At 35.8% G+C, this 72,089-nt stretch overlaps 4 protein-coding genes and 1 long non-coding RNA gene across 5 annotated transcripts; 1 reads left to right on the forward strand and 4 right to left on the reverse strand.

Moving 5' to 3' along the window:
* Positions 1-4,801: 4,801 nt before the first annotated feature.
* LOC147832809 (uncharacterized) lies at positions 4,802-15,076 on the forward strand. Its single transcript, XR_015514946.1, has 5 exons — positions 4,802-5,185; positions 6,554-6,628; positions 6,748-6,943; positions 9,846-10,018; positions 11,991-15,076. It is a non-coding gene; the product is annotated as an uncharacterized LOC147832809 (long non-coding RNA).
* Positions 5,916-11,630, reverse strand: syt19 (synaptotagmin XIX). Its single transcript, XM_087293150.1, has 7 exons — positions 11,347-11,630; positions 10,925-11,105; positions 10,302-10,351; positions 9,671-10,078; positions 9,474-9,593; positions 9,288-9,399; positions 5,916-6,941 (listed from the first exon to the last, which is right to left on the reverse strand). The coding sequence occupies exons 2-7, from the start codon at positions 11,079-11,081 to the stop codon at positions 6,634-6,636; spliced, it is 1,155 nt and encodes a 384-aa protein (XP_087149276.1). The 5' UTR covers positions 11,082-11,105; positions 11,347-11,630; the 3' UTR covers positions 5,916-6,633.
* si:dkey-12e7.4 lies at positions 12,875-19,096 on the reverse strand. Its single transcript, NM_001144042.1, is given in 6 exon segments — positions 12,875-13,392; positions 13,514-13,624; positions 16,217-16,375; positions 16,462-16,649; positions 18,334-18,385; positions 18,887-19,096. Coding segments are annotated over 6 exon segments (771 nt in total). The 5' UTR covers positions 19,034-19,096; the 3' UTR covers positions 12,875-13,278.
* Positions 19,097-20,327: 1,231 nt separating this feature from the next.
* Positions 20,328-30,204, reverse strand: got2a (glutamic-oxaloacetic transaminase 2a, mitochondrial). Its single transcript, NM_213379.1, is given in 10 exon segments — positions 20,328-21,531; positions 21,611-21,761; positions 21,848-22,013; positions 23,995-24,145; positions 24,341-24,445; positions 24,532-24,693; positions 26,460-26,519; positions 26,622-26,750; positions 27,216-27,372; positions 30,060-30,204. Coding segments are annotated over 10 exon segments (1,287 nt in total). The 5' UTR covers positions 30,143-30,204; the 3' UTR covers positions 20,328-21,408.
* A 6,394-nt stretch (positions 30,205-36,598) lies between these two features.
* Positions 36,599-56,896, reverse strand: calb2a (calbindin 2a). Its single transcript, NM_200718.1, is given in 11 exon segments — positions 36,599-37,209; positions 37,306-37,377; positions 39,761-39,814; positions 41,519-41,558; positions 41,665-41,720; positions 42,041-42,118; positions 44,022-44,078; positions 47,553-47,633; positions 47,859-47,948; positions 52,774-52,850; positions 56,749-56,896. Coding segments are annotated over 11 exon segments (816 nt in total). The 5' UTR covers positions 56,843-56,896; the 3' UTR covers positions 36,599-37,092.
* Between the last annotated feature and the right edge of the window lie 15,193 nt (positions 56,897-72,089).

A 72,089-nucleotide genomic window follows, 5' to 3' on the forward strand; every position in this document is an offset into this window, starting at 1 on the left:
ACTCCACACAGAAATGCCAACTGACCCAGCCGAGGCTCGAACCAGCAACCTTTTTGTTGTGAGGTGACATTGCTACCTACTTATTTTAATTTGCCCATTTATGAACTCTTTAACTAAATTAAAGCTGGGGAAAAATGGTTGAATGGAGCCTACACTAACTTACTTATTTAGTTACAATATGGAGCAAAGCATTCAAATACAGCAGTATAAAAGATAAGCATAAATAAATGAAAGTATTGATGTGAAAATGATCCGAACCACGATGAGCCTGTGTTATCAGTTTCAGCAGTTGCTATTTGGGAATAACAAAATATGGAATGACTTGATTGACCAATCAGGATCAAGCATTCCAGAGAGATGTGTAATAATGCTTGGATAACATGCCGACATCTCCTTTAAAAATAATGGCGGGGGCAAAAGTCAAAGAAACTACCTACTACTATTTTTGGAATGACTTATCGCAAGAAAAAATATTTTTAAGTTTCATAACATCGGTTAATTGAAATGCTATTAGTCCTTTTCAATAGCTTTTTATTAATGCAAATCTGAAATGAAAGGAAGTTACCGTCAGGGACTCTTTAGTGTTAGACATTTAAATACTTGACTTCAAAAAGAAACATAAAAACCAATGGGCTTTACATGTGTATTGTGTGGTAATCATTTTAGAAAAGTATATTTCAGGGATCCTGTATTAAGAACAGAGTCAAAGCTGAAAGGTTTGCTAATAAGCCCTTCAGCCAAGACATGAAATCAAACAGCCTCTCCTATCCTATTACATAAACAGACCCAATACAATATCAAATAAAATGACGTCAGTGTTCATAATGGATGCATCCATGCATAATGTACAAATATATTTGTACTAAGTGACACACCCAACGTACAACACATACTGTAGTAACACATAAATAGAAACAAGTTCCGTGCTGGAAACAACTAGTATCTTCTGAACAGTCCTGCAGTCTCCATTATACCATAGGCTGATTCATTAGGGTTGTGTAATCAGTGTGTGAGCCAACTCTGCATATCGTGTGTTACTGCAGTGACCGCAATGGTCTGGAACAGCCATGAGACCCTCATATATATGCACAACCTGTACATATACCACAAACCTTTTTTTATAGTAGGATCTTCATGGAACCATTAATGATGATGAATTATTGATCATATGTAACCCATACAGAGCTGTAAATATAAATATATATAATTTTCAGCTGTAACACAATTAGGTCTTTATATTAGTAAATTGTGTTTAATTTAATTTCCAATGTGCTTAAAAAATCAATATGGGTAATTATAATTTTATAGACTGCTGATATGAAATGTAAGAAACAGGATTTTTATTCAAGTGGTTGAGTCAGATATTCATTCATTCATTTTCTTTTCGGATTAGTCCCTTTATTAATCAAAGGTTCCCACTGCAGAATGAACCGCCAACTTATCCAGCATATAATTTAAGCAGCGGATGCCCTTCCAGCTGCAACCCATCACTGGAAAACACTCACACACTCTCATTCACACACATAAACTATGGACTTGAGGGGGAAAACGGAGCACCTGGAGGAAACCCATGTGAACACGAGGAGAACATGCAAACTCCACACAGAAATGCCCACTGGCCCAACATACTGTAACAGGTTCTAAGATTTCTCAAATATGAACAGGCTTTCTACAATCAGAACTGGGCTGAATCTTGACATAATGTGCTCATAAAACAAATTAAAATAAATTGATTTAAAGCATTTAGTTTAAAAGGACTGTCCCAGTGATGGTTGCAGCTAGAAGGGCATCCGCTGTGTAAAACATATGCTGAATAAGTTGGTGGTTCATTCCGCTGTGGCAACCCCTGATAAATAAAGGGACTACACTAAAAAGAAAATAAAAGAATGAGTTTAAAGAGACAGTCCACGCCAAAATATTAATTCTGTCATTATTTATCTACGCTCAAGAAACTTTCTTCTGTTTTAAAAAATGAGTGTTCATAATCAGACTTTTTTTTAGTTCCTATTGACTTCCCATTTAGTTCCATTGCGCAAAACTGTTTGCTCAAAAAACCCTCTGACAAACATTCTTTAATGTCTTTTTGCATTACACGAAACAAACATATAAAATCAGAATGACATATGAGATCATTTACAGTTATGGTGAACTTATTGTTTTAAGTGTTAATTTTAGAAATACTTTCCGTCAGGCTATTAAAACTATTTACTGTAAATTTGAAGGAAACACTACATTTTCAACTTACAATTTCAGTTAGACTGTCAATAACTGAAATAAACTGTCAAACAATGTCTGAAAAGTCACTATGGCTACAATGATCTAATTTTAATGTCTAAATATAGTGGGAAGAATATTTAATTGTGATGGAGCTGTGATAATCAAAGAAGTTAAAATAAATGTAAATATGTGTTTGTTAGCTTTCATTTATTTATCCATTTTCCTTCGGCTTAGTCCCTTTACTTATCTGGGGTCGCCACAGCGACTTATCAAGCATATGTTTTACGCAGCGGATGCCCTTCCAGCTGCAACCCAGTACTGGGAAACATACACACTTATTCACACACATACAATACAGTCAATTTATTCAGTTCACCTACAATTCACCTGTCTTTGGACTGTGGATAAAACCCAGAGGAAACCCATGCCAACATGAGGAGAACATGCAAACTCCACACAGAAATATCAACTGACCCAGCCGGTTAATACTTAAAAGTTAATACTTTTCTAGGTGGTTTCTGTGGCTGGAGTTAAATAGTTATATTAGCCAATTGTATGCCTTTTTCACGGAGAGCTTCAATAAATAAATGTTTATTGTTTAGCAGAGCTGAACGATTTAATTTGATTTAGTATCTAATGTACATGACCATTTGAAGTGTTTTTAAAATAAGTGTTGTGCATTAATTTGATTATTACAGTCAAACAATTTTAAAAAATACTGTTAATAATAACATTTAAAATAATTAGAATTTTAAAATGAAGATTTATTCCTGTAATGGAAGTCACTCCAGTTTTCTAATTTAGTTTTCACGATTAAAATGTGAGAAATTATCTTTTTTCAATATATGAGAACACTTTAATAATGTCTGCATATTAATTTTGGAGGGGGCTATTCATTTAATTTCAACCATTAAAATATATTAGTTTTATCAAATACTCCTTTAATAATGAATGCTAAAATAACTTCATAATAATAAATAGCAATACCATAGATGCAGTGCAATATTTAATAAAAACAGTAACAGGGTGGACAGTAACAGGAGTGAAATTTTTTGCAAAACCCAGGCATTACTTATATGGTGAACATCAGGCAAGCACATGATGACCTAAGAAAGATTTGAAACATGTTTAATAACTGTATTTCTCAAAATTACAAAAAAAGTATATTGTTTCCCCTGTAAAATGGGTAACAGGGTGGACGTGTTATGCTTTACCACAACAGAAACCTAATCTGAAATGTTGTGTGTTGAAAATAAGTGAAGTTTATTTATGAACTAATTTCGAGAGGATCAACTGCTTATGGTTGCTTGTAGCTGGCCCTGCATTATTTAATTTATGACTCATCAATCAGACGATTCCTAAGACACTATAAATACCCAAAGTTCTCCCCATGCTCCCCGGGTTCCCCGGTTTCCTCCCATCGTCCAAAAACATGCAACTTAAGTTAATTGACTAATCCAAATCGCCACCATAGACGTGCTCCTAGTAAGTAGTTATCTCTTAACAGCAACCACTATCTGTTCATTAGCTACTACAGCAGGAGAGTTCTCAAGATCTACCTGAGCTAAAACTCACCTCTCGCCCTGCAAATGGGAGGGAGCCCCAAGCTCGAGGATCTGAGCTCAGCATGCCAAACAAGCTTTATAATCAATCATCAGCTAAGTGTGAACTCTTGAAAAGATAGAATAACTCTGCTTCTTGTAGACAATTTCTCTTTATAAATTGTGAGAATTCCTGAAAATCATGTGACTAGAGGAGCAATCTGTGGTCATTTTATGGCAATTACAATTAAAGTAACAGGGGGGACATTCATTTCACAAAGACACACATTAATAAAAATTTTTTTTAACATATTTTAATTATTCAAAAAATATTATTTGGTGAGATGTTTTATATATATGACAATACAAAATACATGAAAAGTCTAGCATTTATTAGACTTTTCGAAGTTAGCCCATATTTGTAACTGATCATAAGCGTACATGACCTGGGACATGGCAATTCAGCTCATTGCAATGAAATCAAAGTAAATATTTTAAATTTAATTTAATTTTTAGGTCTTATTATTGTGTTCTATTGTGGAAATGGGATAATCTATCAGACAAGCTTTAAGGAATTTTTGAATTGCATTTTTAAATGTTCTGTATCATAATGCCTTGGGGACGCAAATAGTACCGAATAGTAGGAATGACCCCACTATTAAAATTTGAGAAATTAACACTTTACAATATCTGAGAAAACTTTAAATAGCTATGCATATTAATTTAGGTGGGAACAATTCCTTTAATTTCAATCAATAACAATTAATTATTTTAAAATTAAGAGGCTGCTATACATACAAACTCAAAGACATCAAAGTTTAGGTGAGGTGAATTGTCCATTAGGCTATATCTCTAAGCCCTGCTGTCCGTCTTTGTGATTTTAACATAAAGATGAGAAAGGCGGAATGTATTCCACCCTTCAAGGCCCCAGATTTCTCATGCTCACCCTTTCCCCCCAAATCCCATCGTGACTTTCATTAACAGGCTGTGGGAGGAACAGTTTTGCAAACAGTCTTGAAGAGAGAGCTATGAGAGAGGGAGATGTAATGTCTGGGAATGGCCTTGAGGAGCAGAGGTGCTGTGACATCTGTTCAGGCCAGCTCATTATGAGTCAAAAATCGTGATGTTTGCTTTAATTCTGTAGCAGTCTTCATGACTGGTCCTGTAACTTCATACAAACAAACTGGAGGCAGGCCACAACTAACGTGACACGCTTATGTTTTTGAATGGCAGCGTGGGTCTGTTCTAATCCAGACATTGCTATTCTAGCATCATGCTAATCATGCTGCCTCAATGCTGAGTCTGGCTGTGCAGTTTTAGCCGTGAAACAGTTCAGTGGGCTGGAACAGATGATGTGTGATGTGCAACTTCTGCAGCACAAATCATGTGAGAAGTTTTTCATTACAGACATGAGATGCAGATTACAGGTGAGAGGAAAGAAATTTTCTGTTCAGTCTAAAATAGTGAGAGTTTGCTGTCAAAAATCTATCTCACAATAACCCAAGTCTCTTGGTTTGGAGTGTGAATTTTGTGTCAGGATGCTAATGATTTTAAACGAACTTAACCTAAAACAACGACGACTTCTGTGCAGCTGTAGGCCTATGGCTTAATCAAAGGACCGACGTAAAAAACATAAGCTTTGTTAGTATTACGGGTTTAGAGAGCCATCTTGTGGGTACTGTTGGTAACGTTAACTTTGCAAACAACAACACCCTCACGAAAATTATAGGCCTAGCTATATAATACAAGTAAATAACCATGTTAAAATGTTTTAAATGGTTATAAAATGCTGATTAACCATACTGAAAAAAAAACTGCTTAAACCAGCCTAAGCTGGTTGGCTGGTTTTTGCTAGTTGACCAGCCTGGTTTTAGAGGGGTTTTGGCCACTTCCAGGCTGGTTTCCAGCCTAGTCTTAGCTGGTCAGGCTGGAAAATGACCAGCTAAAACCAGCTGAAACCAGCTTGACCAGCCCGGTTTAAGCTGGACATAGATGGTTTAGGATGGGCTCCCAGCCTGGCTAGGCTGGTCAAGCTGGTTTTAGCTGGTCATCTTCCAGCCTGACCAGCTAAGACCAGGCTGGAAATGGCTGAAAACCAGCCTGGAAATGGCAAACCAGCCTAGGCTGGTTTAAGTTTTTTTTTTTTTTTTTCAGTTGGCATGTGTGTGTGTGTGTGTGTGTGTATGAATGATTAAAAATAGATTGACTCAAAGATAATAATACAGACACTGAAAATATATAAAATAACTAGAGAGACAGTGTTGATGTAGTTTTGCATATGACTCATGAAAATTGAAAGACTTGGATTTTATTGGTACTTAAAATTGTGAACTTTATAATGGTATAATAATATAATTTAATAAAATATTTTGTTATTACTGTGCATCTTGTTCCAAACAAGCAGTTTTTTTATTTAGTTAAATTAGCCAGCACATAGTGAAAGTATACATTTTTACATGCATGAACTGTCAGTTTTAAAACCTTTGCAAGACGCTATCACTATTGCAAATTAATTTTTTATAACTTGTCATTTCCACCACAGAATATACTGTAATATCAAGCACAATTCATTATTATGATGTGGTTTAATTGCAATCATCATCGTTGTCATTATCGTGTTACAAATATACATGTTTCATCTCTGTAATATTTGTTGTTAAAAATAAATATTAGAGAGTGTATGTGAGATCTTTTGAGTCCAGGAAACCAAGAGCTGTTAAAACTTGCATACAAAAAAAAAAACAAAAACAAAAAAAAGCTCAGCACCATTTATTCTTGATATGTTGTTTCCTCAGTCCAACCAACCTGAAAACGCAAACAAAAGTCGGAAGTACGACCTTCCACCTCGGGAAATGGAAAGCGTCAATAAGGTACATCAGATGTAGATTAAATGCCAATTTGCCACTGGTTGCCTTAATGATTGCATCATCTGCTTCCAGTGCTCATTTTCACCTGTTTTGTTCTTTTTTACTTGGATGTGGCCAATCAGGTTCTTGGAGGACTTCTTTGAAGGCTGAATCTCGTAAACAGACACCTCTATGGAGCACTCTTTAATTTGTTGATCTGGCAACACAAAGGTCATCACCTCATTAAACACAGTGACCTCCCTGCGTTTCTTCTGAGTTGTCCTCTGATGGCGAAGTCTGCTCTGGTTGCAGGTCACAATAGTTCTGGCGTAGAGAGCTGTGAGTACATTGAACAAACACCTTACTGTAATTTCAAACAACTTTTAAATATATATTTTGGAACATTTAGTAAAGTCAGTTAATGTTAAATAGAATGTGAAAGTAAATAGGCTTTATGAAGATACAAAGTTACACCAGTAGGTGGAGACTGTGAGTTATTTTCTTGTGAGTCTCGCTATCCACTGTGTAATGTTACGAGTGTTAGCCATGGTTTAATTAGTAAAAGTGTAGTAACCATGTTTTCAGTGTGAATACTATTTGGATAACCAAAGTTTAACAACAAAAAGCAGTAAACTATAGTTGGTATTGCAAAATCATGTTATTTTGTGGTTAGCACAGCCTGATCTCATGAGTAAACATAACTATTTTACATTTCGTCAGTTCAGTGGCTAATTCGTTCAAGTTAAGTCATATGAAAATGTACGATTTTGATGAGGATGCGTGGCACCTAACCCCACCCCTAAACCCAACTGTCATTGGGAGAGAAGCAAATTATGGCTTTACTTTTTTCCACATTTATTCAGCCTAATTCCAAAATGGATTAAATTCATTTGTTTCCTTATAATTCTACACACAATACTCCACAATGACAATGTGACAAAAGATTTTTTTAAATCGTTACAAATTTATTAAAAATAAAAACCCTGAAAAATCACACGTAAATAAGTATTCACAGCCTTTGCTCAATACTTTGTTGATGCACCTTTGGCAGCAATTACAGCCTCAAATAATTTTAAATATGATGCCACAAACTTAGCACACCTGTCTGGGATTTTTTACCCATTCCTCTTTGCAGTACCTCTTAAGCTCTATCATGTTGGATGGGAAGCAACAGTGTACAGCCATTTTCAGATCTCTCCAAAGATGTTCAATAGGATTTAGGTCTGGGCTCTGGCTGGGCAACTCAAGGACATTCATCGAGTTGTTATGAAGCCACTCCATTGATATTTTGGCGGTGTGCTTTGGATCATGTTCCTGCTGGTAGATAATCCGTCGCCCCAGTCTGAGGTCAAGAGCACTCTGAAACAGGTTTTCATTCAGGATGTCTCTGTACATTGCTGCATACATGTTTCCCTCTATCCTGACTAGTTTTCCAGTTTCTGCTGCTGAAAAACATCCCCACATCATGATGCTGCCACTACCATGCTTAACTGTAGGGATGCTATTAGCCTGGTGATGAGTGGTGCCTGCTTTTCTCCAAATGTAACGCCTGGCATTCACTCCAAAGTGTTCAATTTTAGCCTCATCAGACCAGGGAATTTTGTTTCTTATGGTCTGTGATTCCTTCAGATGCCTTTTGGCAAATTCCAGCTGGGGAGTGGCTTCCATCTGTCCACTCTACCAGACAGGCCTGATTGGTGGACTGCTGCACAGATGGTTGTTCTTCTATAAGGCTCTACTTTCTCCACAGAAGAACACTGTAGCTCAGACAGAGTGACCATCGGGTTATTGATCACCTCCTTGACTAAGGCCTTTCTCCCCTAATCACTCAGCTTAGATGGCCGGCCAGCTCTAGGAAGAGTTCTGGTGATTCCAAATGTGGTAGAGGTAAGCATGATTGAACACCCCATGAGGGTGGAGAGCATGGTCAGAGCCCGGCGGCTAATCAGCAGGCCAATCAGAAATAATAAATAACACGAGTTTATTAGTGATTGGGCCGGAGAGACACTCTTCTTAAGAAGAACAGAAGGAGCAGCCAGGAGAGAGGAGAGCACACACACACAGCTTCGTGCGTGTTGTGCATTTATAAAAATAAAAATAACTTACTTACCTTATATCGCCGACCCTGTCTTCTTCTTCCCACAAAACAATAAACTTTACTACACCAAAAATTTTCCACTTATTGATGATGGAGACCACTGTGCTTAATTTGCAGAAATTTTTCTGTAACCTTTCTAAGCCTTGTGCCTCAAGACAATACTGTCTTGGAGATCAACAGACAATTCCTTTGTCTTCATGCTTGGTTTGTGCTTTGACATGCACTGTCAACCCTGGGACCTTATCTAGACAGGTGTATGCCTTTTCAAACCATGTCCAATCAACTAAATTTACCACAGGTGAACTCCAGTTAAGCTGCTGAAACAGCTCAAGAATGATCAGTGGAAACAGCATGTACCTGAGCTCAATTTAGAGCCTCATGCAAAGGATGTGAATACTGACAGACATGTAATTTTTCAGGGGTTTTGTTTTTAATAAATTTGCAACAATTAAAAAAAAATCACATTGACATTATGGGGTATTGTGTGTAGATTTTTGAGGAAATAAATAAAATGAGTTCATTTTGGATCAAGGCTGTACCATAAAAAATGTGGAAAAAGCGCACTGTATTTGTAATATCCCTCACCTCTTTCAGTCTTATTATGATAGCAGACTGTGTGGATCTTCAACACTCCCACTTCCAGCCTCTGAGATGTAGGCATGTATTTAAGAGAGAGAAGGGCCTCGCCAACTATATCCTGCACAGAATATGTACCGTATACTGCTTATCATCTCATCATTTTTAAATGTCCTACACTGGGATAAAACTCACTTTTCTGGGTACTTGCAGATCCTGTCTTAACTCCAGAGGATAAGAGATCTTCAATGTGTTCAGAGAAGCACGGGCCTCTCCCAGAACTCCATGTCTTGAGTATTTATCAAAATCCCTAACCTGAAAAAGATTAATAATATTTATAAAAAGCAGAATTCTTTATATACATATGCTTGCTAAAAAGCCATGTCACATACCTCAAATCTAACAGTGACCCTTGATACTTCATCCTCAGCTAAAATGCAAGAGAACTGATCTCCAAACACAGGACAGCAGGTGTTTTTAACAATACGCGTCTGCCATTCGTGCAGCAAACACCGCATTGAGTTCTTCTCTTTATCTTCTCTCTCTGCCCACATTAAACGCACCCAGACAAAAGGGTCCACACTGTGACTGAAGTCTCGTACGGCCAGATCCTGGGCATCCAGTACTGTCACCACCATTTTGGACTGCAGCTGATCGTAGAACAGTGAAAATCGCAGAGATCCCTGGATGTGCTCCTCCTCCAGATCCTCCAAGCTTGCCAGGTCTAAATTGCTGCCCAGGTTAGTGCAGGATGAGCCGGGCGACAGTCTGTGGCTCAGTTCCTCATATTGAACCTTATTCTAATGGGCAGAGTGTGCATCAGGTGTCATTTTTCTTTTATTGGATGCTTTGAAATACAGACATACTGTTTGGCAACCTTAGCTAACCATCTGTGAAACGTGTTTTTCATCTATGTTGTTTGATCTTGGTTAGAGCAAGCAGTAAATACGGAAGTAAACACAGCACATATAAGGTGCATTCCAGGTAATGACGATTATGATGGCTTATGCAAATTATTCTTACCATAGCTTGTTTACCATTCTGAAAACCTCCTCTTTTAGCTGGCTGGCCATCTGTTAATAAAACATTCACAGGAATCAAATAGATCTTGATAGGTATTTTGCATAAACCCTATTAGCTTTGCTGCTAAACAATCTCATTGTTTAATTCATATAACATTGAAAAGGAAGTTATTTAATTAAATAAACATGTAAATTAATTGTCAGCATCTTTACTGCAAACTTTAGTGTCACATGATTATTCAAAAAACTTTTTAATATGCCGATTTGGTTCTAAAAGAAACATGTTTATTATCATTATCATTTTTTAAAATTCTTTAAAGAGAAAGTTAAGAGGAATATTAAAAATATTATTTACAAATAATATTATTATTATGATTATACATTATAAATAATTTAAATGTACATTTGATTACTTATTATCCTTTTTTATTTCAAATTTGAATTGCTTTCCAAAACAATAAAACCATTTTACTGACATTTAATTGTTAGGGATATCATAAATAATATCAAACCTCCTATACAATACTGCATATTTAAGGCACATATTTTAGAAGGTTTATTTCAAACAGCAGCTGTTCATAGTAATATATACTAATCAGTCAGTTAATTTGCAAGAAAACTTACCAGCTCTTTGCAAAACGCGAAACTGTGTACAGTAGCGGTAAATTTGCCATATCAAAAAGCCAAGGGCTGCAAGGAAAACCACAGCTGATATGGCCAAGATACTATACTCAACTTGCTCAGAGAATAGCAGTCGAAAACTCAAAGCCATAAACACCATATTGTCGTTCTGCCATGTACAACCCTGGAAATGAATGACATAAAGGTATTCCTGATATCCGTTATTCATATGTACAGAAAATCTGAATAAATGTATACTATGTAAAATGTACGTTGCATAATTTTTAAAAACACACTACATTTAGTATCTTGAGAACTAGTTACGACACTTTCCAATAAAGACATATCTTTGTTGCTTAAGGCTTTAATAAACATCAATTTTAAAAAGGAAATCACAATTAAAAAAACTAAGTTGAAAGCCCTACCTTTTCAAGCTTTAGTTTTCCACCTTTAGTTCCATTTTGTAAATAAACTATGACGGGAGCATATCCATATTCCTACATAGTTGACAGTGATCACCTGACAAATGATCAGCAAACACAAATGGCAAACCTGTTGGATCACTTGTTCATTCAGCTCTTATTAAACATGCTTGATCTTCACTGCCTTCAGGAACCTTTAACTAATACAAGATGTGTTTCAATGGCATATGTAGAACTGTTGTCTTTTTACTACTCCACTATGCAAATCGAATGTCCAGTGTATCACTGACTTGTAGCCAAATAGCCAGAGCTTGAAAGATTAGATATTTGCTCATGAAAAATAGTTTGAGTGTCAGTATGGGAGATGGGAGAACCTTCATTTTCCTCTTTAAAAAATTATATGCATAGGAATGTCATGAACTGTTTTATTGAAAAACTGTAGATAATTAGTTTATTTCTTATGATGGAATAATTTATAATAGTGCAACTGACACAACTTCACTATGCAATGAGAAATATAATAATAAAAATGAGACATACACTACCTAACAAAAGTCTTGCCATTGATCCCAGTTGTAAGAGCAACAAATAATAACTTCTAGTTGGATCATTTGGAAAAGTGGCAGAAGGTTGATTTTGTTTTTCAGATGAATCATCTGTTGAACTGCATCCCAATCATTACAAATACTGCAGAAGACCTGTTGGAACCAGCATGAGCCCAAGATTCTCATAGAAATCAGTCAAGTTTGGTGAAGAAAAAAATCATGGTTTGGGGTTACATTGAGTATGGGGGCATGTGAGAGATCTGCAGAGTGGATGGCAACATCAACAGCCTGAGGTATCAAGACATTTGTGCTGCTCAAAACTACAGGAAAAGGCAAATTCTTCAGCAGGATAGCGCTTCTTCTCATACTTCAGCTTCAACATCGAAGTTCCTGAAAGCAAAGAAGGTCAAGGTGCTCCAGGATTGGCCAGCCCAGTCACCAGAATGAACATTATTGAGCATGTAGGCGGAAGATGATGGAGGAGGTATTGAAGATGAATCCAAAGAATCTTGATGAACACTGGGAGTCCTGCAAGAATGCTTTCTTTGCCATTCCAGATGACTTTATTAATAAGTTATGTGAGTCATTGCAGAGATGCATGGATGCAGTCATCCAAGCTCATGGGAGTCATACACAATAATAATTATTTTCCCACTGCACCATGACTTTATATTCTATACAGAACATTATTTCTGTTAAGTAACAAGACCTTTGTCCAAGCAAAGTCAGACCTTGCTGTCCTAATTTGATAATTAAATCAGGTCATGATCATATTTTATTTTGGTAAAATAGGCATGATTTGAGACCTTTGTCTTTCATATAAGCCACTTCTAACACCAAATGATCAACTACAAGTCAAGTTATTTGTTGTTCCTAAAACTTGAAAAGGTGATGACTTTTATCAGTTACATAATGAATATAACATTCAAAATGGTTTAGGATATAATACATTTTAACAATAAATGATCAGAAAGAAAACACATTTAACCTCAATACAACCTTTAATTCGAAAAGCTTGCACTTTAAGCGTTACAAAACTATGAAAAAAATAAGTACTTTATTTTTGAGACAGCTTGTGACTATTAATACAAATAAAATCTAACAGAATAGTTTCTTTGGTTTTGCATTTAAAGACAAATAAGTGGAAAAACTACTTTCATATTATACCAGTAAATAGATAATTTCAAAGCTTTTTTAACGCCAAAATTGAAGTTATTCAATCATGATCCACTCGGATCACATTCACACCCTGAATATCAGTGAGTAACATTTTACAGCAAATAAAATAAATATAACCTGAACAAAAATGTATATTAATAAATAAGTAAACATGTATAAAGCAAAACAATTGGAAATCGTCTATCGCTGCAATTTACAAAAATCGACAGCTTCACCAGGGAAGTGTTTCCCCAGTATAATGTAGAAATGACCCATGATCCTTTTCGGTTAATCCACCAATCACAGACAACACAGAGGAAATGCTTTCTTCAGGGCTCAATGGTGCCTGTATAGACAAAAACACACCAAAAGCGTTTATCACTACTGTAGTTTTGAAAAGTTGTTAAGTTTGATTAGCACAACAACAGACAGCACTGGCAAGTAAGAGATAACAGAAAGAGACTCACTTCAGGTCCACCCATATCAGTGCGCACCCAGCCTGGATGCAGAGCCATACACAGGATGCCATCTGCCTCGAGATCCACTGCCAAGCATCTGGTGACCATGTTCAGTGCGCTCTGATACAAGTCGAATCAAACTCCATATATTAGCCGATATGCTCTCAGATGTACAGTGCAGAATTCAAGATGCATATTTTAAGAGTTGTTCTCTGACTTCAGAAGCATAAATAGTATAAAAAAATGTTACATTTTAAAGAACACTGACCAAAATTAAGGAACACCATCAGATTCCTCTTAGGTACTGGTGTCCATCTGTAATCTGATAGTTATTTCCTTAATTATCTGACAAATCCAATTTAACTGGCTACCAAACTTTCCAGTCTTCACTGACATTACAAGATGTTGAGCCCTTCTAAAGTGACTGAAAACCTCCAAAAACAGGTTGTTCAGATGAAGTTTCAGTCACAGCAAGAATAGTTGGTAATTTAAAATCTATGATTTCTAGAAATTGGCATATTAATATCACTGACTATAGGATAGTTCACTCAAAACTGAACATTTTGTCACTATTTACGCACCCTTCACTGGTTCCAAACCAGTTTGACTTTCTTCTGTTTAACACAAAAAAAAATTATTTTGGAAAAATCTGAAACTGGTAACCATTGATTTTTTTAGTATTTGTTTTTCCAACTATAGATGTTAATGGTTACTGGTATTCAACTTTTTTCAAAGTATCATGTTTAGTGTTCTAACAGAATAAAAAAACTCAAAAGGTTTCAAACCATACCAGGTTAAATGAAATAGTGAGAAAATTTTCATTTTTGGATGAACTATCCCTTTAGGTCCCCCAAAAAGGCTGGTCATCCACAAAAAGCAAATGCACAAGTGGACAGGACACTACTAATATCATGATATAGCCACAACTAATATTTCGTTCTTCAAATTTTTCTTTCTTCAAACAAACGTGTTTACAAACTATTCTCTTAATTTGATCTCCACTGTACAGTTGTATGTTTCAAGATGTAAACAAAATGTTTCAACAAAGAAATGCATTTAAAAGACATTTTCGTCCTAATTTTAATTTGCATAAATTTAAATTTAAAGTATATGCAGATGAGATGAACTATTGTGCTTGCAAAACAGTGCAAATTCACAGATGAATGGTCATGATCACCAGCGATGTAGCCCTTGTGGATCGCTGGAGAACACTACCTGTCATTCACCCGAACTACATATTCCATTATGCCCCGTAGTTACACACCGGTTTCAGGGGCCGGTTGCACCAGCATTGCGTAAGTTAAAACGTAGCCTAGTTGTGACTTAAAGGTATACCAAGTTGCACACATTACAAAATATTTTTGTGTTGCACCACTGAACTTAGTTTGAATGTAATGCTAAGTTGTAACTAAATATTTACCGCAGCCTCCCCATATAACGGTAGAAAAGAGATGATAGCGAGATTAGTTTACTTTGAGGACCTTGCGATCTACTCACAGCCATAATTTCTCATTTTCTTTCAAGCAGTGTTTTGTTAATTGTATTCATCAATTAAAATGAGAATTTCTTCATAACTGAGTTTTTCTTCATGCTCTTTTCTCTTTCATTAGTAGGGTATAAAGAAATTCAAGTTTAATGTTTTGATAACTTTGTGTGCATTCAATTTTCCGTGCGTTCAAGGCTTGCGATGCAAGTGTGTGCGTCGTCTGTTATTAGTAACTGACTCATTTAAAGTGCTATAAAAATGTAATTTGTAATGAAATTTTCATAAGTCAGTTATACATATATGCATTAGTTGCAGAATTTAATGCAGTTTAACGATTTAAATGTTTTTTATTGGATATTACGTCATTCAATGTGACTAAACGTGACTTAACGAAGAGCTTACGACCTACTAAATATGGTTTGCCCTAAGAACATGTGGTGCAACCAAAGTGAGAACAAATATAGTTACAAACTAGCTAGTTGTTACTAAGCCCCTAGTGTGGACTTTATGTTCCAGTTTAAGAAAGAACTTCCGATCAACTGATGCGACCCTACTCTGGTCACCTCTTGATTACACACACAGACATCCAGTCTGAGTCTAGCTATCTGTGAGCATTAAGCTGTGGTCACACTAGAGTTTGAGCATGCGCAATTCTGTCATATATCGCTGTGAAAGGGGGAGGGATTAAACAAGATGATTAGACAACGTGATTAAACAAGATGAGCTTGGGTTTTCGGTCTGCCACATTCGCGTGCGAATGAATGTAAGTCTGCGAAGAGAAAAGTTCAGTGTGACCACAGCTTCACATAGCATTTTTCTTTGTTGTCTTGCTGTGTTTTGACCATTGTTTGTTGAATGTTTATATTTCTCTTAGCCTGTTTTTACAATAACTCTTTTGGATCACCTTTATGCTTCTGTTTGCTCCTGTTCTTACCTTACCTGCCTGACTTTGCTAAATAGAAGCTGCATTTGGACCCTACCCTTGTTGTCACATACCCTTATTACAACAGTGGACACCACGAAACCTGAAAAATCACCCAGATGTTTATTCATACCTATTTCCTTTGCCTTTAAAACACTGATTATGACCTGAAATTTATACTGATATAAACTGTTCTCATCTAATCTATCCAGGCCTTTCACTGTGGCCTTGTTAGGAGATGATCAATAAAATTCACATGATACTGGTCAACATTGTTGAACTCCACAAACACAATCTCACAAACCTTAGAAGTTCTGTAAGGGTACCATTTGAAAGTGTCGGCACGATCACCCCAGTAGAGCTCAACTGAACCCAGCAGGGACGTTACATTGATGACTGCCGCTCTGTGGATCCCCATCCCTGTCCCCTTTGCAGCTGCTCGCTTCAGCAGAGGAAGCATGGCCTGCATGACAAGTTCAGTTAGTGTGGTTTCAGACGTTCGTGATGACAGCAGAAGATATGTGCTTATATTGTGCAGAGAAACGAAACCTTGGTGATCATCAAAGGGGCAACAGAGTTGGTGTGGAAGTTTTCCAGCATCTGGTCTGCGGTCACGGTCTCTAGGTTTGCCACAACATTGATTCCAGCATTGTTGATGAGGCAGTTGAGACCCTCCTCTTGAACTAGCTCTTCCACCTCAGCTGCAGCTCTTTCTATACTCTCCTGACTGATAACATCTAAAAGCAGAGAGTAGAGCTGCAATAGTTACATCGCAGAATATGCAATGTTGGGATTATATTTGACCAAGAGCACATTAGAACACGTGAGATATGTGAAGTCACTGTAGAGTTTGAATATAATGGACTGAAAGTTTATCTTTTGCATGTGCTTTTAAGGCATATGACTGCATTCTTTCAGGCACAAGAAATTGTGCCATTTGCAACTAGAAAGGATGTATTGTATTGGAAGACTATAGTGTTAATTTACATTTGATTTTTAAATTTCATCACTTGAATACTATTAGACCTTCCAGAAAACCTTAGAAGACTATATTTCACTTTATCTTTAAGTTCTAAAATTTTATGAATGACTCACTCTTAAATTAATGAATACTTTCTAAAAAGAGCTGTTCAAACTATCTGGTCAAACTATCCATATATTCACAGTGTCTGATAATATTTTTTTCTTCCAGAGAAAGTCTTATTTGTTTTATTTTGGCTGGAATAAAAGCAGTTTAAATTTTTAAACACCATTTTAAGGAAGAAACTATTAGCCCCTTTAAGCTATTTTTTCTGATCATCTACAGAACAAACCATTGTCATTCAACGACTTGCAACATTACCTTAACCTGCCGAGTTAACCTAGTCAAGTCTTTAAATGTCACTTTAAGCTGTATAGAAATGTCTTCATTAATATGTAGTAAAATATTATTTACTATCATCATGGCAAAGATAAAATAAGTCAGTTATTAGAGATGAGTTATTAAAACTATTATGTTTAGAAATGTGTTGAAAAAATCTCTCTCTTAGGTCATGGGGTCTGTAATGTGATTAGGATGCTGGACATAGGAGTGCAGATCTAAACGCAGGTTTATTAGCAGGATGGTCAGTCAAGCAATGGTCCCAATCAGGAGCAAACATCTATACAGCCAATCCAGAGTCGTGGTCAATAAGCAGGTGAATGATCATTACAGCAGGAAGCAAGCAACTTAAACAAACAAAGCAAAGGTAGAATCAGTCCATGAGCAGCTTCAGCTGTGAGTCTAATCAATGGAGTCTTGGAGCAGGTGTGTGTGCGCGTGTGACTGGATCTTGTAGTCCGAATACTGGCAGATTTGAAGTTGTATGTGATCTGTGATTTTACCAGCGATCTGAAATGATTAGATCGCTGATGATTGTGACAGAATCCATCACCATCAGGTTTGATATACTTATACTATACTTAAAACCATACAACTGAAACTGTTGTTATTAATACTTATAATTATATAATACAGTTATAATATAATAACATTATCTACTAAAATAACAAAAAATCAAGATAATACATAAATGTATACTGATAAAAAAAATTATGATAAAAAAATAGAAAGCAAAATAAAAATATGCAGGTGGTAGAATATCATCATCCACCAAGCCGTTCATAAATTCCAACCCTTTCCAACAAATCAAGCTGAAGACTTAACTGCTGCTTTTATGAGTTTATAAAACGGTCAATTTCATGGTATTGCATGGTGATATTAAAAGATTCATTCACTGAAACATTTTGTGTAAGTCAATGACTGAAAAATTGAGTAAGTGTGAGTGTATGTGTTGTGTTAGGGCGCCACCTAACGCCCAATACAAAATCTAGGTCATGAAGCAAACCCAGCCTGGAACTACAGTTGTAGAGTAGACTATAAAAAGTATGTATTGTACTTACCCAGTTTAATAATGTGTATGTTTTGGTACTCTTCCGCCAACCTTTGTAGTTCCTATAAAGCAAGGAGTTATTTTAAACATTTTTAAAGTAGTCATTTCTATTTTATAATTAGTACACATGCTTTTTATAGGCCTTTTATTAAATTATTAAAAATAGTTATATTGTTTCCTAAATAATTAGATGATATTTAAAAAAGGCCAAACCCTTTTTTTGGACAGATCAGTCGCCACCCACAGACCTTGATTATTATCAGGAGCCACGGGTACTAATTTTGTATTGCCTGTACAGTATTGCCACCAGGATTTCTGTTATTATCCAGTTATTTTAAGTAATGCAGCAAGATATTTACACATGTAACAGGAATGTAAAATAAAGTACTTTTAGCACTCATATGACGACTGTATGACGAAATTAGATATATTGATCGTACATATATCTGCTACGCTTGTGCACACTCTCCTTTAGCTTAGATGACTGTAAAGGATCTGGGGCTTTTGTACTATTTGTACAGCAGACCTAATGTAAATACTACACTGTCTGCTCTGAGCTTTACCTTGGCTCCATTTGGATTCCGCGCAGTGGCGATAATCTTCCCGGGAGAGAAGCCTCCCGTTACCAGACTTTCAACTATCTGCAGCCCGAGGCCTCGACTGGCACCGGTGATCATTAAGTTTGAGCAGTTTTGAAACGCATTAATCATTTTGACACTTTATTCGAGAACACGAGTTAAGTTTTAATGCCGTAAACGAGATTATATAAATGTGACCGCTTGATGGCGCTGTCGTCTACAGTCACGTGACGAGAATCTGGCGTCTCTTTTGCGTCACGATGCGTCAGTCTGTTGATTTATTTAGGATTTGATGACTGCTAGATAAAAATGTAACAATAGGTTTGTGCGTCAAATTTTTCAGTTGAAAAGGAAAGTTTATTCCAGAGGAAAGTTTTACTGGAGGCCCCTGCTTGAGGATATAGACTGGAACAGAACCTGGCTTTTACCTGGGAAACATTGCATTTCCAACAAGGCCAAAGTAATACATTTTAAAATTGCACATAAAATGTATCGGGTAAATTCTAGTATTTCAAAATTTTTGGACATCGACAGCTCCTGTTCATTCAACAAACAGGCAGAGGAGACATTAGTATGTTTTTTGATTGTCCAATTTTCAAGCAATTTTGGTCACCCTAGGTTCTCATATATTTGAGTCTGCCAATGCTGTGAATTGCTTTAGTCAAAAGACATGCTTTTTTATTATAATAACCCAAAAGATAAACCCCTATAACACATTATACTTTTTAATTTATATATATATATATATATATATATATATATATATATATATATATATATATATATATATATATATAGCAACATTTTCATTCACAAACAGAAATTTGCAAATAATTACCCATCCATTGCTTATTTTAGAAAAGAATTTAGCTCTCTCCTAAAATCACTTCATCTTATGAAGAATAAAAACCCTTAGATTCCTGAAATAATATACAGATGGATTTATTAAAGATCCTCGATTTTAATTGCTTTCCTGATGGTTACTTAAGTGCCATTGCAATTTCATTCATTTAATTTAGTAATTATATTATTATTATGTTTTTATTATTAATACTATAATTATTATTATTTTCCCTTTCTGTCTAATGATATGTTATTTGTAAACGTATGTGATTATAGTTTTTCTTATGACTTTATATTACTGACCTTTATAAAATATGTGTATGATCCCTTGGACATTGTTCTGATGTTCATGTATTGTCAGGTCAAGCAAAAAAAAGTGTTTTATGAGATACGACAATATGACTGATTGAATGTAAAAAAATACAAAATAAAAAAAATAAAATATGTAGGTTTTTGTTGAGCTCACTTTTATTCATTTAAATAGGATTCATAGAGCACCACTCATGACACTTCATCATTTTGGAGAAATCTTGAGGGAAATACAATTAACCACAGGAACACAATACACAATTATACAAATATATTCGTCAGCACTTTTGTTTTATTTATCCTCACAAAGTGCATGTTTATGTAATCAAGATTCACACAGGTGAGAGCTTTTCTTAAAGCATCATTAACCACTGATATATCAGTTACAATTTCAAATAGGTTTTAATTCTAAAATGAATCTTCATTTGATTTTGTTCACATGCAGTATGTTTAACACATGATGAATGAGATTAATAGTTCACTCAAAAAAAATGTAATTGTCATCATTTTTAACACCCAACAAGACATTCAGAAGAATGTTGAAACCAGAAGCTACTGAATGTTTTAGATGTCAATGGCTACCAATTTCTCATAATCTGAAAAGGATCTTCATTTGTGTTCAGTAGAAAAAAACAAACCATTTAGAAGGTCTTGAGGGTGACAAATTTTGAGTGAACTATCCCTTTAAATGGCCAGAACAAAACACAAAATGAATGTAAATGCCTATATCAATTTATGAAACTATCCGTGTGTGAAAAATTCTAGCCAGAAAAGTAAAATAAACCTGACAAGCTGCATGAGAACAAATATATTGCACACACTATGGACAATCTTCCACCACTAGTAGCAAACTCACAATAACTATGTTTAGAATAAGTGCTAAAGTTCTAGGTGAAATGAACATGAGACTGGCAACAGTCGTTCAAAGATGATGCAATCATCAAAACATGAAATCAGTGCACTTTCAGTTACATGAGTATATGGGTAATTATTCAAAATGGTTATTGTTATTATTTCATACTGAGTTATTTTTCAAATTTAGAGTCGTTTATCTGAAAAACACAAATATTTTTAAAGCATGTTAGACTTGTGTTACTTGATGTAGCAGCACATTTTAGACCATAAAAACCTTCTTATCAGTTCCGACAAAGGAAACAATGATAAGCAACATCCTTTAAAGCTTGTTTTTATCATTTTGAAAGGAAGCATCCTGTCTTAATTTATTGCTGGGCTCATATTCACAGTCATGTATTACCATTAATAATGCCAAATCAAGTGAACTGGAAGTCTACATTCATCCTATGTCTTATCTGGTCCTGACAGACATTAAATCATCACTACGTTTGATGCTAGCTTCACTTGGTGACGGCGTGGATGGCATGTGCAAGATACTCCACGTTGGCAGACGTCACTCCGGCCACAGAAATCCGGCCATCTTTTGTCATGTATATAGAGAATTCATTAATCAGACGCTCCACCTGACAACAAGAAGAGAAGTCGGTGAGAAAAGCTGAAGCCTTATCAGAAACTCCCAGAATGCACTGTCATTTGACTTGCCTGTTCCGGTTTGAGCCCAGTGAAGCAGAACATCCCGATCTGGTCAGTGACATGTTGCCAGTTGTGAGTGGAGCCCTCCTTTTTAAGGTTGGAAACGAGCATCTCTCTCATCCTAATGATGCGGTCAGCCATGCCTTTTACCTCCTGAAGCCTACCGGGAAAATAAAACCAGTTATATCTGTACAGCTTGATACTCATTGGCTGTGTTTGGTGACTGGGTTTAATCTGTGGCCTCACCATTCTTTGTAGAGTTCAGGTGTGTTGAGGATAGTGGCGGCGATGCGAGCGCCATTCATGGGTGGGTTGGAGTAGATGGGCCGAATGAGGATTTTCAGCTGAGATTCCACACGCTTGGCCTCTTCGGCATCCTTACAAACCACTGTGAAGCCTCCCACACGCTCACCTCAAGACACAAAGGTACAGAGCAATTCAATATACTATATTCTCAACTAGTATTTTGTCTAATTTGGTAGGATTTTTTCTTGTTTAATGGGTAGTAACTGAATGCATGCAACGAATATTGCAATTATGAGTTAATTTCAATGAACTTATTGTACTTAAAAGTGCACCTAACATTAACAAAAAAGTATGTATGTGATTGTAAGGTGGTATATCGGCACTCCGTATCAAACTAAATCGAATGTCGGGACACAAAAACTTGACTGAGACACCATTAAATGACAGCATTGAATGATTATAAATTGATGCAATAGCAGTATATCATTCATAATTTATTGATTATATGAGTACTAATAATATGGAATGGTACAGAGACCCGGAAGGGATGTGATGATGGGGAAAAAATGGGTGGGTGAAAAAAGTGGATGGGAGAAAAAAAAGCTGAGCGATAGGAAAAAATATATATACGTTTTAAAAGTTTTTGCATTCCGTTGCAAAACACTTCCTGTTCCCTTCATACATGTCAACTCTCCAGTTTTTCCCAGGGTTCTCCCTTATTTTACCATTCTATCCCGCGATCATCCTATAATTCTCTATTTTCCCATATTTATCCCATATTTTTTAACTTGAAAGCACGTTGAAATTAATATAAAAATGTCTGCATTTACTTTCTTTCCATTATAATGCACCAGTGAATGCATGTATAAGCGCTGACTGACGGACGCACTCCGCATGATAAATTGATCCCAGATCAGCTTCTGTACACGATATTTAAAGTGACACCTCTGTTATCAAACAAGTGAAGAGCAGCAAATTATCTTGTTTTGTTTTGTTTGATAACAGAGGCGTCACTGTAAGAATGCACAGATCTACAATGAAAGCATTCTATACTTTAGTAACTGTTTATGCTCATTTAAGACAAAATTAGTTGTGTTTAAAATAAAACACGCAGGACAGACATGTTTACATATTATTAAGTGGATTTGTCTGCTTCAACACAATACCGAATCCCAAAGCGTCCTGCATTTTAGCTTCTCTTTAAATGGCGTATACAGAAGCTGATCTGGGATCAGTTTATAATACGGATCGCAATGTGCTTTTAAGATTAAAAACATGGGAGAAATATGGGAAAATACTTAATGACTGGATGATAGCAGAATAGAATAATAAAATGCGGGAGAATCCCAGCAAGATGGGAAGTTTGACATGTATGAAGTGAAAAGGAAGTGTTTGTCAAACAACCGTTTCGCGAGGGAATGCAAAAGATCTTTGCGTTCCCTCACAAAACATATTTGCAAGATAATGCAAAAACTTAAAAAAAATGTTTATCTTCCTATCGCTCAGTTTTTTCCCCGACCATCAGGTCCCTTCAGGGTCTCTGTAGAATGTTTATGTAAAATGTCATGTAAATTTTTTTGTGGATAGTGCACCTGAATTTTAGATGACAAACGTGGAAAAAATAGATTGATCTTGAGTAATCTAAAAGTAATCTGGATTTAAGTTTATGGTCAGTCAAGAGTTTTCAGAATTTTAAATAATCAAGAACACATTATGTTTGAAAATAAAGTGACGCTATTTCCAACAAAAGCAATCAAACAATCAATTTACTGGATCCTAAAAAATACATAATCGTATGTCCATAAAAATATTTAACCGTAAAATATGAATGTATATTAAGCAGCAAATCAGCATATTAGATATTATCACATGAAACCAAAAACTAGTGCAATGACACTAAAATGAGGCAAAAACTAAGTGTTATTTTCATTTGTAACAGTATTCCACAATATTACCGCTTTTATTATAGGAAGATATCCTGATTTAGAGAGAGACACTTTTCAAACTTTTGATCTAAAATGTATATCCTAGCCACAATCTATTATAAAAATAGTGTAGTACAGCTCTTTAATTTTTTATAGTTGCGGGTCATTGTTATGTAAAAAGTATAATGTGATTAGTGAAGATTTTTTTTATTTAATGCTCACCATACAGGCCCATGTTCTTAGCAAAAGACTGGGACAGTAGAATGTTGTGGCCCTGCTCAATGAAATAACGCACAGCCCAAGCGTCACGATCAATGTCGCCACTGGCAAATCCCTGGTAAGCCATGTCAAAGAACACCAGGAGATTTCTTTTCTGTCAAAACCAGAAAGAAGAATCGTATTATCACAAAAACAGCCATTGGTTTGAGACTGAAGACATGCCATTCTTTTATCAGTCCAAATGGTCAAAGATAAGGCATGGACAAGATAATGCATCTCTCTCCGCCACTTCACTAAGTAGCTTTTCTGAGGTCAGCTCGGACTTTAATTTAATGCCAGAACCAGTTACCTTGATCAGAGCGGCCATCTCTTTCCACTGCTCAGGCCTGGGGTCCACTCCGGTGGGATTATGAGCGCAGGCATGAAGAAGAATTACACTCTTCTCAGGGATTTTCTGAAAGAGTTTATTATTGAATAAATTAGATTTAATTTGTGATGTATGGTGTTTACATTAAGAACATTTAAGAACATTTTTCTTACTGAAATGTCATCCAAGGCTCCTTTAAGATTAAAGCCACAGGTTTTGGGTTCATAGTAGGTGTAAGCCTTTAGCTGCATGCCTGCATCTCTGAAGACTGGTGTGTGGTTGCCCCAAGAGGGTTTAGGCAGGTACACATCCCGGGACGCATTGTGGAATCGTGACTAGACAAAATAAAAAAGACATAATTATGACTAGTATTTGTGTCCGGCATATAATCAATAGTGAGACATAGCAATAGAGGCGACAGTACGTCTTTTTAATAGCATTGGCCAAACTCAGTTTTGCAAAATCTAATTTAAAACGTATTGAGAAGCACAACCAACCATTTTTAACTGTGATAATAAGAAAGACAAAGATGATATGGTGGGGAGTGATAGCTGTTGAATATTAAGCTTAGCTTTCACACGAATAAATGACTTTGTAAAATATATTTTAAAGTAAGACACTGATAAGTAGTGATAGTAGTTTGACACTGACTGAATTACATCCTTCAGTCTTTCATGGGAGCATAGCTTTGATAAGAGATCATTTTGTCTTCATTTACATCCTTATAAAATTGAAACATTTTGAAAACTGAAAAAAGTTTCTATAGATCCAACAACAAGCTAATACTTTTAAATTTAAGAGCTCACACTTAGCTGATGATTGATTATAAAGTGTATTTGGCATGCATTAAAGAGCCCTGAGCTCATAAGATGGGGAATTTGAGCTCAGGTAGGTCTCGAGAATCTCCTCTCTTATGTAGGGCTGATGATAGATTATATATTGCTATAAAACCTGAAAGGAAACCCAATGCGAGCACCGGGAGAACATGTAAACTTCACACAGAAGCGACGACTGGCCTGTTAAGGACTTGAACAAGTGAAGTTCTTGCTGCGAGGCAACAGTGCTAACCACTGAGCCACCCTGCTGCCCTATAAAAGAAAGGTGTAGGAGTAAGGGTGGAGGTGTGATTCTTCAAGGTAATGATAACTGAAGTAGGAAACTCTGGTAATTTATAGTGAGTTGGGAATTGTCTGATTGGTGAATCAAGCGTTAGTTAATGCGGGGACCAGCTGTGATCAATCATAAGCACGTGCTCCTCTTAAAATTAGTGTATAAACAAAATCCACTTCTCTCTTATTAATTTGATGGTAATTTCATTATTCATTGCATGTCACTACACAGTCTTGTACTTAATTTATTTTTTTTCATACACTTCTAATCAAAAAGATTACAATTTTATGATTCAGCTCATTGCTCCTTGGTTTTGTTAAAAATATTTACAAATGGACTGAATTAAAAAACAAAAGTAAGCCATTACTAAAAGAAAAATTTGTAGTAATGGCTTAAGTAAACACAAAAACTATTGCCTACCAATCCCAAAGCTAAGATAGAAACTTTACATTGACTGAATAACACCCTTCAGTGCTTCATGGGAGTGAGTAGCTGCAGCATAGCTTTGACAAGAGATTATTTTCTCTTCATTTTTATCATTATGAAATTGAAACAGTTTGATACCTAAAAAACATTTCTATAGATACAACAATCATCATCTTCAAGCAAATAGTTTTATATTTTTCTGTTATTAATTTGATTGTGATTTAATAATTCAATGGATGTCAGGACAGTCTTGTATTTGTACATTTCCCCCCCAATTTTCATATACTTCTTATCAAAAAGATGTTGTGATTCAGCTCAATACTGCTTCGTTTTGGTTCATACTTTTCATAGCTTTTGTTAAAGTTTTACAAATGGACTGTATTAAGTAAGCCCTTACTAAAAAATGTCTTAGTAATGACTTATGTAGACACAAAAACCATTGCCTACAAATCCCAAATCTAATATAGAATCTATCTTAAAAGGTTTTATGCTTACAGAGAAAAGGAATTGGATATTAACTTCCACTGCTGTTGTGTTATAACTGAAAACAACGTTGATTACATACCACAAAGTTAGCTCCAATACGTAGAGATCCAGTTCCTGAGATAGTCTGGACAGTGATGCTCTGTGCGCAAACAGAACTGGCAATTCATAATCACATCTAGTAATAAGAATTTCAAAAATCAAAAGACTTCCTTTCAAAAATGTTTTGCTTTAAAGTACTTACTCTGCCGCTCTTCAGGACCTCGTTATCAGGTCCAAGAGCCAGCTGAACACAGGCCTTTGAAAAGTCTGCCAAACCTCCAATAGGAAGGTACTCTTTATCCAACTTCTTAGCAGCAATCTGGGCTTCAGCCTAACAAAACCAAAATCTGTCATTTGTTTTGTGCAGGGATTTAAATTAAAACTTTATTTGGCTGACTGTAAGCGGGGACAATTGATGTTTATATGCTAAAAAAGTGTTTTAGCCAATTAAAAAGTCGCCAGGAAATCTTACAAAATTATATAATTTTTACATACTTTTAATGGAGTTGTGTTTGAAAGAAGAGCTCACCCAAAAAAAATGTAATACTGTGATCCTCACCCCAAAAATGTTTTTTGTTCAACACTAACAGGTGTATTGAAGAATGTAAAAAAAACACTAACTATTGACATCTATACTGATTTCCTACTATGCATGGTTACCAGTTTTCAACATTCTTCAAAATTTTGCGCTCAACATAATTAAAAAAAAATGATTTAGAACAAGTCAAGTGCGAGTAGATGATGACAGAGCTTAATTTTTGTGCGAGTTATCCCTTTAAGCTATTTAATATCACACCTTTCGAACACTGCTGAGGACGAATGGCTTCCCCTGATCATCTCTATAAGCTCCAACTCCAAGGTTCATCTTCTTGGGGTTGGTGTCACGCTTAAAAGCCTCCGTGACCCCCAGGATGGGATCAGGGGGTCCCATCTGTACCTCAGTCCACCATGAGCTGAGAAAAAAAAAAAAAGTAAAAACCTTGTTCAGATGCTCAATCCAAACTAATTTTTTTGCATATCTGATTGTAACCACTCACATTTATGTGTATAATCCATATAGTCCATAGATATAATTTTTGTAATTTGTAACAGTAATCTGACATTATTTTGATCTGGTTATTTTTAATTAGCAGAAATTATCACTCCACCACCTGTGCAATGTCACTAACTAATCGTCCTAACCATAACTTACCATTCTCTTAGCAATATGGTTCAAAAACTGTTAGTGCAGCATAATAATTTTTTTATTATTAATAATAATTCAAGAAACTTGACTTACTACTTAGTTCCTCCAACAATGCATTGACATAATTAGCTTCTTAACTACCATGGTACACAGTTCGGGAAACCTCAGATCTAGAAAAATATTTTCAGTTGACCTACACAATCTCAAGGCACTTTCTAACTTCTTGACTTAGTGGCTAATTCATATGAATTAGTATGATCTCATTTGTTTTAGTAAAATTTGCTCCCAATGACATTTTAAGCTACTTTTAGCTACTTTTTTTTGCCAATTCGTGAATCACTAAACAAATCTGTTACATCAATACAGAAATGCACATTTTGGAATTCGATTTGACTGACAGTGAGTATGTTTACATGGACACCAATAATCCGATCTGATAAATTTAATCTGATTAAGGTAATAATGGAACTAAACAGAAATCAAATTAAGACATGACGCAATGATGTTAGTCGAACTATGTGTTATAACATATAAAATGGGATCATGAAAGAAACAGAAAAAACTCAGGTAAAGACCTTAAATATATTATTGTCTTAATCAAATTAAGGCAAATCATTTGATTACTGATGTCCATGTAAACATAGTCAATGTGATTGTGAACGTAGCTAAAGTAAATTTGGTAGTTTAAAATGGTTGAATATCATTGCTGGCTTGCTGGTTTTTACTTTGGATTTTGAACATTTAATTTTACTTTCAAAGGGCCATCACAGAGCAGCATACTGTATTGATCAATATGTCGTGAATGTAAATGCAAAAGTTCAAAATTTTAAATCCACAACTCTATTAACTTTTTACAGTAACTGAAGTCAAACACTCCCATAACTATGAATTCCAAACCATTTTGGAAGGCTGAAGTTCAATTACTTTGAATAGTTACATACAGACTCATTTAATCTTTCCCTAAAACTAAATTGTGCATTTATTAAGAAAAATATCTATCCATTCTTTGGAAGTTTTTTCTCCAAGTTTATCAGAAAGTGATTATTATTACATAGCTTTTGTTTTTGTTTTTTTAAACTGGATGGAAGGTAATTAAAAGCTTGAACGACTGCTAAATTCCTTTACCACCAGTAATGAGGCTTACAGTCATGTCTGCACTTAAATCTGGAGCATAATGCCTTTGAGGCACGTAGCATAGCTGTATTTGTCCTGATAGATTCTTGGCACAAGGTTTCAGAAAGGCCATGTCTTTCTAAATAAAGAACCTGTTAGCTTACACAGGCAAACAGTAGGTCATCTCTGTAATTACCGGTATAAAATGGGAGTATAATTCCAATCCAAACCCCACCCACATAAAAGTAGTACTGTAATCCAATGGAAAGAGGTGTACAACACCCCACCCTCAGCATCAGAGCCAATCATGTGTCATGTTCACATACTGCCCATCTCAACCCAGCTCTAAATGTCAGAAACTAAAACTACAATAAAAAACAAGCTACTTGCACATTTGGTGTTCTCTCAGCTTTTAAGAGATACTACTGCGTTTATCCTCAATATCAAAATACAAAAAAATTAGCAAATGACAACAATTTAAAGTTTTAGATGTTTTATGTAGTCATGCATCCATGTCTGTGGTTGAGTATGGGCTGTTGTGATTGGTGAAATAGGAGGAAGTGGGTGTAATGTGACATTACCAGGGCATACTCTTTTTATAATATTTCTACTCAAGTCAAAGAAAAATTAGGTCTTATATAATTAAGTAAACCCAAGGTTGACAAGCAAACAAACAAATAAAACATATATTCAATGAATAAACATAAATTTTAAATAAATACAAAGAAAAAAAACATCAGTAAAAGGAACTACATTAATGCAAAACTAAATAAATGCATGTTAAATAAAAGCAAAATGCATAATAATGATATTGAATGAACATGAAATAATACGAACATTTATGCATAAATATGAAATAATATTCCTGTAGTAAACAAAGGGGTACTTCAAGTATACAAAATTGCAAAGTAAAAGTAAGTAAATAAAAGTGTTCTGCTAGGTGCCTGATAACCTGCAGCCAGCAAGGCCTGGTTGAACCTGATGTAGCGCTGATTATTATTATGAACACCATTATGAACACCTTTACAAAAAATATCTCGTCTGTCTGCTGATCTCAGGAACTGTTCGACGATATAAGGTTTGTAACTTCTGACATTTGACAGCAGCTCACGCTATTATGAATGATGTCAGTCTGAAAGACATAAATACTCGTTTAACACCAAAAGCATGCATACTGTAGTTCTACGTTGAATTAAAAGCACAAGGTTAAAATCCCTGTGTGGGAGTAGATTCTCATACTGTAACTTTAAGCAGTGCTGTGCTGCTCAGTGCGCTAACTCGCTAGCATAGGCTAACTTGTCAACTGAGTGTTTGCACAAGAAAAACATAGGCTCAAATTACCTTGCCCGGAGCTGTAAGACTGCTAAAACAGGGGTCTGAGACCCGACACTAGACAAAATCTTGCTGGATTTGAACAGGGCCATTGCTGGAAGCGCAGGTGACTTGCTGGAAGACAAACGCACAGTGTGTGTGAAGTTGAACTTGTGTGCTGCTTTTGTTGCTTATAGCGCCTCCAAGGACATTGCGCTGCTGAGCTGCTGGACAATAGAGGTAGTACAGTTTTAAAAGTACTGAGGGCCAATGCCCAACAGAGTTTATCTCCAACCCCCGGAAAGTATGTGGAAGAAAGTAAGAGCTAAACTCTGCAGAACAAGTTTGGTTACATCATGATGGTGATGTTGTTTAACATTGTAAGAGGCATTATCAATAGTTTATAACTATAAAATAACAATAAAGTAAAGTTTATAAAATAAATAACAATTGTTTTATGAAAATAAAATATTAACTGCAGAGCTCCACCTTTTTCTTTTTATTTACAGTCAAAACTATTTATTTTAGTATTAATATTCCTGTCATTATGTCAGGAAACGTATTTATTTTTTATAAAATAAAAAAACCTTATCAGTCCAGTAAACTGTGTGCTTACATTTATTAAACGATAAAGCAAATTAGAGCGAGAGTAAGTTCAACTTTATTATTATTATTATTATTATTATTATTATTAATAATAATAATATTATTATTATCAATAGGCTATAATAAATTCATAATAACTCATTTAATTTGGGCGGTTCATTCCGCTGTGGCGACACCAGATTAATAAAGGGACTAAGCCGAAAAGAAAATGAATGAATGAATAATTTAATTTAAATATTATTATTGTTTATCATATTTTCAATAATAATAATAATAATTATTATTATTATTAAATTATTATAATTTAATGCAACATTACAGAAACTTGGAAAATGCTGTACGTTGCACTTTAATGTTAAAAATCAAGGTTCTGAAAACCAGGGTTTATTGATGCCATAGATTAACCATTTTTAGTTTTCACACACACACACACACACACACACACACACGCACGCACGCACACAGCGCGCATGCACAAAACTGAGCTGAACAAACAACAGAACATTTGCAATAAAAAGTTTCAATGTATAAAAAAATATTTTAACAAAGCTTAAAGTATTTAAAAGACACTCAGAAATATTTTGCTATTTATAAGGCACGTTTTGCCCAATAATTGCCTTATACTTTTACCCTGAACAGGGTGCAAATTACGGGGGGGGGGGGGGGGGGGGGGGGGGGGGTTGGGGCGGGGGGCGTGGGTGGGGTTGGAGGAGAGGGAGTGTGTGCGGAGGTTTGCCCTTTAATTGTTAAGAAATAGTTTGTTCTGATCTGTATTTTGAATAATATTAATAATTAAAATAATAGATTAGGGGCGAAGCAGTGGCGCAGTAGGTAGTGCTGTTGTCTCACGGTTCGAGCCTCGGCTCAGTTGGCGTTTCTGTGTAGAGTTCTCCCTGTGTTCGCGTGGGTTTCCTCCGGGACCGGGTGCTCCGGTTTTCCCCACAGTCCAAAGACATGCGGTACAGGTGAATTGGGTAGGCTAAATTGTCTGTAGTGTGTGTGTGTGTATGTTTCCCTGAGAGGGGTTGCAGCTGGAAGGGTATCCGCTGCGTAAAAACTTGCTAGATAAGTTGGCGGTTCATTCCGCTGTGGCGACCCTGGATTAATAAAGGGACTAAGCCGACAAGAAAGTGAATGAATGAAAATAATAGATTAATTAAAATAAAAGATAACGTAACTACATTTGACCACAGACCACCCCTGTAATTTGCAATGGTCCATAATTTGTGAATGTATGTAATGTGTAAAACCCGACAAAATCTAGAGTAACAACAGACAGCGAATTACAGTTTGTATTTTCAAGGATGCAGTTTGTATTTTCTACACACTTGCTTGCACATGGACAGATATAAACAATACGTGCATCTTTGGTCATCTATTAATATGATTATTTAATATCACAAATCCCTCAAAACGCTAAAAACATGAAAACAAGTTTGATTAATAAATTATATGTAATTGAAATAAATCTATAAATTTGGTTCACTGAGGCATATTAGCGAACATAATCGAAAAACTTGACCCCCCAATTGTCAATGTATAAATATAATGCCCTGATCATCATCCTATTATCACATGACAGTTTTCACAAGCTGTGCTTTTCTCAGGTTTGCTCTGAAAACAGAAAAAATGCAAGCAATGGAAGATTCAGGACGTCCACTGGATTGAATCATTGCAAACCGACAGTGCAATTATAACAAGTGTCCACTTGGAGTCAATGTTGCTCCACACATCGCATCACTGCTGGCACGCATGAACAATCTCCGTTTAAACAAGAGCAAATACTGTAACACTCACCTCTTACAAGCTTGTCTTGGGATATAAAAGCTGATGTCTCTATACAGCACTTCTAATATTGCAAATCCTCTGCCAGCCGTCTAACATTCTACCATTTCATTTCATATGCCGTCACTTATGTTTGACATCTCAAATTAAATTTCCAGTAACTGGCAGTGGCAGACACTTTTGCCATATTTTAGGTACACCCTGCATAATAAATCTGACCAGATGTGACTAATCAGCAGCAATCTTAAAGCCCATTTTCACTGGTCTTTTCTTCATCTTATGTCCACCATCCCCCTTTCTTATGCGTTCAATTTTCTGAGCTTCTCAATGAGCCTCAAGGACATTAAAGGCCTTTATAATTGTTCTATACGCGGATTGGTATATAGCTTTGGTGGTTTAGTAGAAACAACTTCTGCCTTGCAGGAGATCCAAGAAAGATAAAGCATGGCTGTTAAATCTTAGAAGTTTAGCATGTGCGTAGTTGCTGTGTGCTTCAGCTTGTTGTTGGAGGCAGAGCTTATGTGGATTGTGTTTGGTGGTTAATGTGGTTTGTACATTTTAATGAATATGACATTGAAAAGATGAAAGAAATATGTCAAATCAAAGGGATATTTCATCAAAAATGAACATTGACAAATTATTTTCTTACTATCAAGTGGTTTCAAACCTTTATTTTAAAGCTAACACTAGTTTAAACACCAATTCTCACTATTAACTCATTTATTATGCCACAGTCACTGAAGCTAAGCAGTGCTGAGCCTGTTTAGTACCTGGATGGGGGACCACATAAGAAAGCTATGTTGCTGTTGGAAGTGGAGCTTAATCTGCGGTCTGTGTGAGTCCGAATGCCCCAGTATATTGAAGCGGACACTACCAGTGAGTGCTATTTTTTGGATGAGACTTTAAATCAAGGTCCTGACTCTCTGTGGTCATTAAAAATCCCATGGCACTTCTCGTAAAATCAAATCAAATCAAATCACTTTTATTGTCACATTATCAGCAGCATGTGTGCTTCGATGAGGGAAAAGCTTAGGTGCTCGCTCCAGACAGTGCAAATACAACGACAGTGCAAAATGCAACAGCATACTTCAAAAAAAAAAAAAAACAGGACAGTGTAAAATTGGCAGTGTTGACAGCGATAAAGTTACCCTGCTGTCCTGGCCAAATTCTCTCGATCGGCCCTTCCCCAACATGGCCTCCCAATCATCCCCATCCACTGATTTGGCTCTATCAATGTCTCTCCACTCCACCTATAGCTGGTGTGTGGTGAAGCAGTGGCACCGTTGTCCTGTGGCTGTTGTCGCATCATCCAAGTGGATGCTGCACACTAGTGATGATGTGGAGAGACCCCCCTCAATGACTGTGAAGCGCTTTGGGTGTATACTTGATGGGCCATACATGATAAATGGACTATATAAATAGATACACAAATTAAAAAATACAATTACATTATTAATACCTACCTGTTATTAAGATATAGGCTGTTTGTTTGTACTTATAGATTCAGCATGATTTTATTGTACATCCCTAATCCTATCTAAACGCAACTACCTTAATAGCTACTAAGCAGCAAATTAGGAGTCTGTTGAGCTAAAAGTCCTATATAATGGTCTGTTAATAGCGAGAATTGTACCCAAAGTGTAACCATTTTTTCTTCTGTTGTACAATAAAGAAAGTATTTTGAAGAATGCTGCATTCACTGTAAAAAAGAGATTGTTTGGCTTTACTTAAAAAGTGAACCCATTGTCTTAAAATTATTAAGTAAATAAATGTGCATAATTATAAAAATGAAGTTAGGTCAACTTAACCATTCCAACTTAACTGATTTACTCACTTTTTAAAGTAAAGTTAAATTGTTACTTTTATGGCAATTTTTTTTAACTAACCACTTTTTTACAGTGTAATTCGTTGGAACCACTTAAATCAATAAATAATGAGTATTTATTTTTTATTTTTTGCGAACTATCCTTTTACACTGCAGAAAACTGTGGAAGTAGAAAAAAGTTAATGAATGATTATAAATATTTTTTTTCCACTAGCTTTTTGAACAGTTGTGGAACTAAATCAGTTGTTTTTATGTGTAGATCAGCTTCATTAAGTCTTAAAAAGTTCTTTCTAAATGTCTAAAGAAATCGAAAGACATTTAAGGCTTCAAGATGATACAAAGGACAATTATAGCATTGATTACCTTTAGAAAACACGGTTAATCTTTTTGACAAACACAGACTCTTAGAGAATATAGAGAAGAGGTGGATTTGAGCCGTCCACTTTCAATTCCTCTTTAAATTTACAGTAGCTATATTTAAACACCATCAATAAAAGAGTAGAATTCTCTTCATTTATTAATTCATTGGTCCAGCAACTACAATATAGACATTGTAATGGATTATGAATGCTTCCCGATGTTGTATTTGATCAAAATAAGAAAGCAAGAAAAATGCTTGAAGCTGAGAAAACGTTTTATAAAAATGGTCTTTCCTTTATTTGTTATTAAATAGATTGTCACTGGTATCGCTTAAGAAAGAAAACGCCAGTATTGTTAAAGTATTAAACATGTTAATGTTGCTTTGCCAATTAAAAAAACAAAAACATTTTCTAATAATTTTATTTTGATAGAAAATGAATGAAAATGGAAATATTTGTATTAAATTGTAAAATATTTACGACATTTAATTAATTAATTAATTAATTTATTTATCAGGCTATTTTTCCTGGGTTCCACCGAACAAAACACAAAATTACATTAATACATAACAACAAAGACCAAAAAAACATTAAAATACAAAATTCATACATCCAGATCCACATTCCACTTAATATTGTGCCATTAAATATTTCTTCAATGATTTTTTAATCCTCATTGATCAGTATTCTTAATCTTAAAACAGCTATCTTAAATATATTTATGAAATGTATATATTTTTTTTATATTTCAAAAGTATCGCAAATGTTATAGAATATATGTAGTATGTTAAATAAACATAGAATTTGTCATCTTAGAAGAATCGAGGATGGGTTTGGTCAAAATGTTAATATTTGTTTTATCCTATAAAGATCTGATAACATTTCTTTCTCAAATTGTAAAATGATTTTGATTTCAGTTTTTCAAAATGACCAAATATTGATTTCTTAACACTTCTTAAGTGAAAACCTTGTATTTTGTTGTCTTGAAAGGTAAATAAATATGTCTATATATGTAAATAAATATGACACTTTCTTGTTGTTAAAAAAAAATCTAATATTTGTTTTAAACTGGTAAAAGAAGTTTAACAGAAGATTGACAGAAACAGTTGAAGTCAGAATTATTAGCCCTATTTGAATCTTTTTTTTTTTCTTTTTAAAAATATTCCAAGTGATGCTTAACAGAGCAAGGAAATTTTTCACAGTATGTCTGATAATATTTTTTCTTCTGGAGAAAGTCTTTTTTGTTATATTTTGACAAAAAAAAAAACTTTTAAAGGTAAATATTATTAGCCCCTTTAAGCTACATCCCCGCACCCCCGATAGTGTACAGAACAAACTATCGTTATATAATAACTTGCCTAATTATCCTAACCTTCCTAGTTAATCTAATTAACCTATTTAAGCTTTTAATTTAAGCTGTTTAGAAGTGTCTTGAAAAATAGCTAGCAAAATATCATATTTTGTCATTATGGCAAAGCTAAAATAACTCAGTTATTCGAAATGAGTTATTAAAACTATTATGTTTAGAAATGTGTTGAAAAAAAATCTTCTTTCCGTTAAACATGAATTGGGGAAATAAACAGCGGGGCTTATATTTCCGACTTTAACTGTATATGTATTTTATGCAGTCATCATTCAACACAGTAGCAATGCAAGCCATGTAGAAAACCCCCGTTTGCAAACTCAAAACTGCTTTTTGGATGAATTATTCATGTTCTGAGGATGATTAATTGATAGGAATTCCTACAAACTCTGCTATGTAAGAGGAAAGTCTTGCAGATTAATTATTTACCAAGGTTTAAATGCATCAGGACACAATTAGGAAAGAATTTTTACTAGAAATGTGATGTCTCCATCCAGCATGTCACAGAAGAACATGCTGCACAGATGAGATCTGACATACATCCTCAAATATTTAGATTAGCATAAAAAAAAAAGAATAAGAATAAGAATGAATTATTCCCTAGAATGAACCAAACATATGAAACAGCGTCTTTATATCACATAACTTTAATGAATAGTCTCAGTTACATCCTTAAACAGTATCAGCCAAACAAAAACACAACAAACCTCAACGCAACTGGGCTGAAATGAAACGAAATGAAGACAAAAACCAACTGAGGAGGAAACAAAACGATAGGGAAGAAACCAGAAGCCAAGCACTCCAAATAAATATATTTCACATATCTAATTGTATTACACCATTATTAGTCTGCTACTCTTTCAGAAAGACTCTTTATTTTTTTAAATATATAGTTTAAAAATTGAGCAGAGGGCATCATAGTAGCTGTAGTTTGTAGGCAGAGGAAAGCAGTGGTGATTGGGTTTTGGGCAGGGAAAGAACAGACAGATTTGTGCTTTTCTGCGCACACTCATCCAGAACTCACTTCAGGACGGGGACGGGGTGGGGACGGGATGGGGACGGGGTGCCCGGCACATGCACACGGTTACAGTATTCAGGCAGCTGGGACAGAGCTGAGCTAGAGGTTCACAGCATGGGGTCCCGGCAGAGGACAATCTCCAGCTCTGAGCGGTACAGTTTGCCTCCATCCGACAGGGCCATGATGCTTTGCTTGTAACCGGTCAGGCTCTTGGAGTCCACCTCCTGGGGTCAAATAAAGTGGTAATACAGTGAGATTGGATTTGTTGTCTGGAAATGTGAGAGACTTTTATGATTCTGAGGCTACTTTTTCTTTCTCACCTTGTTGTTCTTCTCATAGAGGTCCTTCAGGAGAGCGTCCAACTCTTGCTCGTCAATGTAGCCGTTTCCATCCTTAAAAGAACATAAGAGAAACTGATGAAATTTAATTTGTTATAGTTTATTAAAAGCGTTTATATCTTCTTGAGGCACGTGAACACATAAAATAGTAATAATAAAAAATCATTAAAGGGATAGTTCACCCAAAAATGTAAATTGTGGGGGAAACCGGAGCACACGGAGGAAACCCACGCGAACACGGGGAGAACATGCAAACTCCACACAGAAACGGCAACTGACCCAGCCAAGGCTCGAACCAGCATCCTTCTTGCTGTGAGGCGACAACACTACCTACTGCGCCACCGAGTCGCCCCGGTTTTCAATCTTTTAAGAGGCAAATATGATGTGAGGGACACATGTTTAAAAGCATCTGTGTTTGGTGGTTCATTCCGCTGTGGCGATTAATGAATAAATATCAATATTGGCTAAGATACTTCAAAAAAGGAATTAATTACTGATTACACCATTAACGTGGTATTTAAATTACTTTTCTAATTATCTCATCTTGAAAAGTAATCAAATTACTCAATGAGTCATTTGAATTACTCGACACAATGCTACTAAAAATCTCTATAAATCTTTATGAAATAGAAATAAAAACTCTTAAAATTTTGTCCTTTAGAAAAATTAAACTAAATATGTATCAAAACACAAACCATTTCAAAGTAATATCACCATATTTTACACCATGCTGTCATTTATTGTTTAAGCGTGTGTAATGTTCTTGAATAGTTGTTGTTGAATTACTCTGCTTCTCTGAATTGATTTACACAAATCTGTTGAATATATCTATAGTATTTAAGGCAGATACATTATATGTAACTGTAATCAAATTACCTAAAAATGGAAATTAATCCCTTACTTTACTTTTGCAGCGGATAAATAATTTAATTACTTAATATATATAATTGTAACCAGATCTAAATAATGTCTTGTTTAAAGATCGAACAAATATTGTAAAAAATCCATATAAATATTCTAAAAAAGTCATTTTATTAAGTATTTTTTGTTTGTTTTTAATTTATAAACATTAGTGCATGTATTAAACATTTTTATTGTTTGTTTGTTTGTTTTGAACAAATGTTAATTGAATTTAACTGAATTTTAGTTTATGTGTAAAATCTTAATCAAATTATTAATATTATTATTTTGTATTATTTATTTTAGAATTGTGTAGAATTAGTACTATCAATATAAATGTTGTATACTTATTAGAATGTTTAAATAGAATATTTTTATTAACCTTCTTTTAATATTCTATTTTTTTGTTTATTTGTTTGTTTTATACTAATATTTGATCATTTTTATTAATATTTTTTTTTGTTAATTTTTAAAAATATGTATCTTTATATTAATAATGATTTTCTCCAAAATTTCTTCTGACCCCTAGCATTATTCCAATAACAAAACCCCACATACAACATCTTTTTTGATGCTTCAAATCCCCATTCATTGTTCCAGTATATCAAGAAAAAGCAATCAGGAAACTCAGTTTTGCGTCCCACAGAAGAAAGTAATGTGGATCGGAGTTGTTAGTTAACTAAACAGGAAATCAACTTTTGTTACTTGGAAATTATTCACAGCTGATTCAAGTGCGTCATATGAATAGAACCATATGGGCTAATTGTTTAAATTTGTTGAATATTTACCAACTTAAATTACTAAAATCCTGTAAACTGATAGGCCTGTTTTTTTTTCAGTCATCAAATTATTTAATTATGACAATGAGCCTTATTAGTGCTCAGCCTGGCATGTGTCTGGCATATGTTTTTTCAAGACAAAAGTAAGGCATTGTGACTGCTGGGAGGCAACTGAGATACAGAGACAAATTCTACACAAATTATAGACGCACATACTAATGCATTCTGTTAATGTAGACAGCAAGCCTTCAGTTTAGCCTGAACACACAAGAGTGGGTGCTGTTGTCTCTTTTTTTAAACAGATATAGGGTTTACATTGGGACGGATATATAGAACAAGCTTAAGATAGTCATTCCTTCATAAAGGGTAGAAGCCTAGTCTGTGTAAGTTAACTGGAGAAAGACTAATGATGAACTTGTGGTTGAAGAGCGTTAAATAGCAATTTTCATCTCGCAGCAATTTTCACTGGGATTTCTGTAATTATGGCTGGCACTTAAACTGTTGTAAATATGCTTCTGATTTTGCATTTTAAATCCCTTCCCAAATGATGATCCATCAGGCTGAAAGATGTGGGCAGAAAAACAGGTGCAGGTGCTTCTGCTCATTTACCTGTGCAGGTGAATGGGGATACTGTTTTGCATTCAGAAGGTGCTTATGATGGAAGGGAAGATCAGATTTCCAACAACACATGCACAGCAGTGCATACAAATCTATACAGTTTACTGAAGCCTGTCAAATGATGCTGGATCATACATTACCTTATCGTAGTATGTAAAGATGGCGTTGAACTGCTCAGCAGACAGCCTGACTCCCTGTTGACCAATAAAACACATCTTTTTTAGTATGCTGAATGTTATGCAAGCAGGCTGCAGTTCACTAATAATAAGGGATTCTGCATTGTTTAATATATGGCCCATTTAAATCATTTAAATCATTATTTACCAAATGGTTCACTGTTATTTAGTGGCTTAATAAAGCAGATCTAAAGAACACTACACTGCAGTGAACTCAAAGTCAGCATGAAATCAAAATGAACAATGTTTGTTTTGGTTGCACATATTGTAAGTCTTAAGGTGAGCAAAAATTCATGAAAGCTAGTCCGCATTAATAATTTTGTTTTGGTAATCTTTAATCAAAATGTAACCATTAGCTTCATGTCAGTTCTTTTCTGATGATGTCAGTTTTCTGGATTAAGTGAAATATGTTTTGCCATGGCCCCCCGACCAATAATTTGCTGCGAGTGAAAGATAAGAGTAAGAAAACCCCACCCCCTAGTCAATATTCCATTTCAGTTGAAAATTATTATATTATATCATATTATATTGTGATTAAAAGTCTTTAATGCACATTAAATCCAGTATATAAAGTTGAAATCAGAATTATTAAAACCCTTTGAAAACTTTTTTCTTTTTAAAATATTTCCTAAATGATGTTTAACAGATCAAGGAAATTTTTACAGTATGTCTGATAATATTTTTTCTTTCAAAGAAAGTCCTATTGGTTTTATTTTGGCTAGAATAAAAGCAGTTTTACATTTTTAAAAATACATATTAATTATTATCCCCTTTAAGTTATGTATATTTTTGATAGTCTACACAACAAACCAGCGCTATACAATAACTTGCCTAATTACCCCAAGCTGCCTAGTTAACCTAATTACCCTAGTTAAGCCTTTAAATGTCACTTTAAGCTGTATAGAAGTGTCTTAAAAAAATCTAGTCAAATATTATTTACTGCCATCAAGGCAAAGATAAATTAAATCAGTTATTAAAAATGAGTTATTAAAACTATTATGTTTAGAAATGTGTAAAATAAATCTTCTCTTCGTTAAACAGAAATTGGGGAAATAAATAAACAGGGGGGCTAATATTTCAGGGGGGTTTAATAATTCTAACTTCAACTGTATCGAAAATACTTAATTTGAGTTGTATTCAACCATTGCCTACACATATGCCTGCAAGGTGTATTTTAAACTGTCTGTCCTTTAAAATGTCTCTTTTATGTACATTTTAAATAATAAACAACTTAAAGAACCATTAAAATACGCCATCATTCAGATTTAAACACAAGCATCAAATAAACATCTCTGTCATCAAATAAATAAACATCTCTAGATGTCACAGAAGCCTTATTAGATTTTGCACATTTTATTGGGTTAGACTGCAGAACTAATATATATATATATATATATATATATATATATATATATATATATATATATATATACATACATACATACATACATACATACATACATACATACATACATACATACATACATACATACATACATACATACATACACACACACACACACACACACACATATACATATATATATATGTGTGTCTGTGTGTGTGTGCAATTGCTTTTTAATCATTTGCCATCTTCACACCCACTAGAATACTGATATCTGAACTATCTAACCATATAAATAAAACAATCCATATTCCTTAAAATCTTGGAATTTGCCCAGTTTAGTAAATCTGGCCTTCAATATACAAAAATGTTCTCACCTGAAACTTCAACAAGAAGTTCTCCTGAACTGGCAGAAGCCTTAAAAATAAGCAAAAAATAAATGAATAGTAACATTGATAATTACAAATGATTGGTTTGTTTGGTGTTACAGTGTGATTTGTAACTCTTTCAGAACATCTCTCACCTTGCCATTTCAGACAGACCCAGTTTCCCATCACCATTCAGATCAAACATTTTAAGCTATAAAGGAAAAAAAAACAATTCAGTTTTAAATAGGAGGTCTTGAATTTTAAACATTGGTTTATTAAATCAGTATTCTCTTTTGCTGCACAATATTTCGTGATTTATTTCTTTGCAGAGGACAACGAAGACTCTCAATTTTCCAACTGGCTTGCCTTGGAATAATTCAAGATTATGTCTTTGGCCTTAAGGAGTGCACATATGTTAGCACAGCTGGAGAGCAGACACAACCAATGGGGTCAGAGCAAGAACTACGCACTCAAGCATGGTGGCAAACGGCTCAAGGACCTTAAGGTAAAACTCAAAAGTCAAACACTTACTATTGTTTGTGTATATTCCTGCAATTTCTGGTCGTCGTAATGTCTGTTTGCCTTTTTAAGCAGGTCAGAGAGGAAGCCCTGTTGGAAAAATATTCAGATTATTTTATATAGCTACATTTATACCATTTAAATTAGATTAAATAACTGATTTAGAGTTTAAAAATGTGTTAAAAGAAGCTGACTTCAGAATTCTGTTTCTCTGCACTAACTGTATTTATTATAGGTAAGGGTCTGAGTGCATGTAGACTTTGCCACAATTTTACAGTTATTTATTAAAAAAATGGCCAGTAAAATGCCACATACAGTACTCACTACTGTAATATGCACTACATTGTGAGTAATTGTAAAACTTTTACAGTGACTTATTGCATATTAGGTATTTAAAGTATTTTACTGTGGTCAAAGTAATCAAGTACTGCTACTTTAATAAAAAATATCAGTTAACACCCTGTATCACAAAATGTATTAAAAATAGATTGATGAATGAAAATTACCTTTAATATGGATATAATAACAATGAGTCATAAAAGGTTTTGTACTGCTAGTGTAAAATGTAAAAGTGTTAAAGTACTGTAAATTGGTCAAACTCTAAAATTAAGGGCATTTTACCATAATAGAAGTTGCAGTAAGTTAAATATTAAGTAAATATTTGCAGTAAGTAAATATTTTACTGCAAAATGAAGTTGTGGTAGGGCTGTGCTACTGTTAAGGTGCAGTTGCAGTAACTTGGCAACAGTAATATTAACAAATGTCTAACAGTGTAAAATGTTAATAATTGTTTTATTTTATAAATGTCTGATATGATTTTTTCCCAATTTCGACTAAAAAATATTTTTATTTAAAAATATTTTAAAAATATTTTCCTGAGAAAATGCCAATTGGTCAGAATAAATACTCTCTTATGAAATTGATGGTATTGTATTCCCTAAAAACTAATGAAACATGAGATTATTTTTGTTATTTTATGCAAAAAAGCTCTAAATGACAACATTTTACATGTTAAATTTGGAAGAAATGCATGTGTATTTTATTATCCCGTTAATAAGTCACTTGCTACTACTATTCTACAAACCTTGTGCATTTCTGGTTAGTGAACCCTCTTAAGCTTTTTCACTCAATGAGTGCATTAACTGTTTTACTAGTGTAAAATGTAAAAGTGTAATAGTACTGTAAAATTGGTCATACTGTAAAGTTAAAATGTAGAAAAGGGCATTTGACCATAAAATTAGTTGCGGTAAGGCTATTTTACTGTAAAATTAAGTGGCGGTAGGGCAATGCTACTGTTAAACACATTTACAGGTAAGTTACTGTAAATGGACAGTTGCAGTAAATTGCTGGCAACAGTAAGTTACCCAAAAAATACAATAAAATGTCTAACCTTGTAAAATGTTAATAATTGTTTAATTTTATAAAGGTCTGATATAATTTTTTCCCAATTTTGACTAGAAAATATAATAATTTAAAACAAATTTTTCTGAGAAAATGCCAATTGGTCAGAAAAATACTCTCTTATGAAGTTGGTGGTATTGTATTCTCTAAAAGCTAATAAAATGAGATTATTTTAGATTTTTTATTTTTTTTTGCAAAAAAGCTCTAAATGACAACATTTTACACGTTAAAGTTGGAAGAAATGCATGTGTATTTTATTATCCCATTAATAAGTCACTTGCCACTGCTATCCTACAAATTATGTGCATTTCTGGTTAGTGAACCCCCTTAAGCATTTTCACTTAATGAGCGCATTATCTAGTCAAGTGTCATCTGCTTGACTCTTTTTGAGGTCATCGTCTCCTCAGTCAGTTTCATTGCTTCATTTGCTTTGTTTACAAATGTAGTGATTTGTATACTCTCTTCGGATGCCAGCCACCAAATCCAGAGAGATTTGCATAGTTTCCATCTACCTCATCACATTAGTGGCTTCGGAAACTCTTTTCAGGGGTTGTTGTGAAGGCCACAGCAGCAAAAGTATTCGAAATCTCACCTTAAGTTCATTAGCCTCAATGAAACCGCTGCGGTCTGTATCGTATTTCCGCCAGGCCTATTGATACACACAAAAATATGAACAATATTGTTACTGTACAATCAGTGATGCATAAAAATACATACACAGACAGCATATCACAAACCAGAGGAATTGGAATACATATAAATGTGGAGGAGAGGAAATAATTGGCAAATCACTCTTCCATTAATTACTCCTGCTTTTTCATCATACCCGTCTGTATTTTCTCTTCGAAGCAGCTGTTCATTGTGAAAACAAGGAGCAAGAAATGCCATTTAATGAATGTTTTAATCTAGCAGCTGGCCTTGTTTCCATCACAGGCTCTTATCAAAGATAGATGCCTCCCTCTACAGGTCTACAGAGAATTACAGCCGCATCTATAATACATGAGTCTGAAAATAGAAGTTTGTACTTATTCATTCTATCCCTTTAAAAGGCTTGCCTACCCCACTGGATGATTAAAAAGCTTCCCTTTCTCCTTACCTCTACTTGACATAATACATCATTGAAGCAGTCAATTTCCGATGACCAATTTTCTTTTTCTCCCCATCCCCCTACACTTTATTTTCATTTTCTTTAACTCAGCAGGATTCACAATTACAATTACAGAAAAACTGAAGAATGATAAAATGAGTGATGTACAGTTGAAGTCAGAATTATTAGTCTTCATATTATATTTGAATTTTTTTGTATTTTCCCTCTAATTTCTGTTTAACAGAGATTTTTTTCAACACATTTCTAGACATAAGAACTGATTTCTTTTATATTTGCCATAATGACAGTACATAATATTTTACTAGATATTTTTTAAGATACTAGTATTCATCTTAAAGTGCAATTTAAAGGCTTAATTAGGTTAGGCAATTAGGCAAATCATTGTATAACAATGGTTTGTTCTGTAGCCAATTGAAAAATAAATTTGTTGCTTAAGGGGGCTAATAATAATGACAATAATTTTTTTAAAAATAGCTTTTATTCTAGGCAAAATTAAACAAATAGGACTTTCTTCAGAAGAAAAAAAAATCCCTGCTCAGTTAAGCATAATTTAGCAAATATTAAAAAATAAATAAATAAATAAATAAATACAGGAGGGCTAACAATTTTGACATCAACTATATATGCACATACTCTAAACAAAATATACATCAACACTAGTTAAAAAGAAGTAGAAAAAAAACACACACACACCTACAAATTCCCATCTCCTGCCCCAAACAATGCAAAACACACAACACAGTCATCCAAACTAATACAGATAAATAAATGTACATATGTACAAATGCACATATATGCAATATATAGGAAATGAATTTGAAGGAGTATAATATATTCAGATTTTTTGAAACATTTCACGTTTTAAATAATCTACGATGAGGACCGCAAGTTTTATAAAGTTGCCAGAAGTTTCTGTAATTGTGTGTCTAATTTTTCTAAAATTTAAAATGTCTTTAATCCACAAAGATTATGTAGGGGTATAGGCAATTTTCCAATTTAATACAACTAAACGTCTCGCCAGGAGCCGATTTAAATGTTATCAGTCGATTAAATGGGCGTTATCAGTGGTTATCAGCTGATAGATATGGGCCAGTAGGGGCCTTCTGCGTCTACTAGTAACCTCAGAAGGCTGTTATCATCCATCTACATGATTAATTGGCTATAGATCACATACGGCTGCGGCTGGAAGTTACCAAGAATTATTTATATTATTTATTAAACTTCCCATTAATTGTTTTTTTTAAATGTCTACCCATACTCCAACAATAATCCTAACCCTCACAGTAGTGTAAAAACAGATCTGGATCTGGAGTTTTCTTATAGTATAGCTGATTAACTATGTGGATAGATGATAACAGCCTTCTGAGCCTATCAGTAGGCACAGAAGGTTCCTATCGGCTCATATCTATCTGATAACCACTAATAATGCCCAATTAATTGAGTGATAACATTCAAAACAGGTGCACCAGGAATGTTCCAAAACTATAACACCAGTCTTATATTTGGGAATATTGAAGTGAATATTGATTATTGAAAGGGTACCAAATTGAGCTGTAATAGCCAAAAGTTTTAATGTGAATTTTGAGAGCTTCAGATAATGTTATGAAGATCGATAACCCTGATGACCAGATTTTCTGAAACATTATATTGGACTGTGCATTATAAAGCATCAGTGTGAAGATGATTGTTGGTGAGCAAATAGAGATCTATAAGAGACATCTTTCTATTAAGGCTGTGTAATATGACATAATACAGTTGAAGTCAGAATTATTAGCCCCCCTGTTTATTTTCCCCCCAATTTCTGTAATAATAATACTAATAATAATAGTCTTAATAACTCATTTCTAATAACTGATTCATTTTATCTTTGCCATGATGACATTAAATAATATTTGACTAGATATTTTTCAAGACACTTCTATACAGCTTAAAGTGACATTTAAAGGCTTAACTAGGTTTATTAGGTTAACTAGACAGGTTGGGGTAATTAGGCCTTATTCTGTAGATTATAAAACAAAATATAGCTTAAAGGGGCTGACAATTTTGACCTTATAATGGATCTAAAAAATTAAAAACTGCTTTTATTCTAGTCTATTCTAAAAACTGATTTATTTGATCTTCGCCATGATGACAATAAATAATATTTTACTAGATATTTTTCAAGACACTTCCATACAGCTTAAAGTGACATTTAAATTTTGTTCTGTAGACTATCGAAAAAAATATAGCTTAAAGGGTTTAATAATTTTGACCTTAAAATGTATTTTAAAAATTAAAACAATGTTTTTATTCTAGCCAAATTAAAACAAATGAGACTTTCTCCAGAAGAAAAAATATCCTCAGACATACTGTGAACATTTCTTTGCTCTGTTAAACATAATTTGAAAAACATTTAAAAAAGAAAAAAAAAATTAAAAGAAGTTTAATAATTCTGATTTCCACTGTATATAAAACACATAGTACAAAGTAAACTGTTGATAGTAATACTTAAAAAATTATTTAAGAGCACAGTATTACACACCATTATGGAGATGCAAACAGAAACATGAATAACAACATTGCGAGAAAGTTGCAATCTTGAAAGTGCAATGTTTACATCTTGCATTTTTTAAAGTTTTTTTTAAAACCTGTAATCATTAGTTTTTAAAACATGTTTTATATTTTATTCATATTTCTTTTTTTTTTTTTTTTTTTTACATTTTTTATCAAACATTTGCCCTGAAGTTCTAAAAAATAAAGTGAGAAATAGGATTACATATGACTAAATACACTTCTGAGTATAAATTAAAGAACTACTCCTTTATATTTGGTCAAAATATAGACTATTAATTGATTGAACTGACAGAAATGGTATTATTTTGTGATATATATATATATATATATATATATATATATATATATATATATATATATATATATATATATATATATATATATATATATATATATTACGGAAGAGAAATCGGCCAGCCCTTCTTTCTATTTATCAAATGAAAAAATAGCATTGTCACTTACAGCCATGAATTCGGTGCTGGATCCCACAAACTGTCTGAAGCAGAGGAGAAAGTTCTCTTCTGTGGGCAGGATCTGAGCCAGCTGATGGAAAGTATAGATGAGTGGATTAGACACCCATGCGAAAAAAAGAATTGAAAAGCTCTACTGTTCCAATTTGAGACCTGAAGCTTATCGGACAGATCTCTCAATAAGTCACAGGTTTGATTAAAGGGATGAGTTTTCTCTTCTCCGGAAAGAAGATGGAATATTTGTGAACTTGTCAACAACAGAGTCACGGTGATGTGTTAAATGATTGTTCCTCTATACCTCTGACATCTCAATTCTTCCATCTTTGTTCTTGTCGAATTTCTGCATGAACTCTGTCATTCTCCCCTTAAAGGCTGCATTTGAGGGATCCTGCGTGGAGAAAGCACAACAAGATGAATTTTCTCCCCATCCCTGGCTTATTGGAAAAGCTTTATTCAGTTTGTGCCTCTCAGGTTAGGATAAAGCTATCACTTTATGAGTAATGTGCATTGTGCATTGCCCTGTGCCGTATTCATTGCCACTTGTAAGGCAGATAAAAGCATTACTAACTTTATGAGACAATTTGTGAGCCTCCCCCGTTTTATTGCTGAACATAGAGGGATAAAGATAAAAATCTCCTTTTCAATCTTTTCGGTGTGCCATCTGCCTAGTCATCTGGGGTCTTTATATATTTCATTTGCACATGGTGCACTCTAAGAAACGTCTTTAGAAGTGGAGCCCATTGTGTTGTTAAGATGATGGAATTGACAGGTATTTTTCATGTATTTTGATGTCTTTCATTGCAAAGGGCAACCTGTCCTCCAGCATACAGTTTGTAACATACGAACCACAGGAGCATTTACTAAAATAGTGCCCTTAACGGGATAGTTCACCCTAAAATAAAAATTCCACCATCATTTACTCACCATCAAGTGGTTTGAAACATTTATGAGTTTTTTGTTCATCTGTTGAATACAAAAGAAGATATTTTGAAGAATGTTGGAAACTGGTAGCCACTCACATCCATTGTAAGAAAAAATATATATGCTATGGAAGTCTATGACAACTGGTTTGCAACAATCTTCAAAATATCTTACTTTGTGTTCAACAGAAAAAAGAAACTCAAACACATTTTGGAACAAGTGGAGGATGAGTAAATGACGACAGAATTTTCATTTTCAGAAAATCTTTTTTTTTTTTTAAATATAAGCAAGACAATGCATTGGCCCCTTTATCTACATAATGATGCATTTCATTATAGTAACAGAACAATCTGGATCCTGGGAAAATACATGCAATGTTAAATTGTTGTTTTTTAAAATCCTCTGTCAAATGAATAGGTGTAAAATTTGTCAATTGGAAAGAGAAAAATAGTCCACACATTGCATTTAAATACAACCGTATATTGATGGGTAATGGGTACTATTGTTAGGAAATACGCAACATGACACTGTTTCTGTATTTAAATTTAAAATTAAATGTTTAACAACATATTTAGAGTATAACTTATTTGACCATTTTGTAAGAAAAGGGACCTCTCTTAAAGGGATATTCACAAAAAAAAAATTTTGCTTGTAATTTATTCATGGTCAGACATTCCAAGAATCATATGGTGCATCCCAAATCGCATACTTATGCACTATTGTATGCCATTTTGTAGTACAAATAGTGTAAGTAATGCGTTCACACTGAAAACTCTAAAAAGAATAAGTGCACTTTAAATAGCCTGATGATACTCTCATTCAGCCGGTAAAATGAAGTGTGGAATGTCGGACACTTCACGCACTCAACAACCACAGCTTTGCTCAAATAGCAGAAGAGGCGGAGCTTTCGGGCGCTCATGTTGGATAACTTTATTTATTTTGGATTGTGAAAGCAAAATTCTCCTACGAGAGTGATTATAGCGCCTCCCGCTGGTGAATGAGGTTATACTCATAACAGGTAATATTTGGTACTTTGGTCATTTTTTTGTACTAATTTGGCAATCAACAAACATCATCAGGGAAACGGTTTGAATTTCCGCTTAGTAAAAAAATCATTAGTGCTCCATTTGGGACAACACTACATACATATACTGTGCTGTTTAGTGTGTAAGTGCATAAGTACATAGTGCATAAGTGCATAGTGTGCCATTTAGGACGCAGCTATAGTTTATTTTGTTTCAACGATTGTTTAGCTTCTTAAGACTTCAATATATCATCAGGAACCACAGGTATGAATGTGTTTTGCCTGTATATTTGTTTTTTTTTTTGACTCTCAATGTCCTGGTAGCAATTTACTTACATTTTATGAATCATTAAGACCACGGTTTCAGCTATATTATGCAATAAGAGATCTTGGAAAAAGCTAACATTAGCTAACATTAATTTAACATAAGCATTACCCTGCAAATCACCATCCAAAGCCACTCCTCCTAAACGAATAAACACACACTAGACAACATCACTACAATACATTATGTAACATTCACCATAGGGAAAACTTTAGTACAGTTATTACTGTACAAAACTTAAAAATAAGTTAGGATGTTGATGTTTGCCATTCTTTGTCTAAGCTAGAGCTTTGCATTTTGGCGAAAATATCTAATTGCGATTTTCTTGACAGATATTGCAATTTCGTTTTGATTTGCGATTTAATTTTGTAGTCAAGCTTCAGCTCAATAATCTGTAGTAGCTTCATACTGATAAAAATGCAGTGTTAGCTAAAAAAGGAACTTAAAAGTATTAACTTATTTTAGCAAACAACTCTGAAATTGTACATTGCTGTTGCTTTCTACTAGATCGAGTTGGCAACAATTCTGCGACGGCTTTTACAAATGACCTGGTTTTGTTTGGTGTCTGTGACTTTGAAACCAAAATATACCCATATTACTGACAGGCTGTTATTCTATGATATTACTTAGTCTATTAACTTCTGAAGCGGCAGATGCCATCATCCTGCTTGTTCTCGATTTCCTATTTGTTTTTTATTGTGGGCGATCTGCATAGTTCAGTTCTGATTGGGCAGAACGAAAGTGTGCTCACTTTACTGGCTAGTATGACTATCACACACAGATGGCAGTCACGCATTTGCTCTGGGAACGGGAAGTTAAATAATATTTCACTTTTGCGATTATCTAATAGCAACGTTTAAAATCGCAATTGCAATTCAATTCTAATTAATTGCACAGCAAAAGCCTGAACCGTAGGAACTGTGAATGTGCCGATCACATACTTCTGCATGAGCAGGGTGCACAGAGGTATGCATATACATATATTGACAGGCAGGTAGGATAGCCTGTTGTAATGTTTGGACCAAACGTTTTGATTGGACAAACTTTTTTGGTCATACACATTCCACGAAAACATGTAAATACATTTGGACCTTTTAGTTTTTAAAGGGGACCTATTATGCCTCTTTTTACAAGATGTAAAGAGAAGGCAGTCTATGGAGACTCTGGTGTTCATTTGTGCGTCCTAAAACTCCACATTTATGATCCTCTTAATTACATTATCTTCAGCAGGTGACATGATATATATATCATCTTTATATATATATATATATATATATATATATATATATATATATATATATATATATATATATATATATATATATATATAAATATATGCTGCAGACTGTTTTTATCAAGTGTGATTATGAAAAATAGGATTGATTAATTTTTACTATTAGAGGCTGGACATACACACACTAATGTCGCACAACTCTGTCTAAACCCCCTATAAAAAAGATTTTTGCATAATAGGTCCCCTTAAACAGCATAACAAAAATAGTTTCTAAAGAAAACAATGTATTCTACATATAATGTTATTCTTAATACTATGTCAACTGCTTCTTAAATGGGCTAAGGGGGACAAAATAAACCTTTAATTTTCATGTTTGGATGAACTTTTCCAAAGATTAATCAGCACCTTTTCTGTTTACATTATATAGAGTATTTATTTATTAAGTGAATGTGTTTCTTATTTTTTAAAACATTGATTCGAACCCATCCCCATCTTCAAAATAGGCCCTGTATAGACCCAACCCCAAATCCAAGGATAGATATACCAACACAATCTCACGGCAATTCGTAGCTTTTTGATTTAGTGGCTAATTCGTATGAATTCATATGATCTAATTTGTACTGTTTAGTACGATTTGCTCATCACTCAATGACGGTTGTGGTTAGGGGTGGGGTTAGGTGCCACGCCTCCTTTTTAAAATCGTACATTTTCGTACAACTGAACTCGTATGAATTCGTACGAATTAGCCACTAAACTGGTGAAACGTAAAATACTTACGTTTTCTCGTGAGATCAGGCTGGATATACCACAGCTTTAATTTTTATAAATATCTTACAGCAATAGCTGATGCAAAAGTGGATTAAACCATGTTTAATCATATTATTTGAAACCTGAATCCTTTTTGATCTATACTTATTTAGTCAATTGTGTTCAAAGGAGCTCCTATTGACTTTCAATGTTTCAATGTTAATTATGTTCAACTAGTAAACTATTTCTTTAAACTCGTTTAAAATGTATTTTCAGCATATACAGTTGAAGTCAAAATTATTAAACCCCCTGAATTATTCGCACCCCTGTTTATTTTTTCCCCAATATCTGTTTAACAGGGAGAAGATTTATTCAACACATTTCTAAACATAATAGTCTTAATAACTCATTTCTAATAACTGATTTATTTTACCTTTGCCATGATGACAGTAAATAATATTTGACTAGATGTTTTTCAAGACACCTCTACACAGCTTAAAGTGACATTTAAAGGCTTAACTAGGTTTATTAGGTTAACTAGACAGGTTGGGGTAATTAGGCCTTATTCTGTAGATTATTAAACAAAATATAGCTTAAAGGGGCTGACAATTTTGACCTTAAAATGGATCTAAAAAATTAAAAACTGCTTTTATTCTAGTCGAAATAAAACAAATAAGACTTTTTGTAGAAGAAAAAAATATTATCAGACATACTGTGAAAATTTCCTTCCTCTGTTAAACATAATTTAAGAAATATTTAAAAAGAAAAGAAAATTCAACGAAGGGTGAATACTTATGACTTCAAATGTTTAAACAAATCATCACACAGTTTGAGCACAATGAATAAAACAGAGCTGGTTTTTCTAGGATTAGTCATTGCTTTGGGAATTCCGCAGCAGAGTTTAGACAATACAGTGCTTTCTAATGAGATGCAAATGCTTTCTCACTGGCTTGTACACTCACCACACCAGCTCCTCTCCTCGCAATCTCCAGCTGACTAAAGAAGTTGTCAAGCTCCTTACCCTCGATGTAGCCATTTCCTGCAATAGAAGGAAGTATGGTTCAGTATTGTGACGTCAGTAATAATGACAGACGGCTGCTTCTCCCTTAGGGCTGTCACAAAATGGGTGGGGCTTTTCCCCTCTGATGATACATGTTTCTGCAGTCTGTTTTTATCAAGTGTGATTATAAAAATACAATTAATTCATTTTAACCATTAGAGGATGGCTATATTCACACACTGATGCCACACTATACCCCTTAAAAAGTGATTTTAGCATAATAGGTCCCCTGTAATTCTTATTTCATGGATGTGAAGGCTTTAAACCGGCATAATAAAAATACTTTCTGAAGAAAATGACCTATTCCACCTTGAAAGTTCTTTAAAATACAATGTCACCTGCATTTTGGATGGCCTGAGGGTAACAAAATAAATTATACATTTTCATTTTTAAATAAACCGACTAAAGAAATTGTCATGCTCCTTACATTTAATATAGCCATTTCCTGCAATAGTATAGTTCATTATTTCCCGAGATGTCTTAGTCCGTAATGATGTTTGTCATTATATACAACTGTCTCTCAATTAGATTGCTATTAGATGGCTGCTTTGAAGCTGGTTAACTCAAGATTGGTTTGTGGCTGGCACCCAAATCCAAGTAACACAGTTCTTAATTAAAAACTTTTGATGGCTAGTCTCCCAGTTAAGCTTTGAAGACTCACTCTTTTACATTTCCCCCCTCTAATTGGGAGCCGTACAGTGTGAGCCTTTTAAAGCCATTTATTTGAAAAGACGGGAAAAGAGATTGTTCTTGATGCTTCAGAGAATTCTGCTGAAATTTTAAATTGCCTCCACAAATAAATGCAATATTGCCATCTGGGGGGAATTTCCCATTCCAGGAAATTGGCCATTCTTGTCAAAGAAATGTGCGTGCATGTGTTTGAAATGGGATTTTGTGCATATGGCCCTAAACTTCACAGCAGTGATTGTAATTTATGTGAAGTTCATGAGTTTTGTCCTATGATTTGTGTTTGTCCCAAAGGCATCATGTTTGAAATGTTAGTCTTTACTACAATTGGTAATTAATTTGCCTGTGGACTATAGTGGCATTTGTGGACAGCTGGACACATGCTGACTCATGGGAATCCCTCTCTCTGTTATTTAAAATAAATATAAAAAATCATAATTTCATGGCTTAGAAAATACTAAGAGTAGACAGACACTCTTACTAATGGTTTTGCAATTGATCAATTGGTTTGACAGACACTGCATACATCGACTGTAGCCAGAGATCTCTTTAGAATAATTAATCTACCTATTTGTTAGGTGCAATACATAATAATTACTGTTGGCACATGCATTAATCCTGCTGAATATGTTGGAATTGACTATATTGCCATCTGGTGTCGATATGATCACTTTGACATTTTAGGAGATCATAAGTCCAATTATTCTGTTTGCATTTCATTCATTTTTTTGCATACGCCTTGAACTCATGGTCTTTGGAAATGTCAGTGTGGACAGATTGTTGCTTCCAGCGTGCTTCTATGATGTGCACTTTAGTTATATAATGACTGTTCATTTCTGATGACCATATTTGAATTCTACACCATTTGGCTTTGCCTATTGTCATTCTTCTAGCACACCTGATGTTTACCAGTTTATATCAGCCATCTTATAGAACTAAAGTTTTGGGGAAGCCATTTTGGAGAATGACAACAAAATTCATTGAACCTTTAGATGTGTAGAATAAAATATACAGTCTGAAAACTGCTGGTTTGTCCTAACCCAACTTTAGTTCAAATATGGACAAACAGTCATTTTTTTTAGTTAAATTTACATTACAAGTTTAACCCAATGGTTGAGTTAGTCCATATTTGACCCAACATGGGTTAATACAACCCAACATTTTTTGTGTGTTGATGAAAAAAATGCAGGGAATTCTCCTTAAACCACTTGAATAGTAGTAAAGGATCTTCAATGAAGAATAAAACATCTGTTTTTTTTACTGAAAATTTTCAAATTCAGACAATTTCTTTGCTAAATATTTTTGTAACCGGTTGCTTGTTATCTACATAATCCATCCCTCATAAACTTGACAGATTAAAGTTTTGCCAGTATTTTTTGCACTTTAGATGTTTGTCTCTTTAAATTGATTTAATTGCACTGATTACAACTGTCTTAAAGATGTGAAAGTGTCTAATGAAGCCATTTTCAACTATGCATTTCTTTAAATATTGCATAAGTAGCAGAATAGCAGATTTGGCTATGCTTTCCTCTTGAGGTAAATGTGACTTTGGATTTTGAGCATTTTAAATGTGGCTCAAAAGTTATTCTGAAGTGGCATTTTAGTGACTGCATACAGACATTTATTGCTGCTCAAAGGTAGAATGAATGCATTTACCTAGCAATTACAACCAGGGGTAAGGCGAGTGGGCTTTGATGCTGGATTGTGTAATTACATTGAATTTTGAGAATGAATTTTGAGATAACATTTATTATCCTGAAATGTAAAGCAAGAAAGTAAGACTGAATTTAAGATCTGCTACGAACCCAGCCATTTGTTTTGATTTCCTTACAATTTTTTTCTCTGTTCCATATAAGCCTGTAACTGTAATTATTGCAAGTAATTCGAGGTTAGTAAGCATATTCTTCATGTTAGTAATCTATTCATTGGATATCATTCCCCCAATCCCCTCTGTGTTTCACTAGGCTTGAAAAGAACAGGAAACCCGAACAAGTTGCAAAATAAAGATAACATCTGCCCTTCGGATATGATTATGTCCGTAATACAATAATAATCAGTCAATGAGTTATTTTCAGCTTTAGACACAGCAGTATGTAAGAAAAGTGCAAACTCTCCGGGAACAACACCCGATGAGTTTCCTGTAATGATCCTCAGAAGATGTCCTGGGTTATGAGGATCTGAACACACGCCCATCTTCCCAACAGCGACGCACTGACAGATGCTCAAGATGCGTAATACACACTTGGGAATAGGAAGAAAGTGAACCTGCGCTTTCACAAACCCCGCCGGCGCGCGCATGATGAACGAGATGATGTTGAAATGTGCAGCTCATTAGATTTTTAAATACAGCCTAGATTTGAAACATTTTCCACCAGTCCGAATGAGAAATAATATAGTGAATTTAATTTCTCCAATGGGACATATATGTGGAGCGCCTTTAGGAGTTACTGGCTGCGCAATAGGCTTATTATTCAAGAATAAAAGGATCAATCAAACTATTTTAAACATATGTACTTTGTCGTCGCCTTTCTTAATAACTTCTTAGATAAAAGCATAATGGCAATTCCCGATTTGTGTCAATTGTAGCCTGTAAATATGAATATCCAGCAGTAAAAATGACGAAAACGCTCTTTAAAATAAGGGTATAGGGTGTTTTCGCACAGATCCAATAGAAAAACTATTTCTGGTTCCCCAAAGAATCTTTCAGTGCACTGCTCTTAAAAGAACAATTTTGCCTTTGTGTGAAGAACATTTCAATAACGTTAAGACCCGTTTTTACAGTTCACATAATATAAATTAACTTAATAATGAATAAGAATAATGAATACATACTTTTATTTGCACAGTATTGCAAATATTTGGTAAAATATATGTAAATATAAAAAAAATTATATAAAAGATGTGTAGCTTTTATATGTAACATGACTTTTTAAATGTATTATTATTTTGAAATGAATAATTCACATTGCCAAATATTTTTCTTACTTTCCTTATTTGATCCATTATATTCGAACGAAAAACTTTAAAATTCTTCAGTTCTTACGCTAACATTTCAAAACAGTCGACCTTTCTTCTTTAAAAACTGTTAGCATAACACTTTATCTGCTTTTTAAAATGAGAACATTTATAATTTAATGAGTATTTTTTCCAGAGCGGCATTCCGTGGAATAAGCGGCGTGTCTCCACTCACCGTCTGCATCAAAATGTTTCCAGATGTCCAGGAACTGGGATGCGGTCAGCTCCGCCAAGTGAAGGTAAGGAGGCTGCTGTCCTTTGTTTGCCATCTTATCGTATACTGTCCACAAGAAAATCCCGGACGAACTTTTACTCAGTCAGAGTCCAATTCGCACTGTAACTCCCCCAGTGCTTTGCAGGGGGTTTTTAAATGCGCCGAGTGCCTGCAGTCCTGTGGCGCTCATGCGGGTGGCGCAGCAGATCCAGCTTCACTGTTTCACGGCTCAGCGCGCGTGCACGTGCTGGAAAAGATGCTGGAGATGCTGAGCTTTCACTGAAACATGCCGATGGACCAGGATGGCAGTCGGCTATTAAACTTAATGTATATTGTGACTAATGTGTAAATATTTGGGGATATTATATGTGCCATGCATGAACAGCGTGGTTTAAAACGGCAGTATGCCAATTTTCTTGTTAAAAATTACAAAAATAAATTATTGAGCAAATATACAGTAGTCAAAAGAGAGGGATTAAAACTTTCTTTACGTACCCCGATTTGCAGGGGTTATAAGAATTTATATTCACTGTCAGGTATACAATTTGCCAGGAAATGCCATAAGGTCATATTAGTATGGCTAAAACATCACATCCGTAAACAAAAATAAGACTTATTACTATGTTTGTACTTCATTCATTCATTCATTCATTCATTCATTCATTCATTCCTTTTCCTTTGGCTTAGTCTCTATTTCAGGGGTCGCCACAGCAGAATGAACCGCCAACTATTCCGGCATATGTTTTATGCAGCGGATTCCATTCCAGCCACAACCCAGTACTGAAAACACCAATACGTACTCATTCACACACACACTCATACACTACAACCAATTTAGTTTATTCAGTTCACTTATACTGCAGTTTTTAGACTGTGGGGGAAACACCTGGTGGAAACCCATGCCCGGAGCACCTGGCGGAAACCCATGCGAACATGGGGAGAACATGCAAACTCCACACAGATATGCCAACTGGCCCAATCGGGACTTGAACCAGCAACCTTACTGCTTTGAGGCGACAGTGCTAACCACTGAGACACTGTGTATCATTGTTAGGTGTAAAAAATATCCCAACCGTCTCTTTGAAGTAGTTTTAGAAGTGTAGATGTAAGACTTCTAGAGGTAAATCTAGATGGCATACAGCTGTCGATACTTACATTAATATAGCATAGGCTAATTTTTATGAAACTACAACAATATTTAATGTTTTTACTTTGAGGGATGAGTTTGGTTGGGGGGTGGATGCTAATAAAATACAATTTAATGGGTAATTTAATAAGTAATAAGAATAATACTAGGTATAATTACTTTTTAAAAATTGCTTTGATGGTTGGGTTTAGGGTTGGAGTAGGGGTAGACGTTAATAAAAACTAATAAAATGAATAATTTAATAAATAGTACAAATAAGTCTCATGAAAATCTGGCAGCTGTGTCCTTTCTAGCAACAATCGTTTTAGAATTTTAGTATTCTGTTTTAGTTTCCATGTACCAAGCTTAATTTTTCCAATTGGAAATATGGTTCAAAATTCTGGCTGTAATGTGGCAATTAACATCAAAAAAACTTTGTTTACATTCTAAGATCTGTACATTGCAAATCCCACATGTAAGACGGCACTCTCAGGTGCACAGAAATATTAATCCTACATGTGGGACCGTACTGCTCAAATGGTTAAAAATAATTAACATAATTAAATCTATAATGTAACATGAAGAAATACTCTTTTTATTAGTTCTGAAAACAGTTTATGAATCATATTTTTGTGGAAACATTTTTCTTTTAACAATACTTCATTACATTAAGAACACAAAATTAAGTATATATATATACATATACCTGCTAATCAATCTCTTTCTAGGTACACTAGAAACTTCCAGGCAGGTGTGCTGAAGATAAACTATGCAGGACACCAGCCCTCCAGGACCAAGTTTGGACATTGGCATGTTCTCATCAAACATGTTGTGCCGGCAGCTAGCTCTCTGCAACTCTCACATGGTTGCCCTCTGAAGCTAAGCAGGGCTGCGCCAGGTCAGTACCTGGATAGGAGACCACATGGGAAAGCTAGGTTGCTGCCGGAAGTGGTGTTAGTGAGGCCAGCAGTGGGCGCTCAACCTGCAGTCTGTGTGGGTCCTAATGCCCCTGTATAATGATGGGGACTCTATACTGCTCAGTGAGTGCCGTCTTTCAGATGAGATGTTAAACCGAGGTTCCGCCTCTCTGTGGTCGTTAAAAATCCCAGGATGTCCTTCGAAAAAGAGTAGGGGTTTAACCCTATCATCCTTTTGAAATCTGCCCACTGGCCTCTGTCCATCATGGCTCCTAATCCTCCCCATTTTATAATTGGCTTCATCACTCTGTCTCTTTGACACAAAAATGGCTGACGTCGCATTATACAGGTCAATGCTGCACACTGGTGGTGGCTGAGGAGATACCACCCCCCCACCCCCCATTGTGTAAAGCGATTTGAGTGCCCAGAGAAGCACTATATAAATGTAAGGAATTATTATTATTATTATGGCCAATCAAATGTTCTCTAGTATCTGACATGTCCCGCCCCCTATAAGACACTTTTCATTTGATGCGCTTGACCTCAACCCAGAGGTGGGACCAAGTCATTGTTTGGCAAGTCACAAGTAAGTCTCAATTCATTGCCCTCAAGTCCCGAGTCAAGTCCCGAGTCAAGACAGGCAAGTCCCAAGTCAAGTCCCAAGTCAAAGGCAACAAGTCTCAAGTCAAGTCCAAAGTCCTATAGTTTGATTTTCGAGTCTTTTCGAGTCTTTTTAACAGAAAAATAAAATTTAAACAGATTATGTATGGCTGTAAGATCTGTATTTATTAAACAAACCTTTTTTTTTAATAAAAAAGAACATTGCTTAGATATATAAAGATACAAATGTAATTTTCTGAAAAAGTGCTAAACAGTCCTGCGTCTCGTCTACACAGCCTATTGCACAAAAATGAGTTCCACCGAAAAAAGAGTCCATTTTGCCTCACATCACACAGAAATTGCAGGTCTACTGCTGTCTAGTTCATTAAGTTTAGTTGTGCTATGTTATGTCTTCAGTGATCAACTTGTGATTAACTAAAACTACATAAACAACCTCAATGAGGCAGCAGTAGACCAACAACTTCTGTATGCTGCAAAGTAAAATTGAGTGAAATTGATATTTTGTCAATTGAATCTCGTGTGTGCTAAAGAGAAGGAGATGCAAATCTTTCTAGCAGCAATGTAAAATGGTAGCACATATTCTAAATGAAGTAGGCTACTTCATACAAACAATAACGTTGTTTTCTTCACATAACAATGAAGAACTTTGCTCTCTACCTTGTGTGATGCTCGTGCACCGATTTCCTCTGTGGACAAAACTGCTTGCGAGCTCTCAAATATACGCTGCTCACGCGCAAATTTTCTCGCTCTCAAATATGCACTGCTCACGCACACATTTTCCTGCGCGCTCTCAGAGATTATATACAGAATTTGTGTCTTGTGTTTGCTCTTCCTTTTGTGCTTTTTGATATGATTTATATTGAGGCACTATTTATTAACAATAACTAAAATACTAAAATAGACTTACATATTAAATTTCTTATCTAATATACCATAACATTTTGGCTGTATGTTTTATGATGAGATATATGTGTAAAGACACAGACAATAGAGGTTGGATGTAAAGAATGCATTTTGTTTTACAAACATTTATTAAACATCCAAAAGGTTCACCATGCTAATCAAATAAAAAAACATTTAAACAAAAATATAACAAACGCAAGCAGAAATGTAACTGTGATAAAAATAAGGAAAAACTTGATTAGGTATTATAGCCTACTGTACTATTCACTCTTTAAATAAATCTCACTATCAATCCCATTTTATCATGGCAACTAAAATAAAGTGAACACGTCTCTGCTGTCTTCCACATTATTGATGAGATTGTGGAGGACATTTTCCATGTCATCCTCTTCATTTTGAGGAAAAGCTGTTCCACAGGGCCCCTGAACACATCTATTGGCATGGACAGGGTTTTGAACAGTACTATAGTAAAGTACTTTAATTAATCTGTTGGGGTAATATTATAGTTGCTATGGTAACACAAGTGTAATATAAACAAATGACCCAGTGCTGTAGTTTTTTTTACAGTATTGGGTATATTATACTACAATTCACCACACTTTACTGTAGTAAAACTACACTCTGTATTTCATTTTATTAGTTCACTATTCTTAATACTAAAGTATGCTGAAGCATTCATAAACAACTTGTAAATAATACTAGCCTAAAACATAGGCAGTATACATAACTCTCAAAAACACTAGTATTTATTATAGAATTTACCTTAACCTGATAGTTTTTCGTATATTGTTACTAAATAGTTTAGCAATATATAAACCATATCAACATTATGGAATAATCAATTTATCAGGAGGATCTCTGGAGAGCAAAAGCAGGAAAATTATGAAGCGCCAGTGTGGACAAAACTCAAGCAAACGCAGAGAGACTGAATAAGCGCGTGAGAGACCAGCAAATCAGATTGAAGTACCTGCCCACTGGTGAAAGTAATGTCAAAGCCAGAATGTCAGAGCCAGAGTCAGATTTTTCTTTCTTTTCATAAAGAACGGGGTTCGAATCCCACTTAGGCACTTGTAAACAATCATTTTAGAACATTTTGTCAAAAATCCCTACTGAAAAAACAGCTTAAACCAGCCTAGGCTGGTTGGCTGGTTTTAGAGGGGTTTTGGCCATTTCCAGGCTGGTTTCCAGCCATTTCCAGCCTGGTCTTAGCTGGTCAGGCTGGGAGATGACCAGCTATGTCCAGCTTAAACCAGGCTGGTCAAGCTGGTTTTAGCTGGATTTTGCTGGTCAGTTTCCAGCCTGACCAGCTAAGACCAGGCTGGAAATGGCTGGAAACCAGCCTGGAAATGACCAAAACCCCTCTAAAACCAGCCTGGTCGACCAGCTAAAACCAGCTTACCAGCCTAGGCTGGTTTAAGCTGGATTTTTCTGCAGGGATATTGTTATGTTTAACCATTTATTAGAGCCACAAAGTATCTAAAACTTATTTTCATGTTTGAATAGCCAATAAATGTGCTAAATAAATTAAAATAGAAATACCCACAGTGAAACAGTTATATAAATTTAAATATTAGTTTAAATACATTCATAGTGGTTTTAAATATCTTTTAATATGTAAAGTAGAGAAGTTCACATTCAACAAACTGAATAAAACAAGTCTTCGTTTTTAGTTTATTTAAAAACAATTACAAATGGAGTAATTCAACTCACAATTAAATGATCTCATTGAGTGATAGAATAATAAAGGTAAAACTTTAATTGAATGATCAGTCAAGTGTTTCCAAATGAAATCTGTTAAAATAAGAGTCCTACAAAACAGGAACAAAGACACTCATGAAACAAAATGTGATTGTTAATTGTATTTTTTATTAGATGGTTGGTTTTAAGTACTTTAAAAATAGTAGATAATCCTTAAATATAGAGGGGGAAATACAGAAAAACAAACAAACAGAAATTCAACAATATATATGCATTACATTACAACCTTGCAATAAAAAATTTAATTAAAAACCATATAGAGGACTAAAATATTGCTAAGAGGCATAACATCAACAATAATAAAAATACCTTTAAGGTTTTAAATACTAAATAAAAATAATAGTATTAATCCAAAATATGAAAAATGTAACACTTTACAATAAGGTTGCATTAATTAATTAAGTTTATGCATGTACTAATGTGAACAAACAATGCAGTGCAGTTCATTACAGTATTCATTATTTTATGCTTTAATTAATGAAAATAAAATTATTGGTTAATTCTTGTTAACTCACAGTGCATTAACATTAAAGTTAACAAGCATAACTTTAAATTGTAATAATGCAATAGTAAATGTTAAACTATAATTAGTAAATGTTTAGAAGTATAGTTCATTATTAGTTCATGTTAGTACATAGATTAACTAAAGAAACCTTATTGCAAAATGTCACCAGAAAATAACAAAAAAAATTATTTATTTTTTTTTACAGTTTTAAGAGCTTTAAAAATAAATTAAATATCTAGTTATTATGGCAAGTAATTAATGTTACTACTAATTAAATAGTTAGAAAATACTGTCAGAGGATGGGCAAAACACAAAGATAAAACATAATATGCGCATTGACACAAACGACCAAGTGCAAAAACATAAATTACACCCATGTTCATTCATAATTATATGATATAAATCACGAGAGGGTAAATTTGGTTTAAAAAAACTGAAGTTCATTGACTTATACACAACAGTAAAACAATTCTTTTGCACAACAGTAACACATTGCGAGTAGTAAAGTCTCTTACCTTTGACAGATGTTGTAAATCCGCTGAATAAAACAAAAGGAGCAGATCGCGGATGTGTTTATTTCACTCTCTGAGTCAGAATGAAAATGGCATCTTCAAATTTCCCGCTGGTGCAAAAACACGGAAGTGCGCCACAAAGCGCTAGTGGTCGAAAGTATGCGTGCATGCTCTCTGTCACACATGCACACACACGCAGAGATAGAGCGTTCTGTGTCAACATACTTTTCATCTTTGGGCTTTTTATAGAAAGTAGCAAGTCTTTACAAGTCAATAGGCGCAAGTCCAAGTGAAAGTCCGAGTCATTTATGTTCAAGTCCAAGTCGAGTTGCAAGTCTTTTTATATTTTGTCAAGTCGAGTCTGAAGTCATCAAATTCATGACTCGAGTCTGACTCGAGTCCAAGTCACATGACTCGAGTCCACACCTCTGCCTCAACCACTCTCACTGGTAGAGCTGTGATTAAAATGAAACACAATTGTTTTTTTTTTTTAAAAGGGGAGAAGCTTTGTGTCCTACCCGGTCTTAATGTTTCCTGAGATTATGTCAAACATCGAATAAAATTATTCATTTTAAGGTCATTCATGTTACCTTTAAAGGGATAGTTCACCCAAAAAAGAAACATTTCCTCACCATTTACTCGCCCTCAAGTGGTTCCAAACCTTAATGAGTTTCTTTTCTTGTTTGAACACAAAAAAAGAAAGCTGAAGAAAGCTGGAAAAAACTGACTTTCACAGTAGGTAAAACAAATACTATGGAAGTCAATGGTTAGAGTTTTTCAACTTTCTTCAAAATATCTTCTCTTGTAAATTGTTACAGAATTGCTTTTTTTGAATAAACTCTTTTTAAGTAGCTAGTTAAATTAAATACTAGTTAAATACTGTTATTTTGTGTTTTTGTTCTCCACTTGGAGAAATCAATCTTGTGATAGTGCATTACAGGCAATGTTCACTGAAAGCAGTCTGGTACATCATATAGGAGTCGAACTGAATGACAGTCTTCCCCATCTCCACTAAAAAAACATTCAGTAATCCCTGCTCACTTATGAGAGAACCCCCTCTATGAGTAAACCTGAAGAAAACCCCCATATTCTGGTCATTGTAGTAAAAAAAAAACATACAATAACGTACATTGCTTAATATGAGCTAGCACAGCTCGGTCGCAGGCTATGTATTAATGCAAACGCTCACTGAATACACATTCGAAAAATATGTCAGAATTATTTGTGAACGTGTGTCCTTTAAGAGATGCTCACAATCACAGAGAGTGATAAAAGACATCCATCCCCAAGGAGCCTGCAGCATCAAAGGCTAATTATCCCACCGCATTCATGCATGCTCACTGCTGCCTGCGCCATAGGAACAGTGAACGGAGCTTTGGGAAAAGTAATGCTCACTTACCACAGGGATCCCAGGAACTCAGCAGTAATTACTGCACCCTCGCTGCCAAATATGTGTAAGCGCTCAGCCTAAGCGACACTCCAAAAGCTTTAATGCCAATTACAATTGTTTGACAGAAATGGCTCAACTAGGGCCAGATTAATTAAAACTCCACGCACTTAATCACATTTGGCATGTCCCGTAGAGATTCAGTGGCGCATTAGGACCCTCTGAACACTATGAGGGCATCCCAACACTAATCTTGGTTCTTTGCACAAACAGGAGCTCAAGTTAATTCAGTTTTGAGTCAGGTCGAAGGTGATGACTGATAGTTTTCTGACCTTGTTCAGCAAAACTTAGAAGGAGATTTAACAGTGTACATTTGGATCAACATAAAGCTGGAGTTAACACTTTTGCTTATTGATTGTAGAGGGTATGCTATCAGAAGGCGGTCTGCTGTTTGCAAAGAAATGTACAAAAGTCTAAAAGGGTTTGAGACTGTCACCTCACAGCAAGAAGGTTGCTGGTTTGAGTCCAGGCTGGACCAGAGGTTGCATGTCCTTCCCATGTTCAATTCGAATGTTATCAGTCAATTGAATGGGGGTTATCAGTGGTTATCAGCTGATAGATATAGGCCAGTAGCGGCCTTCTGTGCCTACTGGTAGGCTCAGAAGGCTGTTATCATCCATTTACATGCCATAAATCACATTTGGCTGTGGCCAGAAGTTAACAAGAGTTATTGATATTATTTATTAAATTTCCCATTAATTGTATTTTATTAACGTCTACCCCTACTCAACCCTCAACCCAACCATCACAGTAATGTAAAAACAGATCTGGATCTGGAGTCTTTTCTATTAGTATAGTTCACCCATCTGGATGGGTAAACAGCCTTTTGCGTCTACCTGTAGGCGCAGAAGGCTCCTACTGGCTAATATCTATCAGGTGATAACCACTGATAATGCCCATTCAATCAATTGATATCATTCGAAGCGGGTGTTTTCTTTAGGTACTCTGGTTGGATTGTGAATTGGATGAACTAAATTGTCCATAGTGTATGAGTGTGTGTGTGTGTGAATGTTAGTTTGTATGGGTGTTTTCCAGTACTGGGTTGTGGCTGGAAGGGCATCCGCTGTGTAACATATGCCGGAATAGTTAGGGGTTCATTCTGCTGTGGCGACTCCTGATAAATAAAATGAAGAAATCAATGAAAGAGGGTTTGTGACTTAAATTCAAGTGTAAGAAACTAGAATAAAATTGATCAAGTCAAACTTTGAGTGTTTGAGAGATCATTGATAAGATGATGTACTAAAAATTTAAATGTTAATACTGTAAAAGAATCCTCATTTAGAAGGATTTGCAAAAACAACAAAAAAAATCGTCATTTTACATGCCAGGCCAAAAGGGGGCAATGCCATTTAGTAAAGAAACACTACACACCTTTCCTCTTGCCACTAGTTTGTCCCTTTAGCTCACCATGTACGTCGACGGACTTGAGAAGCAGAGAGGAGTTTACCACAATGACTGGGTCGAGTCCAGTGATGAATGATTCCAGGAAGAGGGTAGGAGAAAAACAGAATCCAAAAAATAAAATAAACAAGTAAATTACAGGGTGAGAATGTGGTAAAGTTTGAAAGCGTGGTAAAAATCAGATAAGGGCTTTCCTTTTTCTGGATTGCTTTTGAAAATTGTTGTTTGGGTTTAGGAAAGTGGGTAGGCGGGTCAATCAATACAATTGATTGGGTTTAGGAAAGGAGGAGGGTGGGTCAATCGATCAGTCATTCAGTGAGTCAAACAGTCGGTTGACAGCGGCCTCTTGTGGGTTTAAGCTAGAGCAGCAGGCACGAATGGCACCCTTGAGAGAAATCTGAGATCTGAAAAATGATACACAGCAGCCTCTGGTGGATTCGTGAAAACAAAAACTTAAAAAAAAACATAGCTCCTGGGACTCCAGAAATATGCCGTTGAAATTATTAGCCCCCCCCCCTCTGATTTTTTTCTTTTTTAAATATTTCTCAAATGATGTTTAACAGAGCAAGAACATTTTCACAGTACGTCTGATAATATTTTTTCATCTGAAGAAAGTCTTATTTGTTTGAATAAAAGGCTAGAATAAAAGCAGTTTTTAATCTTTAAAAAATATTTAAGGGTCAATATTGTTAGCCCTTTATATATATATTTAAATAATCTACAGAACGACCTATCGTTATTGTGACGTTTAAAAAAAAACAAGACGTGGAACCCAAATGCAAGTAAAAGTCTTTAATGCTTAACTTAAACAAAACCGGGAAATGGTGAGTGGCTGGAAGTAAAGAAACTATAGGAGTAATTAAAGAGATGGTCCGTTTCGGCAGCGCCGATAAATGTTCATATAACTCATCAACAGAGCAGATCAAACATTCGTCGTAGAAGAAACAGCAATGTCTCCGATGTACTCATCAACAGAGCAGATCAAACACTCAACGTAGGAGGAGCAGGGATCATCAGAGACAGCAACAAGGAAATCAACCAAACCACTCACCACCAGCGATCTTAACGGGAGGAGCCTGAAAAAAACACAAAGGACCGTGAGCAAACAACGAACTGACAAAGTGAGACAGGAACGCTGAACATTTATAGGCACATAAAATGCGCTACACCTGTAGCGCGCTGATTATCAGCCGAGCGCGCTACGCAACAGTTCCGGTAACAAAGATCATGTGACCGCTCAGCTGATGACATGAAAACAAACACATGAAAACAAGCCACACGACACCCACACAAACACAGAGAGAAAAAGCACACATACTTAGAAACACGTATCATGATAATGAACTGTCACACAACGCAGACACTTCAAATAATGAGCAGATGGATCCACAACCGTGACATTACCCTCTCCCCTAGGGACGCCTCCAGGCGTCCCCAGACGAGCCTACCTGGCGATTGTAATCATCGATAAGAGAGTGGTCCAGTATGTCCCCGGCCGGAACCCAACTTCTCTCCTCCGGTCCGTAACCTCCCCAGTCCACCAAGTACTGAAATCCTCGTCCCCTCCGTCTAGAGTCCAGAATGCGCTTAACCGAATAAGCAGTCTACCCATGAATGAGACGTGGCGGGGGGGCGGGGGTTGGGGAAGGATTGGGGGAACTGGTGTGTGCGGATTAATTGCCGTATGAAAAACGAGCTTTACTTTGGATACATGGAACACGGGATGAATTCTCCTGTACGCTGGAGGTAATTTGAGGCGGATTGCCACAGGACTAATGATTCTAGTGACAATAAAAGGGCAGATAAATTTAGGAGCTAACTTATTACAGATGGTGCGGAGCGGAATGTTCTTAGTAGAAAGCCACACTTTTTGACCGACAACGTAAACGGGAGGCTTAGACCGGTGGCGATTGGCTTTAGCCTTGGTGCGCTTCCTCACTTGGAGGAGGGTCTTTCTGGCCCTATTCCAAGTGCGGCGGCACCTCTGGACAAAGGCGTGAACGGAGGGAACCGCAACTTTGGATTCCAGACTGGGAAAAACTGGTGGCTGGTAACCTAGACTACACTAAAACGGAGAAAGGCCCGTGGCTGATGGTAATTTGGGCAGAGAGATAAAATGAGCAGCCTTCGAGAACCTGTCCACCACGGTTAAAACTACCGTGTTACCGTTAGAGGATGAAAGACCCATAACAAAATCTAGCGAGATGTGTGACCAGGGTCTCGAAGGCACTGACAGTGGTTGGAGGAGTCCAGCAGGTGGATGATTGGAAGACTTGGAAACCGCACAGACAGAGCAAGCAACAACAAAAATCGCGCCCATCACGAGCCATAGCTGGCCCCCAAAATCGTTGTTTGATAACAAATAATGTGCGACTCACCCCTGGGTGACAAGCTACCTTGGAGGAATGACCCCACCGGACAACGTCGGACCGTAATCCCTCTGGCACGAACAAACAACTTGGTGGGCATCCGATCGGGGGCGTTACCCCATCCAGGGCTGCACGGACCCTCGACTCAATCTCCCAGGAAATGTTCGCTACGATGATGTTCTGAGGGAGCACAGGATCAGGAGATGACTTGCAATCTGAAGGATCGAAAAGACGTGACAACGCATCAGGTTTGATGTTCTTGGAACCTGGTCTATACGAGATGGTAAAATTAAACCGTCCGAAAAATAATGCCCACCGAGCCTGCCTGGAGTTCAATCTTTTAGCGGATCTAATATATTCAAGATTTTTATGATCGGTCCAGACGATAAAAGGCACCCCCGAGCCTTCTAACCAGTGATGCCACACCTCCAAAGCAAGCTTGACGGCCAACAACTCTCGATTACCAATGTCGTAATTTCTTTCAGCAGGAGATAATCGATGAGAAAAATACGCGCAAGGATTGACCTTGCCATCCGAGGCGGAGCGCTGGGACAGGATGGCTCTGACCCCAACCTCCGACGCATCGACCTCCACCACAAACTGCCGGGAAGGATCAGGGGCAATGAATATTGGAGCTGAAACGAAGCAGCCCTTTAGTTTGGAAAAGGCAGCTTCGGCTGCGCTGGACCACCTGAACGGCGTCTTGGAGGAGGTCAAGGAAGTCAGAGGTGCGGTGAGCTGGCTGAAATTACGAATAAAACGCCGGTAAAAATTGGCAAAACCCAGAAACCTCTGCAGGGCCTTACGGGAATCTGGGGTTGGCCAATCTACCACAGCCTGAATCTTCTTTGGATCCATGCGCATCCCCTCGATTGACACGATATGTCCCAAGAACTGAACCGACTGTACATGAAAAACGCATTTCTCCGCCTTGACATAAAGCCCATTCTCTAGCAGCCTCTGCAACACTCGGCTGACATGTTGAATATGTTCCTGGAGAGAGTGAGAAAAAAAATCACAGTGTCATCCAGGTAGACATAAATAAACTGATCTATCATGTCTCTCAACACGTCATTGACGAGTGCCTGGAAAACAGCTGGAGCGTTGGAAAGGCCGAAGGGCAGAACGCAGTTCTCAAAATGCCCTCTAGGGGTGTTAAAAGCTGTTTTCCACTCATCCCCGGGTCTTATGCGAACCAAATGATAAGCATTGCGAAGATCTAATTTTGTGAAAAAGTTCGCCCCCTGCAGGCGCTCGAAGGCTGAAGAAATCAGCGGCAAAGGATAAGTATTCTTAACCGTGATGCTGTTCAGCCCTCGATAGTCTATGCACGGACGAAGGGAACCATCCTTCTTTTTCACCAAAAAAATCCCGCCCCCGCCGATGAAGAAGACGGGCGGATGATCTTGGCTGCTAAAGAATCAGAAATATATTTCTCCATGGCCTCCCTCTCTGGAACAGGCAGCGAATATAACTTGCCTTTAGGCGGAGACGTACCTGGCAATAAGTCTATAACACAGTCATAGGGACGATGAGGAGGTAGAGAAGCAGCCCGGGACTTACTGAACACTCTCTTCAGGTCGTGGTACTCACGAGGCACGTTTGACAGATCCACCTGCTCCTCCTGAAACACAGAACAAGACACAGTGGAACATGCAGACAATAAACAACACTTATGACAGCTCTCACTCCAGGAAAAAACTGTGTTGTGACCACAATTAATATGAGGCTTGTGTAACACCAACCACGGGTGTCCCAGAATAACAGGATTTTTGACAGTGTTAGTGAGAAAGAAGGTAATAGTCTCAGTATGGTTTCCTGAAGTGATGAGCCTAATAGGAGCTGTAATATGTGTGATAGTTGGGAGAGGTAGACCGCTAAGTGCGTGAACAGCTATGGGTGAAGAAAGGGGAAAACAGGGAATTTTTAACTTATTAGCTATATCAGAGTCAATAAAACTCCCCTCCGCTCCTGAATCAATGAGCGCATGACAGGAATGAAAGTTCGAATTGAATTCCAATTTAATGGGTAGGAAAGTGAAATCGGGAGAGTCCTTCCCTGTCATGACCTCGCCCACCAAAAGACTCTTACCAGCGGATGATTTATTGTTCTTGGCCGGACATAAAGCCGCATAATGACCAGCAACCCCACAGTACATGCACAAGCCCCCCGTGCGACGGCGTCTTCTCTCCTCTGATGAGAGGCGGAACCTTCCCACCTGCATGGGCTTGGGTTCTGGATCGGGGGGTGAAGCCTCTGGAAAACAGGTCTGTGAGCGAAACTCCCTGTGTATACCTCTGCGCTGCATATAGTTGTCCACCCTTATGACCAGGCTGATGAGACCGTCCAACGTCTTGGGTAACTCCAAAGTGTAAATCTCATCTTTTATATGGTCCGTGTGTCCGTGAAAGAACATGTCCCACTGAGCTTCACTGTTCCAACCACACTCAGCCGCCAGGGTGCGGAAATCGATAGAATACTTCGCCACCTTGTGATCTCCCTGACGGAGCTCCGCGAGACGTCTAGATGCCTCTCTTCCTGAAGCAGCCTGATCGAAAACGGTCTTGAGCTCCTCTGTAAAGAACTTGAATGTTTGACAGCAGGGAAGTTTCCTCTCCCACGCCGTGGTTCCCCATAATGCCGCCTTACCAGTCAAAAGGTTGATTAAAAACGCCACCTTGCTCTCCTCGGTGGGAAAAGACGATGGTTGCAGTGAAATGTACAGAGAACACTTGGCAATAAACGCTCTGCAAAGTTGGGGTTCACCTGCATTGGACTGTGGTGGAGGCAGTCGCGGTTCGGCGGTTCGGGGAATCTCATTAGCAACTGGAGTGACTGGTGGTTTGACGGAGGCAGCTGGTAGGGTGGATCCGGCGCTGAGACCCGAGCTGAGTCGCTGGACTTGTGTTGTCAGCTCGGACACCTGATTTACCAGTGCTTGTATAGCCTGACTGGTCACCTTCATTTGTTGCTCCTGGTGATCCATCCGGGCAACACTGCGTGACAGCACATCCTGTATCTCCGCCGCACTTGCTGGGTCCATGTTTGGTCAGTTCGTTCTGTGACGTTTAAAAAAAAACAAGACGTGGAACCCAAATGCAAGTAAAAGTCTTTAATGCTTAACTTAAACAAAACAGGGAAATGGTGAGTGGCGGGAAGTAAAGAAACTATAGGAGTAATTAAAGAGATGGTCCGTTTCGGCAGCGCCGATAAATGTCCATATAACTCATCAACAGAGCAGATCAAACATTCGTCGTAGAAGAAACAGCAATGTCTCCGATGTACTCATCAACAGAGCAGATCAAACACTCATCGTAGAAGGAGCAGGGATCATCAGAGACAGCAACAAGGAAATCAACCAAACCACTCACCACCAGCGATTTCAACGGGAGGAGCCTGAAAAAACCACAAAGGACCGTGAGCAAACAACGAACTGACAAAGTGAGACAGGAACGCTGAACATTTATAGGCACATAAAATGCGCTACACCTGTAGCGCGCTGATTATCAGCAGAGCGCGCTACGCAACAGTTCCGGTAACAAAGATCATGTGACCGCTCAGCTGATGACATGAAAACAAACACCCACTGACAGCCACGCGACACCCACACAAACACAGAGAGAAAAAGCACACATACTTAGAAACACGTATCATGATAATGAACTGTCACACAACGCAGACACTTCAAATAAGGAGCAGATGGATCCACAACCGTGACAGTTATACAGTAACTTGCCTAATTA

This window comes from Danio rerio, chromosome 18 (assembly GCF_052040795.2).
Source record: "Danio rerio strain M-AB ecotype USA chromosome 18, GRCz13ab, whole genome shotgun sequence".
NCBI lineage: Eukaryota > Metazoa > Chordata > Actinopteri > Cypriniformes > Danionidae > Danio > Danio rerio.

Coding starts and splice junctions, on each gene's coding strand:
- syt19 (XM_087293150.1), bottom strand. CDS start 11,081: ATGGTGTTTATGGCTTTGAGTTTTCGACTGCTATTCTCTGAGCAAGTT. Junction 9,400..9,473: donor ATCTGCAAGTACCCAGAAAA/GTGAGTTTTATC, acceptor TATTCTGTGCAG/GATATAGTTGGCGAGGCCCT. Junction 6,942..9,287: donor TCATAATAAGACTGAAAGAG/GTGAGGGATATT, acceptor ATGTACTCACAG/CTCTCTACGCCAGAACTATT.